The 72,089-nt window shown below is 38.2% G+C and overlaps 1 pseudogene; it reads left to right on the top strand.

The window, feature by feature from the left end:
* Nucleotides 1-22,080: 22,080 nt before the first annotated feature.
* On the top strand, nt 22,081-66,534 carry LOC109453298 (transcription factor IIIA; annotated as a pseudogene).
* The last annotated feature ends 5,555 nt before the right edge of the window (nt 66,535-72,089 follow it).

The following is a 72,089-nucleotide window of genomic DNA, read 5'->3' as shown; positions in this document are numbered from 1 at the left end:
CTTAAAATATGTATAAGATATTTATGTATTAATGCCAGTAGGTTCTGATTGCCTTTATTTTGATGGTGAGTTATGAATCCTTTACATTTAAGGGGAAATGTGTTTTCAAGCCCCAAAGCTAGAAATCTTTTTAAAACATATTGAAAAGGAAGTCTTATTTCCCTGGTCTATTGCAGTATACAGAACTTTGTAAAATAAATACTCCAAAGCGGTTTGACTTCATAATTAGTAATTGCTTAAAAGCTGCCCCAAGGTGAGGTCTGCATTGCAGATTTTGTCTGGTGGCCAATTATGATGGTTCTGTTAATGCTCCAAAACACTGTCTATAATGAAAATGTCAACTTCTCTGTAGTCCCTATGAATGAAATATTGCAAATTAAACTATGCAGTTGATGTGCAACTTCTCCTATGAAATGCAATGATTGCTATTTGCCAATAAATTTTCAAAAGAATATATGAACAAGAATTAGTATGAGTGCTTAAGGACTGCAACTAAAAATATATTGTTGAATTCTTTATAATCCAATTTTCACTATATTGTACTTTGTGCCTAGTTCATTATGAGTTATACCAGAAAGTAAAACAGTCTTCCCTAAGTCAGTAACGTACCATACACTATTATTAGTTATTAGGGGCTTATATACATTTACTTACTCTGTGATTCTTTAGTAGACATTTTAAGCTATAAAGGAAGTAGAATTTAAAACAGAGATCATCCAATGAGAAAGAATGGGCATGCCAAGAGCACCATATTAGAAGCCAACTCACCTACTTCAAATTGGGAACAGTGATAAGAGCATGTTCTACCACCTGCCCCAGCAGTCCCTACTACACAGTCAAGAGAAAAAGAAAAAAAAAAAAGGAAGATTGCTGGGGAAACAACACCCTATGCAATTTAAGTTTGCCTCTTCTTCTGCTAGCTCTATTGTGTCTGTTCCAAGGGTGACAAGATCCAACCATATATGTGCATAGAAAGCATCCAAATAATACCAGTAAGTCAGGGAGCTCTTTCACTTATACTGGGTTGTAATCAAAGTGCATAAAGTCTTAAAATTCTGGGGAATAATTTATATAATACAGAAGTATATGTGTTACAAACTATCACATACATGAAGAAACAGCATTAGCCTGCTTCTTTCACCCTTGCCTGGAAACATTATTTCCATATAGCAGACGTGCTTGAAATCAGTCTATCATTTCTTCTTCTCCAAAAAGACGTCAGTCAAGAAAGGGTTAGACAGCACCAGATATATCCTAGTCACTGTGGAGGTTTAAAAAAAAAGAGTAATCTATGTGTTCTCCATCACTGAAAAATCCTATCTGGATGGTTAAAAAAAAAATTTAAAAATTACATATATATATATTTTTTTTAAATCATCCATATATATATATATATATGGTTGAGAGTGAGAGAGAGAGAGAGAGAGAGAGAGAGAGAGAAAGAGAGACACTAGAATGTTTTCACACTATACTTGCCATAAGAATTTAGGAAGCAATAAAAGAGTTTGGTCTCAAACTGTCATTGAAGGAAGTACAGGTATTGGATTGATTGGTGGAAAGACAAGAAGATATTCCATGTGGAAGGGTGAGCATTTGGAAAATGGTACAGAATGGGAATGAGCATGTAGGGGACAGAGGTTAACCAATACGATCGAAGTGGAGCTTCAGCAATTAGATGTTTAAGATAGTGTGCACTTAATGATGGGTGCTAAATGTCACATGAGAATATATAGGGACAAACAAACCACCAGAAGTATTGACGTAGGACTATAACAAGCTTCAGGCTTTGTCTTAGAAGATTAATCGGGAAGCAGGGGTAAAGTAGGGTACTATAAAATTAGTGATTGCACTGGGCACTTTAAATGTGTGAAATACATGGGGCAAGAGGCAGGCTCTAGAGTGAGTGTGATTAAATTGGACACTCAGCAACTCCACTTACTAGCTATGTGATCGAGGACAAATTTTTGAAATCTCTGTGCCGTAGTTTCCTTATCTAAAATTTGACATAATAAAATACCTGGCTCATTGGGTTATTATGAAAATTAAATGGATTAATACAAGTTAAAAGCTTGGAGTAGAGCTGGCACATCATAAGCACTCAATAAAATATCACTATTATTATATTATTATTTACATGTACATGTTGCATAATCACACACATTTTTTACATTAATTCTCCCATACTGTAAAAAATATTATCTTGAGAACAGAGGATTATTAACTTAAAAACTATATCCATAGCAGTTTTCAAGTTGCTAGTCATAAAATAGGCATGCAATAAGTATTTCCTGTAGAAAAAAAATCAATATAGAAAGGAAGAGTTGGGCTAATGTTGGGTATTGATTATTAACCTACTGGGATAAAAATTCATGAGGGAAACAAGATTTCATCAAATCTACTTTACCCCCCTCAGAACTCAGTAAAACACAGTTAGCCAACACCAACAACATGTTCCAAGGGAATGCATGAAAAATTCCTGAAATTATGCACAAGAGCAAACTGATTGCTTAATCATGTTAGATCCTCCCCAAACAGACATAAAATCACACAGGAAATTTAAGAGGAATCAGAAACACTGCAGAGATGAACTGGAAAGGGGGCTCTTCAAAGAAAATGGCCTTGAGTCTTCTAAAACAAATATAAAAGCAGAGACCCAGAGATTTGTATGTGAGGAGATGAAAAATGGGGACAGTTCCTTAGAGAAGAGAGGTTTCATACCTTCTCTTCCAGGTGAGTGTGTGTGTGTGTGTGTGTGTGTGTGTATAACCTATGTATTTGGGAGCAAATGTGAGCACACAGCACATAGCTCTGGATGCATCTAGGTTAACAAGCTGTCAGTGAGCCTTACAAATTTGGGGAGCAGACATCTTGGATCAAATAACAAGAACATAAGAATGAGGAGGACTGGTGGAGATGAGATGAAGCCTGCCCCTGAAATACTCCTTACGCTTATGATCTTACTGTTCAAACCTTCAGTTGCTGGAACAAGGTGAAAGCTATTCAAAATAGAAGGACCTTAGCAGCATGGGTGAGATAGCAGGTCAGCCTGATATGCCACAGCTTAAATTTAGTAGATATTATTTTCTTTTGATTCAACTTCTTAGTATAAGTTGGGCTCATAGTTCTTGCAAGATGTGGTGCATGGAAACAAAAGAATGGCAAATGAGTCAGTATAATAGAACTTTGCAATATATCACAAACTAAAAGCAATTCCTAACTATTTTTAACATAGTGACAGTTTGATAAGCCCTGAGATTACCTATGCATACATAGTGACAAATATCTAACAAAACTATGTTGGAAAGGTGTGTCTGAGTTAGCAATCTAATCATTCTATAGATGCTACAAATTATGACTTCACAGGAATAGAGGAAAGAGAGGCTCTAGTGGTGGGCTGGTTGAGAAGGGAGAAGTTAAACATATAATTATTTAAATACTCCAATGTCATTTTCTCAATGAGGCTTTCCCAAGATTAGTGGACACTTGGTCTTGTCCAAAACGTCCACAGCAAAGGTCCTTGAAATTTGGTCCTATCAAAAACATCCATACTTGGGAAACATCTTTGGGTCTAAATAGCCCATAATATTTACTTACACATTGGGTTTATAGTATTAATACATAAAAATGTTATCATGTTTCATTGGCCCAATAACTGTGGACAGGATCAAATATCAAGGGGCTTTTGGCATGGACTCAATGTCTCCATGGACATTTTGGACAGGATCAAATATCCTGCAAGGCTCTTCCAAATACTCCTATGAGAAATAGGTGTGCAAAACTCACTCTATCATAGAACTATATGAGCTTATAATGATTTTTTACTTGTTTATTTTCTTTTTCACCCATTAGAGTATAGGGTTCACAAGACAGAGGACAGCAACTGTATTGAGAGGCAATACAACATAATGATTAACAACACAGATTTGAGTGCTGAACAGTAGAATTATAGCCTTGGGCATACTGCATAACCTTTCTATGTCTTAGTTTCCTCACCTATAAAATAGAGTTAACAATAGGACAAATGCATTTTAAAACACATAATAACAAGAATATATGTGGTAGGTATGAACCTATAAATATTAGCCTATAAATATTAGCTTTTGTTATTAATGTTTAGCATACTCTTCAATGCCTAGAACAGCAAATGAATGGATAGTCAAATACACATATACATATAAACACTCTGTACATCCCACTTTCTACTGAAATGTGGGATATTCACCATCGGGTGTTCCTTTTAAATAATTAAAAGTGTTCAAATTAGCTGTGTATCAGACAATGGTTTGGTGGTTGCCAGAGGGTAAGGGGGGTGGGAGGTGAGAGATGAGGGTAAGGGGGATCAAATATATGGTGATGGAAGGAGAACTGACTCTGGGTGGTGAACACACAATGTGATGTATAGATGATGTAATACAGAATTGTACACCTGAAATCTATGTAACTTTACTAACAATTGTCACCCCAATAAATTTAATAAAATAAAATTTAAAAAAAATTAGACCAGAATTAAGCAAAATAGAGAACAAAAAGATGACAGAAAACAATTAATGCAACAAAGAGCTGGTCCTGTGAAAAGATTAATAAAATTGACAAAACCCTGGCTGGACTCGCTTCCTTCTTTTTAAGGAAAAAAGAGAAAAGACTCAAACAAAATCAGAAATGAAAGAGGAGAGGCTACAAAAAACATGACAAAAATACAAAGGACTATACAAGAATACTATGAAAGGCTATATGCCATCAAATTCTATAACCTAGAAGAAATGGACAACTTCTTAGAAATATATAACCTTCCTAGACTGAATCATGAAGAACTGGAAAATCTAAACAGACCAAACAGTAAGGAAATTGAAAGTCATGAAAAATCTCCCAAAATGTAAAAGTCCAGGACCACATGGCTTCACTAGTGAATGCTACCAAACATTCCAAGAGAATTTAATACCTATCCTTCTCAAACTCCCAACATTTGAAGAACAGGCAATACTTTCTAACTCATTTTATGAAGCCAACAATATCCTAATATCAAACAAAACCTAGCAAGGACAACACAAAAGAAGAAAATTACAGACCAATATCTCTGATGAATACAGATGCAAAAATTCTAAACAAAATGCTATCAAATCGAACACAATACATTAAAAAGATGGTCAAGTGGGGCTCATCCCAGGGGCACAAGGATGGTTCAAAATATGCAAATCAATGGATATGATACACCACATTACAACAAACAAAGTATAAAAATCAGATGATCATATCAATAGATGCAGAAAAAGCATCCGTCAAGATACAACATCCATTTATGATTAAAACACTTGATAAAATAGGTATAGAAGGAAAGTACCTCAAAATAATAAAGGCCACAAATGACAAACCCTCAGCTAATATCATACTCAATGGTGAAAACTGAAAGCTTTTCCTTTAAGATCAGAAACAAGACAAGGATGCCCCCTCTCACCACTGTTATTCAACATAGTACTGGAAGTCCTAGCAAAAGCATCAGGCAAGAGAAAGAAATAAAATGCCTCCAAATTGAGAATGAAGTAAAATTTCATTTTTTTGCAGATGACATGATTCTTTATACAGAAAACCCTAAATATTCCACCAAAATACTATTAGGAACAATAAACAATTAAAGTTACAGAATACAAAATCAATGTACAAAAATCCACTGCATTCCTAGATATTAACAATGAAATATCAGAAAAACAAATGCAAAAAAAATTCCATTTGCAATTGCAATAAGAAGAATAAAACACGTAGGAAAAAACTTAACAAAGGATGTGAAGGACCTATACACTGAAAACTACAAGACATGGTTGAACAAAATTGAAGAAGACACAAAGAAATGGAAAGATATTCCATGTTCAAAAACTGGAATAATCAATATAGTTAAAATGGCCATATTACCTAAAGTAATATACAGATTTAATGAAATCCCAATGGCATCAAAATCCCAATGGCATTTTTCAAAGAAATAAAAGAAAAACATCATCAAATTTGTATGGAACCACAAAAAACCTTGAATAGCCAAAGCTATCCTGAGAAACAAGAACAAAACCATTATACACAGTAGCCAAGATGTGGAAACAACCTAAGTATCCTTCGCTAGGTGATTGGATAAAGAAAATATGGTATATAAACAATGGAATACTACTCAGCCATAAGAAAAGATGAAATACTTCCATTTGCAACAACATGAATGAATCTTGAGAATATATGCTAAGCAAAATAAGTCAAGAGGAAAAGGACAAGAACCACATGATTTCACTCAAATGTGAAATATAAAACAGAAAGCAACAAATGAACAAAACAAACTCATAAACACAGACAATGAAAGGGTGGTTACCAGAGGGAAGGGAATGGGGGAGGATGACGAGGGTGAAGGGGGCCAAATTTATGGTCAGGGAGGGAGACTAAACTGGACGATGAGCACACAATGCAATATACAGATGATGTATTATAGAAATGTACACTTGAAACTTACATAATGTTATTAACCAACATCACCCAAATAAACTTAATAAATGAAAAAAAAATATTAGCTGTGTATGTCAAAAATATACACATGCATGTAACATGAAGTGCTGCCATGATGCCCAGCACTGCATTTGGCACCGCGGGAGTGCTTGCTTCAGCCAAATCCAATGCTTCCAAACCAGTGGTCCTCAGAGTTACTGTGAAGTATCTCCAAGTCCATAGTACACCAAGTATAGTTGATTGAATCAATCTGTCTTGGATTTCTTTGACTAATTTTTCAAATATATGTAACTGTAACTAATAAAGCACAAATGCATTTAAAATTACCACTGAATTCAATGGAATTATTATTGTTTTGTAATTCATTGTTTGTCCTTCACTATTTTGCAGTTCCTTCATTGCTTTGGAGTTCATCAGCAACTGATTCAAAAAATACAGCTAGAATCTTTTGGGATTTTGAAAATGTTGACATTTAAAAGGGAATCTTATACTTGGAAAGATTGAAAATTACAGGTCTACGTTATGCTGAGTCACTACAACGTCATCTTGACCTCCCCGAGCTCTCAGGCAAACAGCAAGGGGCACATAAGTCAAGGATATACTCATATATATACAAAAACTAGAACTGTTCCTGCTAAGCTTTCTCTTCTAAAGAGCTCTGGGCATCATTGCCTGAGTTCGTCTACACTTGTGAATTCTATTTCAGCAAAATGGTCAGATCTTTGGTCAGAAATAGCTTAAACCATGTGGACAAAGTCTGCATTCATTTTTAATATAGATAATTTGAGATGGAGAGAAGGTAGTTGGCCACAAAACTCAGTTTTAAAATTTCAGTGGTGCCTTTCTAAATATTTACTTTTGTTAAGAGGCTCTTCAAGTAGGTGATAAAATATTAGCAACTTTACCCACTAATCACCCACCATCACTTCAGCTATATTCCAACATCTGCGCAACAAATATAGATGCCTGTATGCTATACTCAGATTCTGGAGGTGAAATGGTGAACATGGGAGACATAATAAAGCCATTGTGGAACTCCTGTATCAAGAGGAAGGTTCTGATGTCCTACTATATTCCAGTTTTCTGGAAATTCCTAAATAAAGACTACTACTATCAGGAAGATGAAAGCTCTGTGTTATTTTTATTTACTTATTTATTTATTGTCTATGAGTAAAATAATAAGATAAAGCAGCAGCCCTTCAGTTATCTACACCATCGTCAGTAGTGGAGATACACAGTATATAGGCAGAACCAATGCTGCGGGTTCATGAAATCCTATTTAATTTTTTTCCCTTCTTAAAATACAAGAACACCACATTTCCAAATTGCCCTTGCTATTAGGTCAGGCCTATATTAGTTTGTCAAGCGGGGATGTGAATGGAATTGGTAAGTGTAACTTCCAGTCAGAATATCAAGAGTGAGTATATGTCCTCCACCCACTCTTATCTCCTGACACCACTTAAGACCTGCTGCTAAATTCACGTGAATAAGAAATAAAACATTTCCATATTAAGCCATGGTTATTTCATGTCCTAATTTGTTACACAGTATATCCTCACTTAACGTAACTAATACATAGTGTGTTTTAAACAAGTTTCTTTTCCAAATGAAGACTAGTCATTAAACAAAAGTGCATTGGCTTTGAAGTTTGACAGACCTGTTTTTAAATGCCAAGTTCATTTCTTATGATTGAGATCTTTGGAAGTTAAATGACTTCTGAGTCTTAGTGTTTTCTTTATAAAATGTATAGAATATCACATGCTATTCAGCACATTATTTTTAAAGATAGGCAAACTGAGGTACAGAAAAGTAAATAGCATTGCCTGACATGCTCTTTCTTCCATCATACTATTTGCTGCTGAATTAGATAAAACATAAAAGGTGTTAAGAAATTTAATAAATTACTGTGCTTTATGCCAGATACCATAGCATCAAAATGTGGAATGGAAAGAGTTATTCATCTGTAAGATTTATATTAAAACAGCTCCTTTGTCTTGCCCAACCATAGTGAAATCAGAAGCACAGATGTTTCCAGCAGTGCAAAGGATGGAGACAAAAAAGCAGTGTTCTTTCCTCCATGTTAAGGCCACTGGTTCATGTATAAACTGACTATCGTACGATGGCTTCATTAGTGAATACTTAAGTAAGTAAATCTATCCATGTAATGTAGCACAGAAGTCAAAAGCCTCAATGCTCACCAATGTAGACTCAGGTCTGAATTTCAGTTTAACCACCTCCCAATTCTAGGATCCTCGGCAATTTACCACTTGGTAGCTGTAGGACCCTAACTTTCAGTTTTCTCCTCTGTGGAATCAGGGTACGGATATTTACTAAATAGACTTTTTTCTGTATATTAAAAGAGTTGTTTGTAAAATCATTTAGCATAGCATCTGACAAACTAGTAAGTACCCACTAATGGTAATTATAATGATAAACAGAAAATCCATTCCTGGAATAGATAGCAATGGCGGCAGCGGGGCGCACTTTTTGAGTTCTCCGTCGGATCTTATCAGAAACGGGAAGCTTATAACCCATCAAAGGACTCTCTGCTCATCACGCAGAACAGCGAAGAGACTCGCGCAGGGATTTCTTGCAGGTGGGGAAAAATTGGGCGAGCAGGGGAAGAAGGAAGGGAGCGGAGCGGAGACACGCCGCACCTGCGGCGGCGGTGGGGACGCGGGTTGGGATCGCGGTCCACACCTGTGGCGGTAGAAATTCGGCCCCCACCCTCGGGTTGTGGAAATCTGCTCCGCACCTGTGCCTGTGAAATTCCAGCCCACACCCACGGCTACAGATACGCAGGATATCCCAGGACGGAGGAGAGCCCGGAAGCCACGAGGTGGGCGTTTTGCCCTGCGTCCCACAGCGGACCTCTCCGCTGCAGGCGCAGCATATCCAGCATTAACTTCAGCTAATAACCTCAGTTGGTCCTTGGGGGACAAGGAACACAGACTCCGTGCCTGGGCACCTTCCCCGCTCTTCTGACCCTGCCCCGCCTTTCTAGAGACTTGATCTAGCCCCTGCACTAAGGAGCAGCGGCAGATTACAGAGGCGCCTTGGAGCCCGGCTCCGGGAAGACAGGCGGGCCCAGGGAGGAGGCTAGGAGCTGGGAATCTTCCGCCCCCAGCCACCACCTTTTCTGGCCTGCGGGAAGAGTGTTAAGACAGCGGGGCTGGGAAAGAGAAGACCCCTCCTTCCATCCCCAGCCCCCACCCTTTCTAGCCAGCCTAGAGCGGGGTAAACACATCCCCAGCTGCAGAGACGCAGGGGTTCCCAGGACAAAAGAGAGAACACAAAAGCCAAGTGCCGGACTCTACTTTGCGTCCCAGAGCAGACCTCTCCCTCCCTCCGCAGAGGGAGGATATCTAGCATTTGAGACTATTAAACTCCATACCTGGGCCCCTCCCCCCGCTCTTCCAATCCTACTCCCACCCTTCCAGAGACTTAAACTGGCTCCTGATCTGAAGAGCAGTGTCAGATTACAGAGGAGCCTTGGGGTTTGGGCTAAGGGAAGACTGGCCGCTGGCTTTGGTCCAGGGAAGAGGCTGAGAAGAGTGTGGTTTGCCCTGGACTAGGAGACAGAAGACTCATCCACCCCCAGATACCACCGTTTCTGGCCTGTGGGTGGGGTGTGACACAGCTGGGCTGGGAAAGAGAAGACCCCTCTTTCCATCCCCAGCCCCCACCCTTTCTGGCCTGCCTAGGGCGTGGCAATTACATCAGCGGAGGCACTCCCAGGGATCAGCAGTAAGTGGTATATACAGCACTCAGCTTTCAGCAGCTGAGGAATTCCCTGCCGGCCACACACACACACAGGGAAGAGGTGCCCTAAGACTCAGGAGAGCTGGACACAGGGCTGGTGGTGCTATTCTCGGTGTGCATATGTGCCGGCAAGGGCAGAAACTGCACTGACTTTGTAAAACCTACTGTCCAGACCCCTCAGCCCCACGCATCTAAAGCTGCAGCCTCAGAGTCACTCTGGGCATCAGGTGACCGGCTCTACCTGCACAATACGCAGGGGATTACTTGGTGGGCTTAAGCCACAACTGGCGCTGTCTTTTTTTTTTTTTTTTTTTTTCTTTCTTTTCTTTCTGTTTTGATTTGTCTTTATATTTTGACATCTTTGCCTGTGTAGTGGGGATTCTGTGCTACAGCAGAGAACAACTTGGAGATTACTTGGTGGGCTTAAGCCACAACTGGCGCTGTGTTTTTGTTTGTTTGTTTGTTTGTTTGTTTTTGTTTGTTTGTTTGTTTTTGTTCTGTGTTGATTTGTCTTTATATTTTTGACATCTTTGCCTGTGTCGAGTGGGGATTCTGTGCTACAGCAGAGAACAACTGTTTGTTTGTTTTGTTGATTTGTCTTTATATTTTGACATCTTTGCCTATGTCGAGTGGGGGTTGTCGATTGTTTTTTTACATGTGAATGTATTTGACTTTTTCCTTGTTGTTATTGTTGTGCTTGGTGATTTGCTTTGTTCTGTAATTGCCCTACCAGTGCCCAGCTTAAGAGGCACAAGATTCAACATACCCAGAGACCAAGCCAGAGTACTACCGGGTTTGACCTACAAGTGACACACTCAGAGGGGATTCTTTACAGGCACATAGAGGCCAAAGGGCAAACCACATCTAAGCGGTCAATCCTCACGCAGCAGAATACCCTGCGTGGGCAAAGCCAAGTCTTACAACTAGTCAGCCTAGGAGTTAACTCCACCTACTCACAAGCGAAAAGCAATTAAGGATCTTCTTTAACAGGACAATATACACAACACAAGAGTCACTTTTAGAGCACACGCAGGGGAGAAGAACGAAGTAGTGCAAGTCAAATATAAAGGACATTTATTATATACTAATCCAGCAAGAACTAAGAACTCCAGGGCACCTATCTAATACATCGAAGCAAACACAGAGAGTCAGCCAGAATGAGGAAACAAAGAAACATATCCCAAATAAAAGAACAGAAGAAACCTTCAGAAATGGAACTAAATGAAGCAGAGGTAACCAAACTGTCAGAGACAGAGTTCAGAATACTGATGATAAGAATGTTTAAGGAACTTAGAGAGGACATCAAGAAGGATGTAGAAATCATAACGAACAACCAGTTAGAACTAAAGAACACAGTTAAAATAAAGAACTCACTTGAAGGAATTAACAGCAGGTTAGATGAAGCAGAGGATCGAATCAGCGACTTAGAAGACAAGTTAGCAGAGATCACCCAAACAGAACAACAGAAAGAAAAAGAATAAAAAACAATGAAGATGGTTTAAGAGACCTATGGATCATAGGAATACCAGAAGGTGAAGAGAAGAAACAAGGGATTGAGAACATATTTGAAGTAATAATGTCTGAAAATTTCCCTAACCTGATGAAGGAAACCAACATACAAGTCCAGGAAGTGCAGAGAGTTCCAACCAGGATAAACCCAAACAGGTCCACTCCAAGACACATTATAGCTAAAATGGCAAAGATTAAAGACAAAGAGAGAATCCTAAAAGCAGCAAGAGAAAGACAGAGGGTTACATACAAGGAACTCCCATAAGACTATCAAATGACTTTTCTGCAGAAACATTGAAGGCCAGGAGGGAGTGGCAGGAGATACTCAAAGTGATGGAAAACAAAGGCCTACAACCTAGGTTGCTTTATCCAGCAAGGCTATCATTTAAAATTGATGGGGAGATAAAGAGCTTCCCAGAAAAGAATAAGGTAAAGGAATTCATTACCACCAAGCCAGCATTGCAAGAAATACTAAAAGGACTTCTGTAAATAGAAGAAAGATGAAAACAATTTATCCACAAATTTAAAATGGCAATAACTATGTACTTATCAATAATCACTTTAAATGTAAATGGTTTAAATGCTCCAATCAAGAGACATAGGGTGGCTGAATGGATAAGAAAGCAAGACCCTTGTATATGCTGTATACAAGAGACTCACCTCAGATCAAAAGACACACACAGGCTAAAAGTGAAGGGTTGGAGTAAGATATTCCATGCAAATGGAAATGAGAAAAAGCTGGAGTTGCAATACTTATCTCTGACAAAATAGACTTTAAAATGAAGAAAATATTAAAAGACAAAGATGGACACTATATAATAATAAAGGGATCAATTCGACAAGAGGATATAACCCTAGTAAACATCTATGCACCCAACATAGGAGCACCTAAATATATAAAACAGATATTGACTGACATAAAGATGGAGATCAACAGTAACACTATCATAGTAGGGGACTTCAACACACCTCTGACAACAAGGGACAGGTCTTCCAGACAGAAAATCAATACGGAAACAACAGCCTTAAATGACACATTGGACCACTTGGATTTAACCGATATTTTCAGAGCATTCCACCCCAATGCTGCAGAATACACGTTCTTCTCAAGCGCACATGGAACATTCTCCAAGATAGACCATATGTTAGGCCACAAAGCAAGTCTGGATAAATTTAAGAAAATTGAAATCATACCAATTGTCTTCTCTGACCACAGTGCTATGAAATTAGAAATGAACTACAGGAAAAAGACTGGAAGACACACAAATTCATGGAGGCTGAATAATATGTTACTAAACAATGAATGGGTCAAACAGGAGATCAAGGAAGAAATCAAAAGATATCTCGAGACAAACGAAAATGAAAATACAACGACCCAAAATCTATGGGATGCAGCGAAAGCAGTCCTAAGAGGGAAGTTCATAGCACTGCAGGCCTACCTAAAGAAACAAGAAACATCACTAATCAACAGTTTATCTTCACACTTAAGGGATCTGGAAAAAGAACAACAAAATAAGCCCAAAGGGAGTACAAGGAAGGAGATAATAAAGATCAGAGCGGAAATAAATGAAATAGAAACCAGAAAAACAATACAAAAGATCAATGAATCCAAGAGTTGGTTCTTAGAGAAGATAAACAAAATTGACAAACCTTTAGCCAGACTCATTAAAAAAGAGAGAGGACCCAAATTAATAAAATCAGTAATGAAAGAGGAGAAGTGACAACAGACACAGAGATACAAAAATCCTAAGAAATTTCTATGAGCAACTGTATGCCAACAAATTTGACAACCTGGAAGAAATGGACAATTTCCTAGATGCATACAACCTCCCAAGGCTAACTCAAGAGGAGACAGAAAACCTGAATAGACTGATTACCACCAAGGAAATTGAATCAGTAATCAACAATCTCCCAACAAACAAAAGCCCTGGACCAGATGGCTTTACAGGTGAATTTTACAAAAAAGAATTGTCACCTATTCTCCTCAAACTCTTCCAAAAATCCAGAAAGACTCCCAAACACTTTTGAAGCCACTATCACCCTGATCCCAAAATCAGACAAAGACACCACAAAAAAGAAAACTACAGGCCGATATCGCTAATGAACATAGATGCAAAAATCCTCAACAAAATACTAGCAAACAGAATTCAGCAATATATTAAAAAGATTATACACCATGATCAAGTGGGATTCATCCCTGGTATGCAAGGGTGGTTCAACATCATCAATTAATGTGATACACCACATTAACAAAATGAAAAATAAAAATCATATGATCATATCAATTGGCATTTGATAAAATTCAGCAGCCATTCATGATAAAAACCCTTAAGAAAGTGGGAATAGAGGGATCATATCTCAACATAATAAAGGCCATATATGATAGACCCACAGCTAACATCATACTCAATGGGGAAAAACTAAAACCATTCCCTTAAAATCAGGAACAAGGCAAGGCTGCCCACTTTCTCCACTTCTATTCAACATAGTGCTGGAAGTTCTAGCCACAGCAATCAGACAAGAAAAAGAAATAAAAGGCATCCAAATCGGTAAGGAGGAAGTAAAACTGTCATTATATGCAGATGATATGATACTATATTTAGAGAACCCTAAAGACTCCACCAAGAAACTATTAGAGCTGATAGATGAATTTAGTAAAGTAGCAGGATACAAAATTAATATTCAGAAATCAGTTGCATTTGTATATACCAATAATAAAACATCAGAAGGAGAAATTAAATAAGCAATTCCATTTACAATTGCTCCAAAGACTATAAAATACCTGGGAATAAATTTAACCAAAGAAGTAAAAGATCTGTACTCAGAAAATTATAAGACACTGAAGAAAGAAATGAAAGAAGATACAAATAGATGGAAACACATACCATGTTCATGGATAGGAAGAATTAATATAGTTAAAATGTCCATACTGCCTAAGGCAATATATATATTCAACGCAATTCCTATCAAACTACCAACGACATTTTTCACAGAAATAGAACATATAATCCTAAAATTTATATGGGATAACAAAAGACCCCGGATATCTTCAACAATCTTGAGAAATAAGAACAAAGTGGGAGGTATAACAATACCTGACTTCAAATTATACTACAAGGCTACAGTAATCAAAACAGCATGGTACTGGCATAAAAACAGACCCATAGATCAATGGAACAGAATAGAGAGTCCAGAAATAAATCCATGCCTATATGGCCATTTAATCTATGACAATGGAAGCAAGAATGTACGGTGGGGTAAAGACAGTCTATTCAATAAATGGTGCTGGGAAACTTGGACAGACACATGCAAAAAGATGAAGCTGGATCACCTCCTTACACCACATACAAAAATAAATTCAAAATGGCTTAAAGATTTAAATGTAAGATCTGAAACCATAAAATTCCTAGAAGAAAATATAGGAAGAAACTTCACAGACATTACCCGGAGTAAGATTTTTACTGATATATCTCTTTACGAGTGTGAAGTAAGAGGAAAAATAAACATGTGGGATTACATCAAACTAAAAAGCTTTTTCACAGCAAAGGAAACCATCAATAAAACAAAAAATCCTACTGATTGGGAAAAGATATTTGCCAATGATATATCTGATAAGGGGTTAATATCACAAATTTATAAAAACTCACTCAACTCAACTCCAAAAACAAACAACCCAATTAAAAAATGGGCAGAGGACATGAAGAGACATTTTTCTAAAAAGGACACACAGATGGCAAACAGACATATGAAGAAATGTTCAACCTCACTAACCATTAGAGAAATGCAAATAAAACCACAATGAGATACCACCTCACCCCAGTCAGGATGGCTATCATCAATAAATCAACAAACAACAAGTGCTGGCGTGGATGCGGAGAAAAGGGAACGCTGGTGCACTGTTGGTGGAATGCAGATTGGTGCAGCCACTATGGAAAACAGTTTGGAGATATCTCAAAAATCTGAAAATGGAACTACCTTATGATCCAGCAATCCCACTCCTAGGTATCTATCCGGAGAAATCCAAAACTCCAATTCAAAAATCTTTATGCACTCCTATGTTTATTGCAGCACTATATACAATAGCCAAGACCTGAAACAACCGAAATGCCCATCAGTAGATGACTGGATTAAGAAACTGTGGTACATTTATACAATGGAGTATTACGCAGCCATAAAGAAGAAAGAAATCTTACCATTTGCAACAACATGGATGGACCTAGAGAACATTATGTTAAGTGAAATAAGTCAGAAAGAGAAAGACAAATACCATATGATCTCACTTATATGCGGAATCTAAAGAAAAGAATAAGTGAATGAACTAATCAGAAACAGTTTTGGAAACATGGAGGAAAAACAGAGGGTTGCTAGAGGGGCAGGGGGGTGGGGATAAGGGGAAGGTGAGAGGTTTTGGGAACGTACAGAGGAATAGTGGATGGGGGGAGGGGGGTTCACACAGTGTGAGGGATATAAATGATAAATGTCTAAGTTTTGCTTTGTCTTGTGCACCTGAAACTAATTAAAAAAAAAAAAAAAAAAAAGAAATAAAAAAAAAAAAAAAAAAAAAAGAAAATCCATTCCTCTGGATATATTTGAGTATAAATATTCATACCCACATATATATATTGTGAATTAAAGTATGTTATATTTGCTAAAGAATTTATTTTGGTACCTCTATGGAAATGCTCTTGTAATTGAGTTAACACATAGAATTTCACAGATGTAAAACATGAATGAGATATTATATAATGTAGACTTGAAGATTAAAATTTGTGTGAACTAAATTTTCAAAAATATTTACAATGTTAATGTAGCCTCTTAAAGCAACACATTAAATAGCATTTTTTCCTTTGACTTAAATACAGTGTAACCAAATTTCACATTTTATCAATTACTTACAATTATCATTATAACATCAATTATACATGCCATAGCTTCTCCTGATGTGAAACATAGGGAGTAAGGAATATGAATTCAAAGACATACTCAGACATTTGCTTTCTATATAAAGTCGCTGATTAGCTTGCTTTTTGCTCATTTGCATATTTCTTGTGAAACTGAAATGAGTAATGTTGAGCTGTCTATCCTTCAGGGAAATAGAACACTACTAACTTTTTGAAGAATAAATTAATAAATTAAAGACTGAAGTAATCAGCCCTGAACGGTTTCACTTGCCCTCCAGAAAATTATCTTCTTTGCTTGTGCTTCCAGGATCTTTTGAATTGTCAGTACCATTCAAAACATTTCTTATGATTTCACCACGGATGTCATTTCTTATCGTTTCTATTGCTTCTCACACTGCCCTCTCCTTGCCTGAACCAAATGATAAACTTGACTGTGTAATTTTGAATTAGGATGTGGAATAACTCTCAGTTCTGTAACAGGTGTGAGCTCCAAAATGCTTTGGTGCCTACTGAGCTATTGCTTTCTCAACCCCAACCTCCTGAGTTCCTTCCATGGCAATGGGAAAATGAGCCAAGTCCTGATTTACACCCCAGTTTTCTGACTAGGATTGGATCTGGGTCCTCAGCGTCAACAATCACAACAGGGGTATAACAATCCCAACACCCCTAGGAATTGGACCCTCTGTCCCTCTACCAACAACTGGCTAGAATCCTGCTTCTATTCTGATGGACGCCCACACTCCTGAAACCACACAATTCCCATCCACCGGTCTCAGAATAGCACCATTCTGAGGTAGGGAAACTCAGACTGCTGGGCCCCAATCATCTGATCTGAATCTCAGGATGTCAGCTGAGCCAAGACGGAGAACAATTTGCTACATCAACTTGGATCCTGAACCAATTCCTGCCACATCCTTACAGGCAACCCCTCCAGCTGAGTAGGATTCCCTAGTCCTGGCATTGCCTGTTCCTAACTTACTTCTATCTTCCTGCAGGCTGAATAAGTGAGGACTCATCATGTCAAATGACCTGCCTGATTAAGTTTATTATAATAAATACCTTTGACAATCTACCGCTCGCTTCTTTCTCTCTAGCATCTTTCATTAATACAACGTCAATGAAAAGTACCCTCAGATATACCTAGTATTATTCTAGGATATTTTGGGCTCATTTTTAATGACTCAGCAAGAAAATAATATGGCATACTCTACAGTTAGGATACTGAGTTAAAACAATAACATTCACATAGTTTATGCTAAAGTCTGTTTGGTACAGATTATATTAGTTTGCTCAGGCCACCATAAGAAAATACAACAGATTGGGTGGCTTTATCAACAGAAATGTACAGTTGAGCCTTGCACAACATAGGAGTTAGGGGGTGCCAACCCCCTGTACAGTCAAAAATCTGTATATAACTTTTGGCTCCCCCAAAACTTAAGTTGTTCCTCGGTGTCCCCAGGGGATTGGTTCCAGGACACCCCCCCCACACACACACACACACAGATACCAAAACCCGAGGATGCTCCAGTCCCCTATCTAAAACAACATACGTCAATGCATACAATCGGCCCTCCGTATCCCTCGACTCGTCCCATGGATTGAAAACAGTACAGGTATTAAAAAGAAAAATCCACATATAAGTGGACCCTCACAGTGCTAACCCATGTTGTTCAAGGGCCCACTGTACTGCCTCACAGTTCTGTAGGCTAGGAGTCCAAGATCAAGGTGCTGGCAGGTTGGCTTCTCCGGAGGCCTCTCTCCTTGACCTGCAGATGACCTGCTTTGACCTGATTGTAGTATCCTCACATGGTCTGTTCTCTGTCCACATACATCCCCAATATCTCTCTGTGTGTCCAAATTTCCTCTCATTAGGATAACAGTCAGACTGGATTAGAGTCCACCATAATGGTCTCATTTTCAATTAATTGCCTCATTGAAGGCCCTATCTCCAAATACAGTCACTTTCTGAGGTGTTATGGTTAGGAATTCATATGAAGGAGGGGGCAATTCAGCCCATAACCCATGTGAAATAATACCTTCTTCACAAGGTCTCCTCGGTATACTGCCTAGAAGAATAAACTCTCTGTTAGAGTTTATTAAGGGGTTGAATAACTATTTCATACCTTCAATCTTGATGTCCCTGAGAATATGTAAGATAATACTGACAAGGCAAAATAAATAACATTTTACATCACATTAAATCTGATTTCCTGAAATGGGCTGGACAATAGTGAAAATAGCTAGTGTACCTTGATAAACCTACAGTTTCTAAATTATCTTTAACTGATGCTTCAGAAAGGAATATCCTGATCTATCTACACTCAGGCATGTTCTCTTCATACTGCAATCAATTACATTCCCTTCATTTCTTTAATGAACAGTTCCAATTGCCAGATGTTTTATGTTATGTTAGTCTAGACTATGGACAACCAGATGACTCCTGGAAGTATTGTGTTCACTAACACCTACTACTGGTATAACATTTGACAAAATCTGAGAAAACATGATTCACTTTTTACTGTAAAATGAGCAGAAAATGGTTAGTATCCAAAAATGAATTCTATGAAGAGACCCATATTTATTCTATGGTTTTTAAGGACTGATTTTTCTCCCCACTGGCCATGCCATTTTGAAATGCCAAAGGGTCTCATCCCTGGATTCAATTATTTCAATTAGGTAGCCTAATCTTGGATGTGATCAAATTTCAGAGTCCACATAGTGGGGAGGCTCCCATGAGGCAACCAGCACTGTTCAGCTGCATGTCACCACTGCTGGACAGGCTGCTGGGGTGCCTGCCTGGCACATAACCCTCTGGGACCAAGAAGGAGGAGGTTCCCTCACGGCTGGGTCTTCCTCAGACCATGTTCCTGAAGCTCATTCTCTTAGCACAGCTCTTCATCTCTCCCACCCTCATCAATCCTATTGTTTCAGCTTTCTGCTGGCCTCAGCTTCTCCTTTTCTCTCCATCCTCATGCTGCAATGAATGTTTTCATAATAGAACTTTGCACCCTCATGGGAATATAACTGTAGAAGAAATTCCTTGAACTGGACTTTTGAGGACTGTTCAATACTTTTTGAATCAGTAAAGAAGGAAAGGTGACTCAATAAGAAAACCCTTTGTTTTCCCTTCACTGTTGAAAGAACACAGGTTTCCATACTATTCCAAGTTATTTTAAGAGCATTTGTGGCCATAGAAAAGGTGAGTAAAGATCATTTGGGGCTGTGGATGGAAACAGAAGCAGAGGGGAATCCAGAGAGGAAGAAAAGAAGAAAAATAGAGAAAAGAGGGAGAGAAAGAATTGGAAGTTTTTCAGGCAAATGAGAGGAACAGTTGGCAGGGAGGACAAGATTTAAACCCAATCACAATGACATTCACCTCCAAATTAAAATTGCCTTCTGATTGTAGCTGAAAATCCACAATGCTTTTCTTTTCTTATTTTTATATCATAGTCGTCTCAGGTTGACATAATTGCCTTTTGGGGTTTCATCAGCATTCAGCAAAATTAGAGTTTCTCCATTTCAAAATGTTCTATTTCCAGAAGGGAATCTATCTAAAGCCTCTTTTTTTTTTTTTTTAAACACATAACAGGTGGTTAGCTGTTAATAACTTTTTATCTAAAAGTGACGTAATTATCCCATGTGTTGCATTCCTATTGCTAGCTGTCCTATTACTGACTTTTTAAAATCAGACTTCATTTAATAATAAACTAGCATTTGAAATCATTATTTATTCATAATTCTAGTCTGCTGCCAACTCCACCCTAGGTTCTTTCACAGAATAGTCGTCTGTTCTCACTAGATTTTGCCCTGCTGCCGGGGACAGTCCACGTGAGGGTAGACACTGGAGAAAAGAAAAAGTATCAAAGCAGATATGCTGTGTCTTTTTTGAAAGTAGTTTATCTTTTCATTCCATATTCACATGAAGAATTCAAGATTTGTAAGTGACCATCTTGTGGGAAGAAGGGTCCAGCTGAGTAAAGTAGCAGGCAGGCTCCTTGGTCTCAACAATAAGGTGGGGGGCGCTATGGCTTCAGAGGAACAGGTGGTCCTTACATCGGAGACCCCTAAATTTAATTGTATCAACTCATTGAGGGAGATCAGGCCTTGGCAAAGGGAGGAAACGTAACCAAATCTGAATAGGCTGCTTTTTCAAATTGATGCCAATTGGTTGAATGGCGATGAGAAACATACTTTTGAATTAAAAAATTGTTTTCTCCAAAATGAAAGTTGTTTTTTTTGTTGTTTTTTTTTTTAAATAACTATTTATCAAAATGCAACTGTGAGCATGGACTCAGAGCAAATGAGGTTAACATGATAAAAAGAAGAGCACCTGCTCACAGAGCGTAGTCTGTCAGTCAGCTGTTCACTCTGCCTTGCACTGTGAAGTAGCCATGAAATGGGCTTCCTGAAGCAAACAGATGGGCAAGGCCATTTCCCAATGAAACTTTGTATACAAAACAGGCAGCACGCAGTATTTGGCTCAGGTCTACCCTACAAGTCACGGGCACAATCATATACTCGTATGAGAGTCATCACAACTCCCTGAGGTTAGTGGGTGAAGAAACTGTGGCTCAGATAAATTAATTGACTTACTGAGAATGACACAGGAAAATAGTGCTAATGAATTCTTCCAACCAGGACTTCCTCTTTTAAGTCGGATACTACCACATCAAAGCTGTGTAGTCCAGAGGTAATTTCACTGAGGCAACAGCACAGTCTTATTAACTTTTCTTAATTCAGAATAATCCAATTTCCAGGCAATTTGTGTCAGTTGAGATTATTATTTTCTCCTAAGAGAGAAACACCAATATTTTAATTCTCAAACTCTATTATTTTTCCAAACGCTATGAGTTCACACTGAGAGCAGGGTTTGAACATTTACTCACAGTATGACTTAGCTGCACAAAGAAAATAGCTTTTTAATTCTTTAAAACTGCATTTATCTTTTTCACAACCTCCAACCATACTGGGGAGGAAGATTTTTTTCAACTGGCCAGTTTAAATAGTTCTGCCTCTTCTGGTTTCAACAACCCTTATTCAGTCTTTTCAAAAAGTTGAATTCCCTGTTAGGGCTTTTTAAAATGTGTCTCACATAATTTAGACTTTTAGGCAAGTACTCAGTCTTTCAGATCTTATGCCTTACTCCTCTCAAGTTCATGGGTGTGGAGGGGGCTTGACCCTGTCCTCATAGAGGTGGGTGAGGGACACGTGAAAGATGGTGGGAAGATTCGCATCTCAGATCCAGAGATATCGCCTGGATCTCCATGGTCTCTTGCAGAATATATGAAGTGGTCTGCTCCCCAGATTGGTCACTGCTGATGGACAACTGCCTGCAACAGGTTTTGAGGGTTACATGCTAATATCACAGTCAGAATCTATAGTATCACCATCTTTACCCAGTCATAAAATCCTTATCTATGGTGGCCACTTTGCCATGACCCCAGGCCTCTGCAACCCACCAGCAATTTCAACATCTCTTCATCACTTTTGGAGTATGAAGGAAATTCTGGGATCGCAGAATGCCCTGCAGACCATCTACCTCTGGCCTTACAGCAAGGACGTGCATAACCACCATGTGGTATGTTGGAAGTACCTGAAGGTTTGAAGACTTCCATTCAGTCTTCCCAGGGAAGCATGATCAGCCTGGATGGACTCAGGCCACTCATATCCATGTGAATATATCCAAAGTCAACTCCTTGTTTTTAAATTTAGGCAGATAATAAGGGCCCTTATTCCTGGTCCACTCACCCTCCTCTCTGTCCTTACCCACCAATTACCAGGACTACAAACAGCAGTTTCTTTCATTCTCTCTCTCTCTCTCTCTCTCTCTCTCTCTCTCTCTCTCTCTCTCTCTCTCCTTCCCTCCCTCCCTCCCTCCCTCCCTGAAAATGCAAATGAAACTCTGCAATCAAGTTGTATAGGCCTCACTCATGTTATGTTTCATAAGGAAATAAAAGAATCTAGAAAACCCTGTTTTAACAAAGCCAGGCTTTCAAGACTGTTGTCTTATGTAAACTTCTATTTGTAGTATCAGAAGCTGAATATTAATTTCCTTTTCTCTGTGATTTCCCCTTTTAGTATTCTTATTCCCTCCCTGAGGTAGATATATTCCCAAAACTGGATAGGAAATTAAGTGTGAATACATCACACACACACATTTAAAAAACATAAATTCTGTTACATGCTCACCATTACATCTCTCTCACTATACTGACAGATTTTTGTAATACTAAATTCCTACATTACTAAAACATTTTTCATTATTTATACTTTGAGTTGTGTGCTTCTTGATGACACAAGGAAATAAATCTGTAAGACATGTTCAAATGGAAAGTTGTACTGCAGCGAGAGAAACCCTTTCACAATTCATGAATTTTTTTTAAGAGCAATAATGGAGAACTGCGTATTTTCACTTCTTATATAGATTGTATTTGGTCCCTAGTCCTCACTCCATAAACTTTTGAAAATAGATAAGGGGGGAGGGCGTTCTAGAAACTATGATGTAAGCTAGCCAAGGTAGCATAATAAATGCATTTGAAATCTTTACATTCTCACATCCTAGATTAGAATTCAAGCCACTGAATGAGCACATGGCACTTTTCTATAACCTAAAAAGTCAAAATTTCAGGTCTCTGAGTGATAAGAGGTCATCTTATTTCAACTTTCTAGAGTCAAGATTGAAATAATTTCCTCCTACTCAGGACATCATAACTATCTTCTCTTTGACTATTTTATATTCAGAAAGTTTATTTTGCAATTTTAATTTTTCAAAGTTCCTTTTCTGACAGCATGTTAATTTATCCTAATACTTTATTAAATGAGTAAATAAAGTATAATGCCATGTATGGATGAAGAATCACACTCACATTTTATGATATATCCAGTGTGCTACAAAGAACTGAAATTAGGATTCCGTTTTCTAAGTTTTAGACCAGCTAACTGCCATTATCTCAAAATCACTATCTTCTTACATTTCTTCTGTAATATTTTGGTTCGCCACATAAAGATTTATTATAAGGAGTTATTTAGTCTACTCTCATCTTTCTCTATCCGAGTAGAATTTCAAATGCTATGTAGGAAACAGAACTGCTACTACCTTATGTGTTAATCATTTTATAATTTTACTCTGAAGCTTTGGGGAGTCGTGACTGTGTCATATTCAAATCTGTGTTATGAGTCATGTGGTAATAAGGGGTTTGCCCTAGTTACATTTCTAATTAAAGTTTTCTTGATAGCTTCTTTTTTGTGACTATTTGATCATTTTTGAAATATTTGAGCCTTTCCAATGTTCTTATTCATTAGATGAACTCAACAGTCTCATAATGTTTTAAATATTACTTCATATTTTGGCCAAACATCATAAGCCCTGATTTCCTTTATTACTCTTTTCCTGCTTGCTTTTGATATGTTTTTGTTAGACTATCCATTAATTTCTATACTAAGCTTTATTATGAACTCTCATCTCATATCAGGTTTACTCCTGAGTTTACATCTTGTACTGTACCTTGAAAATATAACCACCTATTTGTAAATTCTGGCAAAAAAAGGATAAGACATCAGCATTACATTTAAGCTATCAACAATAAAATTGTTTCTGACTTAATGCAAATTATGGTATGTGACAAATTCATGTTGCAACACACAATTGTTGAATCTTTGTATGTAGAGTCTCATATCTAATATACTGTTTTAAGACAATTAAGTGTCCCCTGATTATGAGATAAGTAGAAATACATTGTCAGCAAGAGCTACTTCCTGGTAGCTAGACTGCCTTATTAAGAATCCAAGAAGAACAGTAATTTCCTGGGAGCAAATAGAGTTACATAGAAAGAAATGCCACTTTTGGGGAATCCTAAACACTTTTACATTCTCTCTCTCTCTCTCTCTCTCTCTCTCTCTCTCTCTCTGTCTCTCTCTCTGTCTCTCTCTCTCTCTCTCTCTCTCTCTCTCTCTCTCTCACACACACACACACACACACACACACACACACACACAGACCCACCCTTTCTTAATGAGATACTGAAAACATGTGACCCATCCTTCATTCCATTCTGTATTCCTTTCCAGGAACTAGGACTTGTTAGGTAAGGTAGCACCTGCTTTTTCCCCCCTTTCTCCTTAGAGTACTTTTGCATTTCCCATAGTAGTGCATTCTTTCTACCTTGTTAATCACCTCAAACTAGTCAAGCAGAAAAGCTCTCATTTTCTTAGTCACCAACAGGTAGGTAAGAATTAACTGAAGTTACATGAATATCTGTTCATTTTTCTACGAAAGCAGAGACAGAGCCTGTCTCTTCCACCACCAAATCATGAATGACCAGCACAGGGTCTGGCTGTGTGATACCATGCATGTCCATTACATGCTTCACATAATGGTGTTATTCACATGCAAAAGAGGCTCCTGAAATTTTTAAAAGATTAACTCTTTTGATTCATATATACGTATATGTGTGCCACATTTCTCTTAATAAAACAAGATGTTTTTACTCACAACATTCTCAACATTCTCATTTGTGAAATCTCTCCTACCTTTCCCTTGGCGATACGATTTTATGAGCAGTAAGGAGAGTCCTTCTGCTTTTTCGCATCTGCTCGCTGATTCAAACTCCCTCCAGTTTCAATTTTCTCATCAACAAAATGGTGAGCATGTAAGAAGCAACCCCTTCCTCAGAGCATGGTTACGAGGATTAAATGCAGCAACATACAAAGTGCTGCCCCAGAGCAGATTTATTCAAAACTGCCTACCAGGCATTCCCGATGTTCAACAAACATTAGGCACCTCCTTTCTTCTTCTCTTTTTATTCCAGCTACAAAAGGGAGTTCCATCAATTCTACAGCCATCTCATCAAGATAAGATGGGATTCTCTGTTTAAACAAAGCCTTTCTGTGCCCTAAAAACTAACCGAAGTTACAGCGTTGGGCTAAACACCAACAACAGTTGTATAGGTGATGGAGAGGTTATTTCAATAAACCACGAAATAATACAAAGTTTAACAAAGAAGAGTTTAATTGGAACATGTAGTACCTCCATCTGCTCCAACATCTTTTATTGAGTCCTAATTATTATTGCCGGAGGCAGATAAGCTTGGGACGAACATGAATGAAGTGAGGTGTGACATTAATTGTTACATTTGAACTCTTACTAGATTAGAATTTGTGAAGCTACACACATGCCATATAATAGCTTTCAGGTCCTTTTTTCTCCTTTTTTCAAAAGATTATTCTATTTTAGGTGTATTGATATGCTATTAAAAAATAAATTTTGCTCAGGAAAGATGTGCCCTGCGACTTTGTTTCATGTGAGAGCAAGGGATACAGCCCTACCAGGCTAGTAGCCAGATGCAATTCATATTTACTTTCCCAAGTGCAGGTCCAAGCCCATCTGCAGATAAATATATCATTACAGCCCCGAAAATACTGTCCTTGTCATGAATAAAAACAAAAAACTGTCTTTGGAAGAACTGATCTCAAGGAACGAAAGTAAATTCAGAGGACGAAGAAAATGAACCAACATTTCAAAAGTAATAGGCTAGGCACAAAACTCTCCCAGTAGGAACTATTGTTCATATTTCACAGATAAATAGGCTCATGGAGGTTATGTGGAAGTCATGCAGCTAGCAAGTGGAGGAGCAGAGATTCAAACTCAGCCAGGTTGGTTTCTTTCCTCTCCAACATGGTTCATTGTACTGCTCCTCCCTGTTTTATGAGCAACAGACTCAGAGGACAGTTGCTAGGATCAAATTAATAATGTAGATGAAACGTGCTTTGAACGCTGAAGGACGGAGGCTTCTGGTAGGCATATGGACACACTCTGTCCCAGTTTCTCAGTCAGTAAAATGCAATGGTATGAAAAATATAATTAGATGAAGTTCTAAGCACACATTAGAAAGTTAAAATACTGTAATATATTGTAATTCTGTTTATGCTTATTTATAATAAAGAAGCAGTGAGCCACATGCCTGGAGACCCTCTTTCCTTACCTCTTACTTTTCCTCGTCACTGTCCTTCTCCCTCTTCTTCTATCACACATACTTGAAGAGAGAGCAGTCCTCAGATTGAATTTCCAAGCAAATAAAAAGAAAAGATGAAGAGGAGAGTGTTTAAAGTCTTCAGGGAGGAACAAACTTGTCATTCAGAGTTTAGGGCACTGCTCTGAGAATTCTTTCAGAATTACAATATAATTACTTATTTAATTTATAAGCTCCTTAAGGGCAGAGGTGGTATCTTAAGGTTCTTTGTATTCCCAGCATCTAGCACAGTAAATAAAACTTAATAAATGTTTACTCTTGATGGGGAATACATGCGCGCGCGCGCGCGCGCGCGCACACACACACACACACACACACACACACACAACTGATAGCAAATTCCTTCCATTCAAGAACTTTTTAGTACCCATCTTGAGATAACTGAGGCAACTATGGTGAGTTTCAAAAAGCAGATTAGGAGTTCCAGGCTTTGAAAGAGAAAACCAAAAGGATTATAAATTTTAATTAAGAGGCCAATAGGCAAGGGAAATTTTTTCTTTCAGGAAGAGAATAGACAGTATCAAATTCTACAGTGAGGTCAAATAAGATATATAAGGAAAAGAGTCCAATGTATTAAGCAACAAGAAGGACACTGTTAACTCAAAAACAGTAAATTAATTCAGTCTTCTAGTATGGCTGTAGTTACATTTACTGCAATAATGTCTACAATGTCTAAATCACTGCAGATCTTATTTACATGGAAAACCAAGTCATCATAATGAATGCATTCATCCATTCAACAAACTGAGCACTCACCATCTCTGCGCTGGGCACTGGGGATAAAAAGTAGATAAATATCTGAGTTTTCAGAACACCAGTCATCTAATGTACCGTTTTTCTCCAACTTTGATGTGCATCACAATCATCTTGAGTAGCCTTCCGGAAACATATATTTCTTTGGGTTATCCCAAGACTGAATGAATTTGAATCATCTATTAAGGTGATGCAAAAGCAATTGTGGTTTAAAAGGTTAAAAATAATTGCAAAAACTGCAATTACTTCTGCATCAACCTAATACTATAACACCAAGTTATCTATATTTTTATAGTTTTTATGTATGCTAATAAATTTAAAGTAAGTCTCTTGTAGATAGAATATAGTTCAATCTTATTTTCTCATTGTTGTTGTTTGTTTTGTTTTACCAATTCAGCCACTCTGTCTTTTGATTGAGGAGTTTAATCCATTTATGCTCAAAGTAATTGTTAGTAGGAGAGGACTTATTGCCACTTTGTCAGTTGTTTTCTATCTGTATTGCAGCATTTCTGGTCCCACTTCACTTATCTGGCTGCCTTCCTTTATGTCATTAATTCTTTTTTTTTTTTTTTTTTTTTTTTTTGTGGCATGCTTTTTCTTTCTTCCTCATTTTCTTTTGTGTATCTTCTGTAGGTATTTTCTTTGTGGTTGTGATAGGCCTTATGTAAAGCATCATATTTTGAGCTAATAATAACTTAACTTCAATTGCATACAAAAACTCGACACGTTTACTTCTCTCTCCCACACTTTATGTTATTCATCATAAATTAACGTCTTTTTTACTGTGTATCCATAACATATTTCATAGCTAGTTATTTTTTTATATTTGTCTTCTAACTTCCATACCAGAATTAAAAGTGATTTAAACACCATCATTACAGTATTGCAGTATTCTGTGTTTGTCTACATATTGACCTCTACCAACAACCTGTATATCTTCATATGCTTTGGGGTTGCTGTTTAGTGTTCTTCATTTCAACTTAGAGGACTTCCTTTAGCATTTTTGTAAGTCAGGTCTTGTGCTGATGAAGTTTCAGCTTCTGTTTATCTAGTAAAGTCTTTATCTCTCCTTCATTTTTTGAAAGATATTTTTGCTGGATATAGTATTCTTGTTTGGTAGTTTTTGTTTTTTCTTTCATCACTTTGAATATGTTATCCCACTGCCTTCTGGCATACAAGGTTTTTGCTGAGAAATCTGCTAACAGTCATGTAGGAGTTCCCTTGTATGTGACATGTAGCTTTTCTCTTGCTGCTTTCAAAATTCTTTGTCTTTGACTTTTGACACTGATTATAAGGTGTCTCATTATGGATTTCTTTGAGTTCATCCTAATTGGGTTCTGTTAGGCTTATTGAATCTATATATCCATTTTCTTCCCCAAACTTGAGAAATCCATTACTTCTTTAACCCTTTCACTATGTTAGTCGATTTCAAGTGTTGTTGTTTTTTTCACAATGTGTCAAAAATCCACAAAAAATAAAAAGTTGATATTTTGACTATTTTATGCTATATATTCAAACTCCACAGTACAAGGAAAACATTGTTTTTTGAACTCATGAGGTAAACTCGAACAACACAGTCAGTAGATAGAAATATTCATTTGGATATATCTGAACGTCACAGCAAAGAAGTTAAATAAGCTTTCTGCTCCCTTTCTCTCCCTCTTTCTAGGTCTTCCCTAATGCATGTATCGGTCCATTTGTTGGTGTCCTATATGTCCCTTCAGCTTTCATCACTCATTTTTACTTTTTTTCTTTTACTTCCTCTGACTGAACAATTTCAAGTGACCTATCTTTTAATTTGCTCCTTTCTTCTGCTTGATAAGTCTGCTGTTGAATCCCTCTAGTGATTTTTTTAGCTCAGTTATTGTACTCTTCAGCTCCAAATTTTGTGTTTCATTCTTTTTATAATTTCTATCTCTTTGTTGATATTCTCATTTTGTTCATGTATTGTTTTCTTGACCTTGCAGAATAGCTTTATGAAGATTATTTTGAACCCATTGTAATTAATTTACTTCTATTTCATTAGAATTGGTTTCTGGAGATATTTTTTTGTCCATTGATTGGGCCATTTTTTTCTTTTTCTTTATGTGTCTCAGAGCTTAGTGTTAATATCCACACATTTGAAAAATAACCTTCTCCCTGTCTCTATACATTGGCTTTGTGTAAGGAAAGACCCTCAACAATATGTCCAGTTAGGATTCTGGGGCCCTCTACAACCATTTTGGGAAGTAATTTTTCAGAGCCTGTGCATGAAATTTCTCAATTAGAGAGACTTGCTGATTTCTTCAGAAGTTCATAATCTCTTGCCCCTACTGATATCTGTCTGTGGCATTGCTTGTTATCTGGTTCTTCAGCAGCAAGCTGAAGTCACCAGGCATGAAAGTGTACCAGCTCCCTATCAGCACCCTGTAAAGCCAGAATGACAGAAACACACTGCACTCCTCTTCTTCCTCCCTGATAGAGAAGCCTCAAGTTGTGTGCTTTCTCCCAGTTACACCAAGCCATCAGTGAACCCCAGGCATTCAAACTATGCTGGTTCGCTAAGCTCCCAGAGTGAGGTAAGAAAGATACCAGTTCTCTGAGCTGCCCTCTGAAAAGCTGGAACTTTGGTACATATGCTCCACTCTTCTGTTTCTCCTGCAAAGTAGAAGTGGTGAGCCAGAGCAATCTCTCCTGGCACTGAGCTGTGCTGGGGTGGGGGAGGGATTGACATGGTAAAGGAAAATGGTTCTTAACCATTTCAAAGCAGCTGCTCTCAGCTTTATGTTCATTGGAGCACTGCAAATTCTTAATTGGATTTGGAAATTTCATAAAGGTATTTTGCCTTATATATCATTGTTAAATCAGTATTTCTATGGGGGGATGAGAACGTGGACCTCCTGTTCTGCCATCTTGTTAATGTCTGCTCATATTTTATTTTGTACACTAAAAAATGAGGGCAGGGGTGGCTGGATAGCTCAATTGGTTAGAGTGCGAGCTCTCAACAACAAGGTGGGTTGCGGCCCCTGCAATTAAACATTGAAATCAGCAACTGGACTTGGAGCTGAGCTGCACCCTCCACAACTAGATCGAAGGACAATGACTTAGAGCTGATAGGCCCTGGAGAAACACACTGTTCTCCAATATTCCCCAATAAAATTTATTTTTAAAAAAATAATGGCAAATTTCAGACATTTTAAAATATTTTATTCAAAATAAATAATTTGAATAAAAAAGGAAAGAATGTTTTGAAAGAAACCATTGTGAACAAATAAACTGACAAATTTTAGGGTCAATTTGAATACAGATTGACTCTAAAAAACAACAAAAAAAATCATGTGATATAAAAACTAGATAAAAATAAAATAGTGTAAATAGTACTATGTAAAATGGGAGAGAGTAATAGGAATTAAAGCTTCCTGAGCCATGTGAATTATACTAGTAAAAGATAGGAATTGATTAAATTAACTGTCAATTAGGTGTGCACATTCTTATAATGATTTGGATATGTTTCTCAGGTCATAATCCCAAGAAAAAAACATACCTGTTCATTCCTCTTCTGCCATTTAGTTCAGCAGCTTAAGAAAGTAATAAATCATCAACTACTATTCTCTACTATCTATTGTAACAGGCAGATATACTATCAATAAAGATGTTTCAATGATTATCTTCCCTCTTCAGAGAACCCTGAGCACCTGACTTATCCTTTCCACCAGAAGTTAAATGTTTCCTACTCATCCATCCTCACCTCTTCTTTTTAAGCTTGATTCAGGATTCAGTTTCTTTATTTCTATCCAAAGTAGCAGAGTATAATCAGTGGTACATATCATAATTACCCAGAGAATGCTTTGCAAAACATGTGTTCTGGATTCTACATTGACATTCCCAGATGTACTTATACAATAGAACTGAGAGGAGTCCCAGCCAGTAATGTTCTTTAAAAGTTTCTCTTCACCCAAGTTACCCTGATGCATAGTCCATGAGCATCAAATGAGATCCATTTGCATTTTCCAGGACACCATGCAGCAAGATATCATTCATAGTAATGCTCTATCATATACGGAATCTACCCTTAAAAGTAGCTTCCTACAGTAAAATCTCAAGAGATCATTCTTCATCTATAAGGTGTACCTTCCAAAATTCCTTTTTTAAAAATTTTTGCAACAATATACTCTCATTACAAGACATTGAAAAAAAGAAAAAATACAGTTCTTGTTAATTCTTTATCTTTCACTTTTTATTCTAATATTTATGTATGTGCATGGATATGTATACTATTGCTAAAAATTTAAATCATGCTTTATATACCAGTTTGTTCTTGTCTTTCTTCATGTAATATTATAGTGTGATTATTTTTCAATGTCTTTACAAAAATCTTCCAACACTTGAATTTTTGTTTCATATTGCATTATATAAACATACTATGATTTATCTACCTAGTCTACACTGTTGAACATTTAATAGTTTTCCATTTTTTACTAAGATAAATAATGATGTAGAGTTCTTTAGGATAAATCTTTGCACTCTTCATAAAAGAGATTCTCAGGAATAGAATTAATGGGGGTGAACATCTTTAAAACTCTGCATTCCATATAGTTGTATTATGGTTCTATTATTTATATAGATCTTTATTTCTTTATAGAGGATTATACTACCTTAGAAACGCTACACTGTTTTATAGATCATTATGAAATATGTGTTCTGAGGATAGAACACTTTAATCTTCATAGAGTAGAATGAGGTCCCAGGAAAATAAGAGACACGAACTCTTTTCCCTTCATTACAACTTACTTGCTCTGTGGCCTATAGCAATTGAATGAACTATTTTGTTGAAAAACTGGCTCAAGTTTCTACAGAGTAAGAAAAAAAAGAGAAATTTACACTCTCATTCTCTTGAAGTTTGGACTGTGTGTTGCAAAATTCAAGCAGACAAAATGAAATTTAAAAAGAATTGAATTTAACACACAAGAACAATCAAGTAACTATATTGCTTTAGGGGTAAAATTACAAAGAATTATATTTAACATATCTGTAGATGTTTCCAGAAACTGAACCATCTTGCCTTTCATAAGCAGGAATTTTCCTTTCTGCTTAAATACCTATAGTTTTTCACTTACCAAAGCAAATTCACTTTAGAAAGTTACCATTGTTCCATAATTATTACTTAACTAATTTTTATTTAAGATTATAGCTTACATACATTTTCTTGTTCCTTTCTCAAATGCTCATTTAAAAGCAATAAAGGAAATGGACTAATTGTTTTTAAAGTACTAACAATAGAAAGTCTCCTAAGGTGATGCTGATTTGGTGGAAGCAGACAGGAAGCAGAACCTATGTGAAATGAAATATTTGTTGCAGTTTTTCTTTTAATAATTGTTTTATTTTTCAATTACAGTTGACATACAATATTATATTACTTTCAGGGGTACAATATAGTGATTAGACATTTATACAACTTACAAAGTGATCACCCCGATAAATTGAGTACCCACCTAACACCATACATAGTTACTACAATATTATTGACTATATCCCTTATGCTATAATTTACATCCCCATGACTATTTTGTAACTACCAATTTGTAATTAATCCCTTCACCTACCCCTCAACACCCTCCCAACTGGCACTGTAACTATAAGTCTGTTTCTGTTTTGTTTGTTTATTTTGTTCTTTAGATTAGACATGTAAGTGAAATCATATGACATTTGTCTTTCTCCGAGTGACTTATCCACTCAGCACAATACCCTCCAGGCCAATCGATGTTGTTGCAGATGGCAAGATTTCATTCCTTCATATGGCTGAGTAATATTCCATTGTATATATGTACCACCTCACCTTTATTCATTCACCATTGATGGAAACCCAGGTTGCTTCCACATCTTGACTATTGCAAATAATGCTGCAAGGAACACATGGATGCACATGTCCCTTCGAAATAATGTTTTGGATTTCTTCAGCTAAATACCTAAAAGTGGTATTACCAGGTCTTTCTTTGTCTCTTTTTATAGCCTTTGTTTTAAAGTCTATTTTGTCTGGTATAAGTATTACTACCCCAGCTTTTTCTTTTCTTTTTTTTCATTTACATTTTCATGAAACATCTTTTTCCATACCTTTACTTTCAGTCTGTGTTTGTCTTTCCATATGAAGCAATTGTCTTGTAGGCAGCATATGTAAAGGTCTTGTTTTCTTATCCATTCAGCCACCCTATATCTTTTGACTGGAGCATTTAATCCACTTACATTGAAAGTAATTGTTGACAGAAAGGTAGTTATTGTCATTTTATTATTCACATTTTTCAATTTTTTGTCTTAAAGATTCCTTGTAATACTGGTTTGATGGTGATGAAGTCCTTCTGCTTTTTCTTGTCTGGGAAGCTCTTTATCTGTCTTAGTTCTAGATGATAGCTTTGCTGGGTGAGTAAGCTTGGATGTAGATCCTTGCTTTTCATCACTTTGAATATTCTGTGCCAATCCCTTCTGACCTGCAAAGTTTCTGTCGAGAAATCAGCTGACAGTCTTATAGGAGCTCCCCTGTAGGTAACAAATGGCCTTTCTCTTGCTGCTCATAAGATTCTTTGTCTTTAAACATTGGCATTTTATTTATTTATTTTTTTTTTAATTAAAGTTTATTGGGGTGACAATTGTTAGTAAAGTTACATACATAGGTTTCAGGTGTACAATTCTGTAATACATCATCTATATATCACATTATGCTCACCCTTTTGGCTAAGACCAAGTGTAGAAACTGGAGTAAATAATGATAAATTTAGCCTACAGTGAGGTACGGTGAGAAAAGCTTTTCAGAGAAAGTGATTTTTGAACAGACAAAAAAGGAATGAGCCTTTATAGCACTGAAAAGAAGAAACACATTGAAGCCATCGAGGATAGCATGTTGCATTAAAAAAAATAATAATAACAGAATTATACAATATGACTATACTATAAATAATCAGAAAAGTCTCACATTAGGTAAGAATTCTCTATTAATAAGGGTTCTCTCACTGTTTACCATCAGATATTGCTTCTCTGTCTATTGTAACCCTAAGAGGTCACTAGAAATTGTTTTATTTAGTGCTTTTGTGCAGATATTTTGCACAACTCTCTCCAAACTAAAACTAATTTTTAAATGAAATTGTAACAAAAAAATGAAAAACAAAAAAATCAATGATGGTACTAGATCCAGATGGGCCATGAACCTTCAGGATTTGAGATGCATGCCACAAGCGATAAGTAACTGAGCAGAACTTCAAGAAATTGATGACACATAAGAGACAGTTAGCCCATAGCTCAGACTTCCTGCACGGTGCAACATTTCCAGCAGAGCTGAATGCAGTACAGAAGAGAAACTGGAATCCTTCCAAAGTCTCACTTTCTGATCAGGACTTTGATCTCTTTGGAGGGAGGTCTGATGCAAATACAAAGTATTTATTACTAACTTTTCACAGAAAAGTTATGTCAGAAAAAATTTAAGAGCTGAAGAGTAAAATTTCAACCTAAGGAAACAACATTATTTTATGACTAACAGCCTTTTAAATTAAAAAAAAAGAAAAAAAAACTAAATGCTATAAGCAATTAACACCTTTCATACTAATGGGGTGTTTCTGTACAAGTGCCTCTGAAACATTAAGGTGGAGGATGGCTGGCAGACTCCAGGGCGCTGCCAGCCACAGGGCGCTGCCAGCCACAGAGCACCTCTGCAGCCACCGTTCATCTGCATCAGCAGAGGCTGCAATTCAAAGATATTCAAGTTCTCCTCCCCCTCTTGATGTGCACCTGTTCATTTCCTTTTTCTTTTTATCCCCCTCCCCCATGAAAATCAAATTTTATCATTTAATATTTACAATTTAAAAAACTACATAGAAAAAGACAACTTAAGCTGCATTGGGAGAGAGAATGGTGGAATCGCACCCTGTTTCCCTAATATTTTCTAGAATGAAGCATGAGTCAAGAAAAGGAAAACAAGGAGAATTTGATGGTCTATTTAGTGGGAGCTAGAAAAACGTGCATTTCAGATATGGAACTATAGAATACATGGTGGAAAGTTAGGCGGGAGCACCTCCTAGGACCAAGTTATTGGGAATTCTCAGATTGAGGAAAAGACCTGATACTAATCAGGAATTAATCATATTGCACATTGCATACTTTGGTACATTTATTCTTCATAACAAGCCTAGGTGTAGGAAATACTGCACCCATTTTATGGATAAGGAAGCTGAATATCAGAGAAATTAAGTAAAATATGTTGCTAGTAACTGATAGATTCAATCTCTATAGAATAGTAAAACATATAACACTTTCCTTGTATGGGGGCCACCTCACATGAGTCTCCCTTAGCACCCTTATTTTTTTCTCACAGACATATCCAGATGAAACTCACTACATATAAATTACTGGCATCTGTTCGATAACGACATACAAATCCAGTTCATATTCTGTTACTCCCTTCTCTTTAACTTGGTCATAACAAGTCCATCCCATGTAAGTTGGATTTTTGATTAATGTTTTAATCAAATTCCCCAAAAGACAGAAGGGTCTGGTCATTCCAATCCAGAGGACCATCAGAAAGATTTCCAGTGACTTGTGTATTTAAGTTTAGCTCTTGCTTGCTACATCTGGAATTTTCATCCAATGGTTTAGCATCATGAAAATGTTTAGTAATAATACAACCCAATCCTTTCCACATAGGAGACATTTCAATGAACCCCACTCCTGAAGGTGACCCAACTCCACTCTGAGCAGACCTTCACAATTGGTCTAGAAGGTAAAGACACATAAGCAGGTTATATACATAGCATTTAGTTGTCTTGTTTGTTTTTTAACATAAAATATCCATGAAGAATGTTGGGTCAAAATCTTAATACTTGTCTTGGTAACAATAATAATAATCACTTATTGAGCCCTTATTTGTCAGAAACTGTTTTATTTTATAAGAATAAACTCATTAATTTTTTTTTATCACAACCACATAAAGGTAGGAGTTATTTTCATCCACATTTGTTCAAATGAAGAAAAGGAAGCAAGAACGTATTGAATAATTTGCTTCAGAGCAAAAAATCTGTAAGAATCAGAGTTGAAACTTGATCCCAGGGAGTCTGGCTACATATGCCAAGCCTTTACCCTACACCCTGCCACCTGCACTAAGTGAACTCCACTAGAGGAATCAAAGAATGCATTTCGGGCTTTTCCAAACTCAATCTCACTCTTCAAAAGTCTCTTTCTAAGTACCTTTAGAGGATGGCATTAGATCTTCCTTACGCAGGCACTAGAATCATTTGATTGCAAATATTTAAAAATATAGTAGTAGCTTCAAAGTATATAAGATAATCACCCCGAGAGAAAATACAGTATGAGGTCTGACAATTAAGTTTGCAAACTTGTTACAACGATGTTGCTAACCTTTTTTGATATCAGAGGGATTATTCATTATGAACTTGTACCAACTGGACAAACAGTTAACCAGGTTTACTATTTGAAAGTGCTGAAAAGGCTGCATGAAAAAGTTAGACAACCTGAACTTTTCACCAGCAATTGATGGCTCTTGCATCAAGACAATGCACCAGCTCACATGGCACCTTCTGTGAGGGAGTTCTTAGCCAGTAACTTGTAAACAAATAACTGTATTGGAGCACCCTCCCTTCTCATCTGATCTGGCCCCCCAATGACTTATTTCTTTACCCAAAGATAAAGGAAATATTGAAAGAGAGACATTTTGATGACATTCAGGACGTCAAGGGTAGTACGGCGACAGCTCTGAGGGCCATTCCAGAAAAAAAGTTCCAAAATTGCTTTGAAGGGTGGACTAGGAACTGGTGTCAGTGCATAGCTTCCCAAAGGGAGTACTTCAAAGGTGACCATAGTGATATTCAGCAATGAGGTATGTAGTACTTTTTCTAGGATGAGTTTGTGAACTTAATTGTCTGACCTCATATATCCAACTTAGCAAATGTTTCTACACAGTGCTATATATAGTCCATGCTCTGTGGTCCAAGAAATATTTGCTCTTCAGAATCTTTATGCTCCCACAGCACCTTGCACTCAGGTCTACTATTATGCTACTCACACTGTCTTAGATTTATTGATTTATTCCCTTGCCTTCCTTGCCATATTGACAGAGGACAGAACTTGAGATTTACTTGTTTTTCTATCTCCATACACTAATACACTAATCTGGCAATATCAGGTACTCCCAAATTATTGGTTGAGTGAACAAACAATGTCATCATTCTCCAAGAGTTTACATTATAGTATTAAACATAATAATAGGCATTCTATTTCAAAATTAAGTACTATTAACATGTAATTTAACACAGTGATGTCTCAAGGGTTATAACTAAAAGATTTCTGAAACCTTGCTGAGATTTCCATTCTTTGATGGAAAAAAACAATTCATATTCCAGATTTTCAATTCAAATGGTTTTATTGTGACATTTTGAAAAAGAAGGGCAAAGTATTTCTATTGGTAGTTTGATTCCTATGAATTTGGAAAATATGTGGGTATTTTTTGAGCCTGCAAAACACGTATTTTTAAAATTAAGACTTAAATTACTAATGTTTCTTTGAATTTACAAAATATATTTTTATAGCCAATACACATTAGATTATAAGTAAGCTAGTATATTTTTCTAATTATATCTTAAAAATATTTTCTTAAAAATTAGGTCAATTTTCAGTGATATCTTTCGGGAAAAATATCCTACTGCTGGATTCAGGCAATGAGTGCTGTAATCAGAATCAACGCTGCATTCTGGCCAGACTTTCCTATGATTTCATAACAACTCTTCACACATCCCAGAAATCAAGATTAAATCAGGAAGAACTGACACACATGCTTACAACTACCATATGCCAGGAACTAGCAGTGTTGTTTAAATGGATACTTTATACAGAACTGCCTCTTGCTTCTGATTTCTGTCATCCAATGTAGAATTTGATTACACACAATACTCAGTGTCTCAAAGCTATCTTTTGACATTTTAGCTCCGAAGTAGCTTTGCAGGTAGATGGGTGATTTTTTTTTTCCTGAACTCCTAAAAGAAGTTGTAGTTTTAAGGTAATACTAAAACAATTCAAGAAGCAGTGGAAACAATTTTTTAAATAATGGAGATTCATCAGACAGGGAGCTTCCAATCTTGCTTGGCCTGTTGGTACCTAGCTGTGTGGCCTTTGGCTAATCTCTTACCTCTCTATGCTCACTTCCCCATAAAGAAGGTTCTAGGATTCACTCATTCATTCCAGGTATTTATTGTGCAAGACACTATGCTAAACTGCATAGCAAATGCAAGTAGCCTTCAGGTGGCTAACTAATAGAAATAACCGGTTCTTTCAGGAATTTAATTAGAAGTTATTAAATTGAGACAGATATTACTTCCAGAGACTCAGAATTCCTACATCTTGTCCTGTCAATCATTCTTTTGTAAGCTTTTCCCAAGAGAATTACACATACAAAGAAGAACCAAAATATAGTTCTATTGATAAATCAGTAATGATAATAACAGCTGAAATTTTTAATCACCTACTATGTGTCAGGGCTCATTCTAAGCATTACATGCGTTAACCAATTTGATCCTCAAAGCAAACCTATAAGAAAGTTTCCATTATTACCTCCAATTTTTCATAAGGGAAAACTGAGTCCGACAGAGTCCAAACAAAACTGAGTTAAACAGTAATAAGTGGTAAACTTCAGGATTTGAATCCAGGCCCTGTGTTCTTAACATTCCCTCCATTGCCTCCTTTAACATGATAAGGGCCCAATAATTCAATCCAGAATTTCATTGTGAGAGCTGAACTATAGCAAATATCTTAGCCCCTGATGTCTACCCTATGAAACTAAACCTTGTGTTTCGGTAGGGGATACCCCTTTGGAACTGGCCCTACTACCCCCAGGTGAATACCACTGTCTTCAGTGCTGCCTCAGGTCACAGGATGGGTTTGTCATGCCTGTTAAGACCAATGACAGCAGCAATGTCCCGCGCCCTCATTTCCCCTGGGAAGGGACTCTCAGGCTGTCAAAACAACAACCTCCCTCTGTTCTGCCATTAGCCTGCATGATACATTGCCTAGAAAGGTGTCCCATAGACTCTTTTATCTTTGCTTAGAAAATATTCCCTTTTCTTCCAAATTAGGTCCAGAAAGGCCAAAACTATGCCTGTATTTTGTGTGCATTTGTGAGTTTGTGTTCTCTGTGAAAAGTCATACACGTATGAGAAAAAAATAAACTTCTCTGAATACCCCTCCAACAACTGGACTGTTGTTAATTGAACTAATCCACATGGGGCTTGGAAAAGTGGAATCAAAAGAGTCATCTGGGTTCACAGTATGGGCCCAGGCTCAACTACCCTCTCCCCCATATTCACAAAGGTGGTGACAATGAAAGAAAATGAAAGAGGAAAAATAGCAAGAACTGACCTGAAGCCAACATTCTGCCCCACTAGATAGAAGAGAATAGAACAAAACTACCTGAATTTTGACACATTGATCTATCCATTTGTAAAAATATGACTTACTGAATAGTCTTCTGTCATTGGGGTAGATATACGAGGAGATAAGCAGAAATGGAAGATTCCTGTTACAGGCAGAGTAGATGTGTTGCTATCCCCACATATATAGAGAAAGTACTCTTTCTTTTTCAAACAGATTTCCTTTCTATATTTTCTCTTGTATTAATAGTATAAGATATCCCAGAATCCATATAACAACATTGTAGAAAATATCTCCAAATACATTAGTTCCAGATGTACATGCCTTGTTACATAAGTAAGCACACACCCTAGCCATAATTCCTGAGTGTGGTCTGATATTAATTCTTACATGCCATGTATTTAAATCAAGAGAGATTTATGAGAACCTGTTTCAATTCAAACACTTGTCTCATTAATATATTCAAGACAACCAATGACAATGAATAAAATGGATACATCTGAATATGTTTTGCCCCTTATTTGAGGATGTTCTTTCAGAATTTCACTGTGGATTTGGAGTCTGACTGACAATCCACTGTCACTGATCTGTGCCTTTGCATATGCAACCATCTTTGCTTCCATCCCCTGTCCTTTCATATGCCTGATACACTCTCACTTAGACCTAACGTCCCACATCTCCTGGGAAGCCTTCCTTAGCGGTCCCAACTCATACAATCCATTCTCAGTGCTGTTCCGTATTTCTTACATACTACTCTATCAGAACATATCGCATAACATGCTAACTATTCATGTGCTTGTCTTCCCCTGAGTTTTTCAAAGCCAGGAAATGCTATTCAACTTTACACCACAAGGGCCTCAAGTGCCTTGTTAAATTAAATTGAATAGAAGGTACTATTACATATTTCATAATAGGTGGTGTTGACCAAGGCTAGATTCATATGAAGCTCGTCCATATTTGCAAAAATGTGACTCACATTCACTTTTATTTAAAATAAGTTATTCATACTTCCAAAAATGTTATAAGGAAATAAGATTTAAGAATTTTGAAAATGGAACCATTTATTTTATTGTACGATGATTAGTTTAGTCATCCTAGCAGTATAGCTGGAATTAGGAACCTCAAACTAGCTTAATAAATATAGCTGGTTTCAGTGAAGAATTAAAGAATAAAATCGTACTGTGTTATCAAGGTGCAATAATACATTGCACTTAAATAGCACAGCAGAAGTAAAAGGTTAATTGGAATTTAAACCAAACCCTATTTAAGTAGACTAAACAAGTTTTTAATCAAAAAATAGAATTCAGCATTAAACTCTGTAATAAATAAGTATTACCATCTGAGATGCTGGCTTATACAAATATGATAAATCAGGTTAACTTCATTAGAATACAAACAATTTTGCAATATGTAGGGACAAAGATAGCTAAGGCATAGAAAAAATCTGGTAAGGCACAGTTTACAACATAATTCAGAATATCCCGCCACAAAGTAAAAGCCTAAGTCAGATGTAATTTCTCCAGAGGGATTAATTAATAACACAATGTTAGCCCAATCCAGTTCAAGAATGTGAACATCCCAGGAAGTCACCTCAGATTTTAAAACTTGGTTAAAACTGAGTTCAAGCACAACTCCCTGATACAATCAAATGGCCATTGAATGACAATAAATATAGATCTTTTTAAGGTTTAACTTTTAAATATGAGATTTTATTTGAAAATTTATATTCAATTACTTATTTTGTTACTGCATTAACATGAAAGTTAGTGCATAATAATGTCAATAATTTATTCTGAAGTCAGTAAAAAGAATTGCAGGCTGTCAACAGGTTTAAGAGCTTATGCTAGTCATACCGACAGAAGCAAATCACAGCCTTCTTCAATGAACACTTACAGAATGTCCAAAATTGTCATGCAAGGAAATTCTGTTTTCTCTGAACTTACAGTTTATCCCAGAAAACTCTGGTGTTCATATCCCTGGGATAACAAAAAGCTACAAGTCTTCAACACTGCTTTCTCATCCCCAAGGCATGTGACACAGTTGATGTCTCCATCTTAGAAAAGCTTGAGGAAGGAATGAGGGGATCTTAATGTCCATCTTAAGCAGAGAGAAATGAAAAGTTAACTACTTTTTTCTCTCTCAGAAAAGATCAGCCTCCCAATTAGGTACTTGGCAGGCACTGTATTTCCCACAAATATGAATTTCTCGATATTCTTTTAGTCCATCTAAAAAGCTAAAACTCCTCACCAAGTTGCAAATCATTAGCATTAAGTGACATTTATGAAGTCCTAGATTTGCATAACTGTGCATTGGAAATTGATAATAAAACTGTCTAAAGACAGTTCTCTCCAGAATTATATTCATATAATAATTGTTTTAATCATAGAAAGAGTCATAGAAAGATAACTGCAATTATCTGAACAGTTGCTGCAATCAGCTGCAAGAGCAATAGCCAAGAATACACACAGTGTGACGACACCCAGAATTCAGTACCAGTACTTTCATGCAAAACCGTGACAAGACGCTGCCCGTAGTCCATCTGCTTGTGATAACAAAAGGAGACTGAATTGGAGAACCTCGGAACATGTTAGAAGCTGGGTTTTGATACCTTCAAGCCTACTCTGTATACGCTGCAGCCTTCTACTCTTTGCTCTGGCTTCAACATAATACTTATGACGCTTCCTACTGATGATTTATACTGCAAGTCATGGTGACCATTGAATTATCAATACATATTGTATCATTTGAGGCTATCACATTAGCAATTCCCACAAAATGGCTGCTGATTCCAGAATTCTTCCTTAGGAGGCTAAAAATGCACACACAACATAGGAAATGTCCCTTCTCCCTGTAGTGTAAACAGAAAGGCTAGTTCCCAGATGTCCTGTTAAGGAACTTAATGTCATAAAGTGTAAGAGCTCCAATCAATATCTTTGACAAGTCAGAAGAGCAGCTCAATAGCATTCCCACCCAGCATGGTCAGTTCCATGATGTCAACAGTGAAATTGATGGAGGCAGAGTTCATAGGCCAATGTGCTCAGCAGATGACAGACTTGCCATGTAAAGTGACTGGAGAGTGACATTTTCCACAGCTGCTTAGAGTCAGTAAATATAGGAGTGTGAACACATAGAAGAGAGATTCCTCACATACTATTATAGCTTATTAATTCTTGGAAGATACTTTGACTTCCCATTTCTGTCTCCACCGAAGATCTTCTAAACTGAGCAATATTATCATTCCTTGACTATGGTCTTCACTTGCACACCAAATAATCTTAGGTAGATTTGAGCCCTCCTAAATGAAGGTGATTTAAATTGCTGCTAAATATACTATGGTAGAAAGGAATGAGCACCTATCTAAATATGCCTCTAATTGTTTTACTTTTGCCACAGGGAGATCCTGTGGAAACTTCATAGAAATGAAAAGTTTTCCTGGAGAAAAGCAAATATCTACCTAACAATACCACACTTAAATTACTCAAATAATCCTTTTTTGCCTAACTGAGGATTGATAGATTTGAATTGTTATCCTCACAGTAAACATGTTTCTTTGATTGTCTTCTTAAAAGTCTTATTAACATTTTATTGTAACACAGGCTGAACCTTATTTCTATAAATATTTCATAACGGAAACTATGGCTCATGAAATTTCTTTTTTCTACTTTACAACAATTGGTAAATTGAGTTCAAGATCTTCAATTATTAAGCAATCATTCTGCTGCTGTACTTCAGGTAGGCAATAGCAGAATAAGGTGGAAAGGGCATTAGGAAGCATGGATAGCAAACAGATCTACTTCTGGAAGTGTTTGAATCATTATTAACCTCCCGACTCAACATTAAAACAAAAGACGTCTGAAGTATAATGGTACAAATGAATTTCAAAAACATGTTGGCCATCCAATAACCAGAACAGAATAAGTAATCTAGTTTAATTCAAAATTCAAACCAAAAGCATTTGAAGAGTCCCTATGAGCAAGACAATCTGGGGGACACAATGGAGGCTGTGTGCCTTAATGAACTAGCACTAGTAACTAGAATACCAGGTGCCAAGTGATTTAATTGAAGTGAAAAGGAAGCCTCAAAAAAAAGAAAGATCCTATTTTTTAGAACAAGAAAAATGTCGTGAAGGATTTGACATTAGGAATAAATTTGGCACAAAGGGTTTTTTGAGAAATCTGTTTGCCTGGTCATTTATTTCTCAAAATGCATCTGAAGAGAAGGTAATGAATACAACAAATTAAATTTCTTATAGTCCATATAATCTTTGGGGCAAAGAGTGGGCAGGACCATTCAGTTCTTATACCTGATCTTCGTCTTCCTATATCTCCTAATATTACCTACTGCATAGTTGGGTTTTCATTTGAAATCTAGCTTAACATAGTTGAGTGGCTAAATATGTTTTGATATACCCATACTATAGAATATTAAACAGTAGTTTTAAAAAAAGATAGATTTTCATGTAGTTAGATAAATAAATTTCCAGAATATATGTTGAATGGAAACGCCAGTTGTAGAATGTTGCATATAACAGATGTTATAAATGCCAGAAACACTAAGGTGGAGTCATTATGATTTATGTAACTCTATTTTTTTAATTTCTAAGATAATACTCAACTGACTTGAGCTTCCAGGCAATAACTTTGAAAACTTGGTTATAGATCAACCCAAGGGAGACATATTTTAAGTTTTCAAGATAGGATTCATCCCCAGGAATGGTTAACCCTGAAAGAGTCAACAACGTGCGTAGGGTGACGAGGACTTCAGGACAGGGGTGTTACTCACTGCTCTGTCTGAGTACAGTATCCAGTCATGGCCTGGAAGGCAGAGTGGTCCAGCTCCATATGGAACATCCAGCTCAGCTCCTGCTAAGCACTCTACAGGCCACTGGCAGTGCTCACTGAGCAAATCTGAGAGATCCTCAATTTTCTGTCTTCAATCCTTCTCCATCTCCTTCTCACGACTCGCAAGGACACTGCCTATCATGTGTCCAAAGTAGGTTTTATTAAACAAAATCAAAAGTTACTGATATCAAGCAGCAGGGAAGGAGAATGAATAAAAATGTGCTGATAGACCAGCAATTATCAAATATATTCTACACCTGTGATTTTTCTCCACTCAGAAAGAGGACCAGGTTTGGAAAAGTCCAAGAACAATAACCCTATCTTGGAGCGTCAAGATTTTCACACATACATATTTAAACAAATTAAAAGTTCTGAGAAATCATGCAACAGAATCTGTTGAACACTGTTTAATTTCTCTCTAAGCTCCACCCCCTCTGCCTCTGACATATCCCAAAGCACGTAAGCCTTCATGTATCAAAAACTGAACTATGGGTTACAGCCCCAAATCTGATGTTCCTTGAATGACTCCTAAAATATGCAAGTTATTCATCTAGTGGTGCAAGTCAGAAAGCTTTATCCCACTCTCTCTCATCTTATATACCAGGGTACCAAAAAACTGTATACAAGTAGACACTTTGGTCAGTGTTCCTCAAGCTGTAGTTCGCTGTAATCAGAAGTGTCTGGACACTGATGGTAACCACTTTGAGCACCTCTTGTAATTGCAGAAGTCAAACGTGACTTGTATTCATCTTCTGTTATTGGTATATATTAAGTACTACAATTTTAATAGTATTTTCCTTTCTTAAAATGTGTATACATTTTTTGGCACCCTCGGTATACAGTCTAACATCAAATCCTGTTAATTCTACATACAAAAAGCCTCTCGCTTCTGTACATTTTTCTCAATTTCTGCCATTCCCATTATAGTACATACTATATTATCTTTTAGCTGAACTAGTGCTCTGATACTCCTATCTATATTCCCATATCCATTCTTGCCACCTGTATTAATCTGTTTAGGCTGCTGTAACAAAATCCCACACACTGGGTGGCATAAACAACAGAAATTTATTTTCTCATGGTCTGGAGGCTAAATTACATATATGATTAAAGGGCCAGCAAATTTGATTTCTGGTGAGACCTCTCTTCCTAGCTTGCAAATGGCTACCTTCTCACTGTTCTCATGTGGCCTCTTCTCTGTGCATGGCTGAGAGAAAGAGAGAACTCTGCTATCTACTCCTCTCCTTATTAAGACTACAGTCCTATCAGAGTAGGGCCCCACCCTTATGACCCCACAACATTTATTACCTCCTTATAGCCCCTATCTCCACATACAGTCTTAATAGGGTAAGAGCTTCAACATATAAAATTGGGGGGCATCAAAATTTATTCCATACCACCCCCTTCTACTCTATTCTCCACAATGTGTTACTTAATAAATGAAACGCTGATCATGCCTCTCTCTCTCTCTCTCAAAAATGTTCTTTAAAAAAAAATCACTGATGTTTTACTAATTCCGGCCTCTACTTACCTCACCAGCCTCCCTGTGTGTTCTTCTGCTGCAAGGACCTTCTTTGTCATATTTCTGTTTATTTCCTTTTGTACGTGCTGCTCCATTCCTGTATCTCTGACTTCCCTCTTCTCCTGAGAACCCTTCACAAGTCCCCAAATACTCGTAAAACAGTATACCATAACATCCTACACTTTTTATTCACTACAATTATCTTAGTTAGATATTATATATTTGTGTGATTAGTTGCTTAATGTCTTCATCCATTTGAGCTGCTATAACAAAAAAGACTGGGTGGCTTATAAACAACCAAAATTTATTTCTCACAATTCTGGAGGCTGGAAGTCCAAGATCAAGGCACCAGTATGGTTGGGTGAGGACCTTCTTCCCTGTTCATAGCCACACCTTCCTGCTGTGTCCTCAGAAGGTGGAAGGGGCTAGGGACCTCCATGGGGTGTCCTGTATAAGAACACTAACCCCATTCATAAGGGTCCAGCCCTCATGATCTAATCACCTCCTAATGGCCCCACCTTCTAATACTATCACATTGGGCATTAGGATTGCAACATGTGAATTTGGGGGAAGACACACACATTCAGACCATAGCAATTAATGTCTATTTTCCTTACTAGACCATAAGCAACATGAGGCAGCGATCATGTCCATTTTGCCCATCATTATATCTATAGCATGTTATATTGGGTCCACCATACAGTAGATAATGAATGAATGAATGAATGAATGAATGAATGAATGAATGAATTCTTATAATTTATTTTTTAAAAGACTGCAAAGCCTACTCATAAATACTTTATTTAACTAGTGCTATGCAATACTAGTACTATCCAGAAAACATGCCAATAGGCTAAACTTCCCAGAATAAAGATCTATTTTGGCAAATATATCAATAGGAAATTTTTCTAAAATCTAGAACCCACTAGGTCACATAACTGTGGATATGGACAAACAGAAGGTACAATTCTAATTAAGAGAGTTTTAGACGGATTACTGAAAAACTTCAAGTGGATTCTGAAAGGACCTCTTTCTTTCTCTTGCATTAACTGGTGACTCTGTGGGCAGAATTGAAGCCCTGTTTCTCAAGTACAGGTACCCATATGTGTGTGGTTTAAATTATGATATGTTTACTTGGCTCTAACAATAAATTATTCTATCATCTGATTGCTGCGAGTGTATACGTATATGGTTATGTTGAATTAAGGTGCATGTGCCTTGCTCCACATATAGAAAATTCCTTTCATTACACTTAGGGGAATTTAACAAACAAATGATTTTTTTGGAAAGGATGATTTGTACATCAAATAGTGGGTTTTACAAGCTAAGCTTAAAGGTCCTGCCAAACCTAAGCTATTATGATTCTACTTTTTCATGCTTAAGAATTATTACCTAACAAAAATGGGTGATATCTTGAGATCCTAGAGAAATATCATCAAGGATGCCCTGGACAACAAAGTTACTGGACGATCCATTCATGTAAATGCCAAGAGAACAAAGGTGCTGTCGTTCATAGTGGTAAATTGAACTGCCTGATATCTAATTCCAGAATACTAACGCAAATTCTATTTTAAAAAATTATCTAAGGATTAATTTAAAAGCTAGCAGAGAAAAATTAAGTTAATGTAATCTAAAAGTTAATGTAAAACTATGAGTCATTCATACCAACTTGTGGTATATTACTGTCCCTATTGAATCAGGTGGAGGGGGGGTCTGGAACTTAAGATCATAAAACCTCATTAATTTGTTTTTCCAAACTCAGGATAATTTGTATTCAGTTGATTATAACGTTTGCTTTTATATAATCCATCATAAAAGGGTTTGCTAAGCAAATGAATATTATATACAAGATTATAGAGATGTTTATCCTTCTCAACTCAAACTGTTCAAGTACTTAAAGTCATTTGCATATAAGCAATTAATATGCTCAATACAAGAGGTGCTTATGTATTCATTAGAGTAATTCCTGTGGGACTCTACTTGGCAAAGCTTTGGGTGTGATTAAGCATAAATTATATGATATATAAATGGTTGAATACAAGTACCAAACATTTAGAAAAGTTCTGTTTGTTAGCCAGTTAATAGCAGAGTGTTTCATTTCATTATTTCTTTCTAACTCCCACATGTGTAGATGCATATTTACTAGTCGTATCAGATATAATATGTCCCATATATTATTTAAAAATCAAGTTGAGTGCTCTCCAAATATTCTTTGGTTCAGAACTTTTAGAAAGTCTTACTGGCCTTTCTCTACTTCTTTGAGCTGGTCTTTCAACGAGGGCAATTACCACGGGGGTGTGAGCCAGAGCAGGCAGGGCAGAAGCAGCCTGCAAGGAATGGAGTCTCACCCAGGCACCACCTGTTCAACCTACAAATCCGTGCAGCGAGATAATGAGTCTAATAGTCCCAGATGGGGCCTCCTTAGCAGTGGGAAGACCCTCAAAAAAAGAAGTCCATGGAAAGTGTCATGTCCTTTCTTCAAATCCCTGACTTAAAACAATGCTTAGTATAACTTAAACTTTAATGATAAATCCTCAGAGTAGTCTAATTATAGAAGAGAATAATAGGCATGAAAAGACAGGGCTAAGGCTGAAAACAAAATCAGAGCCAATCTAGAAAGAAAAGCAGAAATTGGGCCTAAACCAAACAAACACACGCTCAAGCAGCTATTGAGCTTTTTAGTTCCTGCAAAGATGTACATTTTGACAAATTATGTGAGATATCAACTCCAAAAAGTCTGCCACTGTCTCATATTTAGTTGTTCAAAACCATTTATTCTCCTTTTGGGCATTAACTCAGAGTGAAATTTCTGGAAAAACAACAAAATAAAACAACACTTGTGTGTTTACCACTCTCCTTCCCTTCTTCCCTTCCTTCCTTCCTACTTTCCTTCCTCCCTCCCTCCATCTTGACATTCTCCCTCAAAGATATAGGAGTATTATGCCCCGCTGAAATGGAAATTGTGCTGAGGTCTGTAACATGTATAATGATGAATCAAAGCCCCACAAAGATGGGTTTTTATATCAGAAAACTGAATAGACTCAATGAAAATTGTGTGTCATAAAGAGAATTTGTGGAAATGACTTGCAAGTTATAAAATGCAAGTATTATTCTCATCCAGGGGGCAATCAATAAATGCCTGCTAATAAAGAATTCCTAAGTGTTCACTAACTTGTAATGTCTTTCCTGTCACTTATCTCTGACAGATGCCATCGGGCATTTGTCTAAAATCTAATTTAATAAAGTCAGTGCTCATCAAGAAATCAATTAAAATGAAAGCTGCCTGCAGGCCGACTTCTTCCCTAGGTGATGAGTACAGCATGTTCTCCTCAGACCAAGTGGATCTCTGTGTCGATTAAGCAATTCTCAGAAGTTGTGAGTAACTCAAGATTCCGCCTCTGCCTGCCACAGAACACTAATTCCTTCTCCCAAGGAGAGTCCTATACCGACTCTAATACATGCTGCCCATCACCTTTCCTTTGCCAAAATATATTGGGTTAGGAACGACAACACTGGCTTTTATTTTCTTTTTAACTATAGAATTATAATCAATGACCACATACAAATGACACCCAGGGGAAAGTGCAACACCTGTGTTCTTGGTAAGAATGTTTGCTGCTAATAAACAAACAAAGAAAGGGTCTTAAGCAAACACTAGTGTTTTGATGTGAGTGTCAATCATCACTGCTAGATTACAAGCCACTCAACTAATATTTGCATAACACCTGACATTTACAAAACACTTATATATAATTCTCATATTTGATATAAAAGCAAACCTATAAAGTTGTATTTTACTATGATTGCCCATTTATACACAAGGAAATAGAAACTGAAATAGGATATACCATATGACTTTCTCAAGTTCATGGAACCAAGCAGAGGCAAAGCTGGGCTCAAACTCAGTCCTACTGAATCCTGGTACTCTGCTTTCTCCGTCCATCTAAGCTGACTTTTCACAACAATTCCATAGGACTTTAGAAACTATAAACTAATTTCAGGCCACGTCCAAGTTCAGTAGTCTGCAGAATGGAAACTTTAGGGCTCCCAAAATTCTAGATTGAGAATTTTGTAGGTCCACTTCGCATGAGAACCACAGTAGTAAAGCCTTCTTTTTGGGTTCAATTCCTCTGCATGAAAATCTAAGAATACCAATTTTATTTAGAACTCATAACACTTATGACCTCTGTTTTCTTTAAAAAGTGTTCTGCTTCTCAAGTCCTGGTTCAAGTACTGAACTTGTAGCAATGCAGAACCTCAGACCCCATCCCAGTCACATTAAATTAGAATCTGCAATTTCACAAGGTCCCCAGATGATCCATAAGCACATTACAGTTTAGCGCTGGCCTAAATCTCACAGGAATTTATATTCTGGTGAACTCGGGGTCCTGCCCCCATCAGAAATTTAGGACTGTGGACCAAATATCTCCTGAATCTAGAATACCTCTGGATTCACTTTCTCATTTTACAGTACTCACATGTCAGCATGTTTCCCTCTCAAAGGCATGAGCACAGCAGCATGGTCAGCGAGAGCAAATAAAAGCAGAGCGGAAGCTAGGCGACTCGAAATTTTCTGCAAGACAATATAAAGGAGAGAGCATTAGAAAACTGGCAGAGTGTTTTAATACATTAGCAGTCTTTGTTCAGAAACAATGGCTTATTAATTAATCCCCTCATTACCAAAGAAGAAGAACTACATGTTGGTCTCAGTCCTTTACAGTCCTGAAGATTAGTGTGAGCTACTCTGTAAGCATCAACAAAATATATGTATAACTCATCTGGACGCTCCGATATATGCTAAAAACTCTGATCCTGGAACTTACTTTAAATCTAATTATGATCTACATTTTAGATGATGCATATTATTCTGAAATGTTCATTTGCCTACAGAAAACAAATAAATTAGCAGCCCACATCCAGTTTCAAAGGTTTCTATCAATAATATGTAACTAGAAGCTGACAGTCATTTTGGAGATTTGTTCTCAGAATCACAGAATCATGGAGCTGGCAGTGAAGTGGACATCGCAGGTTGCAATGAAGTCATGAATAACCAGGTAGCATCAAGTCCAGATGCAGCATGCCTTTGGGTATTAAAAAATCTGGTATCAACATTCAGTTGAATGCTAAGCAACTGCAAGGTCCAAAAGGAAGGGTGTTGCAGTTAACGTCCCATGGCTGTGACAACTAGACCCCTATTGATGCCCCACCCGGCATCTTAACCCACTTCCTTAGCAACCACTGAAATCCATTCTAACCATAAAGGTTCATCATGTAAACAACGTGGTCCAAATCAAACAAAATTTTCTTAAATTGTAAAATAAAAGGCCTTTTCAAGAAAAAGCAGATACGAATGGGAAAAAAAGTCCTAAGGAGAAGCCCTGATTGATAACAGGCAATTAATAAACATTTGTTTAAAGATTTTGAATGAAGGAATCAATGAATCAATGGAGGCAGTGATCGCTGCTACTCCCATCCCACTTTTCTATCTACAGTCCTCTTTGCTGCTCAAATTTTGAGGGTATTTTTGCTTTGCTGTGGTTCCCTTTCACATCAGTGATGAGATTCACCAAAGTCAATAACATGGAAAAATTGTTATCTTCCAAGTATTCACGCTGGAATGGGTAACATATACAAAATGTATGATTTTTCTTTAATTGCAGCCACTTTTAGTGCACTGAAGTGGAATCTGTAATGCAGAAAATTCAGAAGTAAATTTATAATTGTCACAAAACATCCTACAGTGCAGCAAGGCATGCTGCCTAAAAGAAAGAAGCAAAGCTTTATAATTGAAGGAAGGATTGCGAGCTAGAACACATAAATGGATCCTCGTGCTGTTGGGAGAGGAATGTTGATGGAACTATGTAGTCTTTTGGGGCCACATCAACACACAATTATCCAGGTCACTAGCCATATCTATGTAGAAAACATGAGATCCATATCTATGTATATATATATATACATTTCTCAACACTGTAAATCTTTCAAGAGCCATCACAAAAGTTATGATTGGAAAACTGTTAATATCAAGAATCATTTACTGAGAACCTGTTAAGTGTAAGGCACTCAGGAATATTAGTGGTAGAAGTAAGAAATCCACATTAGCTATAAAAGCAACCATATTTATGAGTATTTCTTTATGTTCCATTTAAATCACTTTTGAAATTACATTTGTTGAGGAAATTATCTCCTCACTACCACTTATGCATTTTTACATGAATCCAACTGTATCAGTCACAGGATATTTCTTATTAAATAAAGAATAATTAGCTCCTTTTCTAAAATGAATGCAATAATTCAAAAGAATAGTAGCCATCATCTCTTAGGGTGGGGGCGGAATGAATTAGCAAAAGTAAAGTCTCTCAGTAAAAATTTTCAACATATTATATTAAGAATGCAGTGACCTTTGGTAAGAAGTTAGAGTTGAAACAGGAGGTGAAGTTGACCTGAATTTACCAAAAAGAAGAAATCAGAGCACTGGGTGTTTCCATATTCCAAAGCAGAAAAGTTATGAAGGCAATAAATTATGATAAAATGTGCAGCTCTGGTGGAAGCACATAAAAGCATAAAGAATCACCAAATTAGAGCAAGTTTATGATTCATCCAGGAGAGTATTAGTCTCTAGAAGTGGAAGCTTGTAAACGCATACCGTGGAGCTGAAAAAGAAAGTAAAGGTCTGTCCCTAAGGTTGTGCACTGTAAATTTATCTCAAGTAGGAGAAATGGTCTTATGATAAAGCTACTTCCCAGTGCTGGGCCTTGGGTCACAACAAACATTTTTATTAAAAAACAACAACAACAACAAAAAACCACTGTTCATAAATCTGTTAGTAAACCCAAGGTACAGAAAATACACAAACTAGTAACCATAATATTTTGTTGTAAATGTCATGTTATAGGTGTATTGTAAGGGCACGGAAAAAGAGAGAATGAGAGACGAGGGGAAAGGAAAGGCAGAAAGGAGTGGAGAGGAGGAAGAACTCTTCCTGAGTTCTCCAATGTTCGCTGAATTCTAAATTAAATTCAAACTAAGTTTCCAAAATAAATTTCAGCCAAAAAGATTATTAACATAAATGAAATAGTTTCTATTATACAGTCAGCCCATGATTTTTCTAAGTTTGATTCCACAGCTAAGAAGTGTGACCACAGAGGACATAAACTTGAAATGAAAATAATGCATTTATTAGATGGATAAATGTGGAGCACGTTACAGCAAAAGACGACATTGCTGAAAGGAGTAACTTTGAAGTGATAAGGAAAAAGGAACAGTGGAGGAGAAGAAAAGAATTAAAAGAAATGGAGCAGGAAGAACATCACTTCGTGTAAATTAAAATTAAATGTAAAAGGATGGCAGGAGCTCTGATCTTGTCAGGCGGAGGTATTTAGGTGGCAGCCAGTAATATGAGAATTAGAAGCAATTTGCAAACCACAGGTCTGCAAGCATGCACATTTCTCCTCTCTCATGATTGTTAATTGAGTTTTTTTTCTCATGGAAAAAATACAAATTCTGAAATATTGGTTTCATGAATCCCTGCCAAAATCTGGAGCAGTTTGGTCCCAGCCAATGACAGACAGCCCCTGGCAAACTGCAGGCAAAATGAGGCAGGCGCTGCACTGTCTTTGATGGCGCCTTCCTGGAGTCTGTCTTTCAGACAGAATGCTGACTGCCCCGTTTTACAGGCTGTGTCTCTGAGTTAGCTACTGTTCCCTGGCCTCTCCCTGCCCAGGCTACAGCCGCTGGCTCTGTACTCGCCATGCTGCGGCCCTCTCACCTGTGGCTGCCAGGGATCCCATCCCTGCCCAGTCCCCTTCTCAGGGTCCACATCAACAATGGTCTGTATCTTTCTCTTCTCCTCTAATAACAGCTAACACATAGTGCTTGTTATGTGCCAGGCATGTATACATATATTAATCCATTTAAAATACTATGCTCTGAAAACCGCCCTATGAGGCTGATACTGCTATGACCCTCACTTAGCAGAAAAGCCTGAGCACAGAAGCAATAATGACTTGGCCAAGGTTTGCCACCCCAAATGTGCCTTTTGGGGTATCGACTTTACGCTGGTTATTGATAAACAAAAGACCCAGAAAGAACCTTTGACTCTGCTCCTTCCCACGTACAGGAATTGAGATGGAAAAGCCTGTTTCAGGAAGGAAACTTCGCACATACAAAGTAGCACACGTATGACAGGACAGGAAGAAATCTAGCAAATTGTTTCTGGATGGCCTTCGTTTCTGGATGCCCTCACGAGAATTTGTTGACCATATGTTCGCTCTTTCTCCTACCTGCAGATTGCCTACTTTCCCTCTGGAATCCCAGACTCCTGTTAACATTCTCCTTTGACCAGCATGGTGTATAAGCCTCAGCTGCCCAGTGTGTTCTGGGAAACGTTCTCACAGACCCCTGAAATAACATTCGTATGGTAAACTGTGGACATTTGCTTCTGTGGATCTGTCTCTCTTCATTTGATTATTAAACCAACTAGAAGAACTTAGAAGGTAGAAGCCTATTGATATTTATTTATCAATAAATAAAAGAGAGATAGCACTTTTTCTCAGGAGCTCACAGTTCAGTTGGAGTGATAGACGATGAACAGGTGACCTAGCATCTTATCACTACTGTGAAAGTGTTCTAAGGTGAAAAAACATGGTGTGGTTACAGAGGATAATAGAAATAATGGAAAAGAGGATCATATTTGGCCAAGACCTGAGGGATGAGAAGAGTCAGGCTACACAATGGGCAGCACAGGTGAGGAAGAGCATGAGCAAAGGCCCTGAGGCAGGAAAACAGCTCCCCAATTCTAGGAACATAAAGGAAGATTGTATGACGACACCAAAGATGATGAGGAGAGACATAGGATTCACTAAAAAAGGAGTAAATGAGATTGTGCAAAGCATTACAGGCGATGTAGGGAGTTTTCATTTTGTGCAACGTGCAAAGGAAAGACAAGGTTTTAAGCTGCAGGAGGACATGAGCATATTTATATATTTTTAAAACTTCTCTGCTTTGTGAAAAAGTGGATTGGAGGAACAAGAGTAAACGTGGAAAGACAAGAAGGCTGCTGTCATAGAACCATCTAGAAGTGGTGGTGGTTATAGGGTCACGCTGGAGATGATCAATGGTCACATTCAGGGTGTATTTTAGAAGCTGAGCTGACTGGTACTGGAGTAACTGCAGGGAATGAATGGAAGGCAGGACTTAAGGGTTAAACTCCCATGGTGGATGGAGTGCCATTCTCTAAAATGTGAAAGACTGGAAGAGAAAGAGTTGAAGTCATGAGTTCAGTTTTCAATGTGTTATAGACGTATACTTGGTGTTGAGTCTCCACTTTCATGTGTAATCAACATATGACTTGACTAGCCCCAGAGTGGGAGACAATAATAGAACCCTCAGAAATATTTGGAAATCTGGGAGAAAAGGAGACATATTCTCTTCCTAGCTGGAGGCTCTGAAGAGGGGATAAGTCCTAGAATTCCCAGCACTATGCAGGCATAGCTGCAACAGAACAAAGTTTGTTTCTATAGCAGAGAGCCTGAGACAGCCAAAGGAAAGTCAGCCAGCCAAGAACGAATGGCACAGGAGAGAAGCCCAACGTCCCTGGCCCCTAGAATAATACAGAACAGCTGGGGGGGGGGGGGGGGGGCTTGACATGTCTTATGTTTGTGACAAGGGACCCTTCTGCAACAGAAAGCTTTGCAGCCAGCCACCAGATGGTAACACTGACACCTCCAATCATCATTGGAGGGAACAACCGCAAAAGGCCAAAGGCCAGATCGGATGAGTGACATTGCAGTTTGTGGATCCTGTATGGGAGAAAGGACAGCCTGGACCAGATGCCTCTCTCTGGTGCCAGAATACTGATGCCACTCTGAGGAGAACAGTGTAGGAAAATTCTAATTAACTCAGTTTACATCCAAAATGATAAAGAAAGCATGAAGGTAACTGAGTTTATCTAGAAACTATTACAATGACATGGTTTGCCTTTATGCAGAATGTGGATTGATGAGTTTTGAAAAGCAGCTCTATTTCTTTAAACAACTAAGTAAACTTCCGTGGAAATTTGCAATGACAACAGTAAACAACTCATTGGCTTTTATCCCTCAGTTGTTTTCACAATTTCCTAGGAGGCTGCGGGAGGTGTTCAACATTGGCTCATGAATGACTCTATTTTGCTTTCGAGTTTATTCAAATACTACCCCTGGTTGCATTAATAGGGTTGGATCCTCTGTGATGGGATCTCAAGTAGGGCTGTTTGGACTTCGATATCCTACACTGATGTGAGTCCAATAACTTTTCACTTTGTACTTGTCAAGCCTCCTATCTGCTAAACACATCCACGTCCATCACAGGACTCAGACACGTGTCTAATAGGAGTTATGCTGAGAGACAAAGGTGAACAATAGATCATGTGCTCCTGCACTGAAACAATACGTCTTCATTACTAGATCAAACTCAAATATCCTTGAGAATAAATGTTCTCCCGAAGAAGACCCTGGGTCTCCCTGGAAAGAAACTTCTGGCAAGACCACCAATGTATCATTTATATTCATTTGTCTATACCTCACTTTGACACCAGCCAGGATCCAGCCTACACAAATGAGTGGCAGACATCTTAGAAGTGGTAGGCCAGGTAGGAAGCAGATCTGCACCTGGTTAGACCATTTGGAAAAGAATTTTGATGTAGCTGGGTTTTTATGGGGACTCTCACATCACAGTTTTTATTCAAGTCACTAAAGCCATTATGAAGATCACCTTTTCTCACATCACAGTTTTTATTCAAGTCACTAAAGCCATTATGAAGATCACCTTTTTGGGTAACGACATGGTTGTGTAACTTGGTCTATCTATTGACTCTTAAATAACCAGATGGGATCTATACTTATTTTTTCCTCTTCCTCCTCTGTCTTAATCTGATTATGCTGCTATAATAAACTACCATAGATGGCTTATAAAGAACAGAAATTTATTTCTCACAGTTCTAGAGACTGGACGTCCAAGATCTGGGTGCCAGTATGGTCGAGTTCTGGTGAGGATTTTTTCTGGCTTGCAGATAGCCAACTTCTCATCGTATTCTTACATGAGGAAATAGAGAAAGCAAGCTCTCTCATGACTTTTACAGGGGTACTAATCCCATTCATGAGGGCTCTATCCTCATGATCTTATCTAATCCTAATTACCTCCCAAAGGTCCTACCTCCTAATACAGTGGTACCTCAGTTTTCTTACATAATGTGTTCCAGAAGACCGTTGGAGTTCTGAAACATTCAAAAACAGCCGACATGTAGGCCTCAGGATCTTGCACTCAATGGAAGCTGCGTAACAGGTTCAATAAAGTGTGTTCGAAAACCGAAGCATTTACTTCTGGGTTTACAGCACTCATAAACCGAAATGTCCATCAACTTAGACGTTCGAAAACTGAGGTACTACTGTACCATCATTTGACAAGGCGATGGTGGAGTTCAACATATGAATTTGGGGGACACAATCATCCAGTTTGTAACATCCTCCTTTTTCTTTTTTTTCCTTTTCTTCTTTTTTCCTCTAACTCTTTACAGTAAAATTTAGGTGTAGCTTAAAAATTACTCCCTGATTCAATCATTCACTCCAAAAATATTTGTGAAGGACCTATCATGTGCCAAGCCCTGGTTCTAAATTGTCTGTGAAACATCAGAAAAGAAGACAAACATGGTCATTGAGCTGATATTCTAAAGGCTAGAGGGGAAACGGGTGGAGAGACATTGTGTGTGAAATAGACAACAAAAAATACATAATCATATGTGTATGCTATATGGTTAAAATAATACAGGCTTATCTACCAGAGGACAAATGAGGAAGTATCATTGTTCCTTCTGTAGTCTTAGTAGAATCTAACTTCAAAATTGGAGTTGTCATTATGCCCAAATTAGTCAATTATTTGTATCATTCCTCCCTTTGCAACCTTCAGTGGTTTGATCCATGTGAGATTACAACATCACTAACAGTTATTTATTTTTAACTCTATTTAAATTTGCTACTGCCATAAAGCACCTTAACGTGTGGCATATGGAACAGTACAGTGGGTTAGAGAGGGCACAAGCTTCAACGGCAGGAGGTGAGGGTTCCGATCCCTGATCATACTATGATAGCTGTGTGCCCTTGAGCAAGTTCCTTGGTCTTATGAAACCTCATCTTACCATCTGCAGTGTGAGAACAATAACATTTAACTCAAAGTTTTGTCATGCATATAAAAATAATAATAAAATTAAATAATATATCTTTACTTGATTAAGGAATCATTTAAGTGTAAATCTGGAATCCTTTTACAGTTTTCCCAAATAATACCTATCAAATGTCCCCTTTCAACCTCCATTCCACCTAAGTACAAGTTCCTTAAAGATCTCTCAGCCCTCATTTCTTTAGTTTTAGTTAAGATGATTTCATTTCTTACTCACATCTCTCCCTTTTCCACAAAAGCAGGGCACACTACTGGCTGGAACTTTCTGGGGGTGGGGAGGAAAGGGAGTGGGTTCCAGAGACAGTGCCCTACATCTAAACTTCGGAGGCAAGCAGACATCTCTTCACTTGAGTGATCACAATGCCTGGTTACAAACTACCATTCTCTTTCTTTTAGTCGTTGCTATTTTTCTGTTGGACATTGACTGCTTGTTAATTCTACCTTTGAACGAGATATCAAGTGGTGGCTCTTTGTAAGTCCTTAGGAGTGCACTTTGGGCCTCCCCACACCTGGTCCCTTGGCTGGGAGACCAAGCTAAAGCCAAATCTAATCCTTCCCACTTCAATACCAGCCACCCCTGGGCCCTCCTCACCCTAAAGGGTACTTGCAACACTGCCTAGGTTACAGTCACAATTAGCAGTGTTTTTCCAACACATAGGAAACTTACATATCCTTATTAAATGAAGGGAATAGGACTGAAACTCTGTCACTCCATTCAAAGCTCTGTGTCTGTCTCCTGCCTCGTTATCCAAGCCTAGAAAGGACTATCAGATAGTATGCTGGCTCTGTGGTTCAGCAGCTTTCAGGAAGGAGAAGGTCATCAGTTGTAGATCTCATAGAGTGGGAAAAACTCAGGCATTCACCCGCAACACACACCCAACATACCAACTTCAAAGCCTCTCGTGACATCCCATTAAGATTAATGCCAAAATCCTACCACAAGCATCTTCCAATCACTGCAAAATTGGACCCAGACAAGCACTACAGCTGCATCCCATGCCACCCCCATCCCATTGCTATCTGTTCCCCTGCCCCAACTATCTTCTTTAAGATCTTCAAACACTCCATGCTATTCTTCACCTCCATGCTACTCCTGCCTTCATGCTACTCCTGCCTCCATGCTACTCCTCCACTGCAGGCTACTCCTCAGCTCCGTGTAAAGACAGACAAAGAGCACTCATGACAGAGTTCTGAGGAACACCGATATTTTGTGGTGGGTTAAAAAAGGAGACGATGGCACAAGAAACAGAGGAGAAATACCCAGTGAGGTAAGAAGAAAACCAGAAAATGTGATACGGCAGAAGCCAAGGAAGGAGAATGTATTTCTAATAAAGTAAGTGGTCAACTGTATTAAATGAAGCCCAAGAACTGGGCTTTGACTTTGACCGGCTGGAGGAGGCTGGGGACCTTGAAATAAATGTTTTAGTAGAGTAGTGAGGACAGAAGCTAGATGAAAGTACCGTGGGTGGCTGGTTAGCTCAGTTGGTTAGAGAGCGATGCTCTAACACCAGGGTTGCCAGTTCGATTCCCACATGGGCCAGTGTGAGCTGTGCCCTCCACAACTAGGTTGAAACAACTACTTGATGTGCAGCTGATGGGTCCTGGAAAAACACACTTAAAATAAATAAAAGTCAAAACAAAATAAGAAAATAAAATAAAATTATAAAAAAAAAAAAAAAAAAAAAAAGAAAGTACCGTAAAGGTGAATTGGAGATGATCTTTAAGATAATTATACTTAACAGTAGGAAAAGTATTTATTAGCACTTAAATTATTTTAACTTAAAATGGACTTACTCTTTGCCAGGTACTCTGCTAAGCACTTTGCAAGCACATTCTCATTAAATCCTCACAGTAACACTGTTAGACAAGGGAATGAAATGTACTAACCAAATTGCCAAAGACACAGCTAGTAAACTGTGGTTGATGGAATGAATGATGGCCCCCAAAGATACCCAAGCTCTAATCCCTGGACCCTAAAATGTCACCTTACATGGCAAAAGGGACTTTGCAAATGTAAGAGTCTTGAGATGGGGATGTTAACCTGGGTTATCTGATGAGCCCTAAATGTGATCAGAACTGTCCCAAGAGAGAGGCAGAGTGAGATCTGACACAGAAGAGAGAAGACAATGTCACAACCTCAGCAGAGAGAAAGATTTGAAGATGCCACACGGCTGGCTTTGAAGAAGAGGCTCATGAGTCAAAGAATGCAAGGAATGCAGCTCCACAACCAGAAAAAGGCATGGAAACAGATTCGCCTAGGGCCTCTGGGAGCACAGCCCTCAAATGAAGAACTTTAATTTCCTCCCAGGAAACTGGTTGCAGACTTCTGACCTCCAGCACTGTAGGACAAGAAGGGCATGGTGTTGCAAGCTACCAAGTTTACAATTATTTGTTACAGAAGCCATAGGAAACTAGTACAGAAAGGGTCATGATTCTTTCTTTAATGCAATTTGACAATACATTGAAGTATCATGCATATGGAAAACAGACAGAAGGCAGGAGAGGAAAGCAAGGAAGAGAAGAGAAAACAGAAGTAACGGAAGTGGGGGGGGGGTGAAAGGAAGGGGAAAAGTAGGGAGAGAAGAGAGGACCCCAAATATTTTTAAAGTAACATCCAAACTGTCTATGGCAACTTCATCTCAGGGACTATTTTTCCAGCCTGAATCCAAGTTGGCACTTGGCCCAAGCTGAGAGTTAGCTCCAGGGAATAAAATTCCAGTGCAGAGTAATCTGTAAATCCTGTGGCATCACAGCTGAAAAGAAAACAGATTGGTACAGTCCTAGTTTGGAGGTCGATTGGCTTAGTAACTGTTAGAGACAGTCAACAGTTGAAGAAACAGTATTAAATCGTGAGAGATGAAGTTCAGAAAAAAACAACTTGATTCATTTTTGCGCCACCAACTCAAGTCTGGCCTTGATTTGCTTTCTAAAATATATTTTGTAAGGTTTGCTTATCTTTTCTTTATTTGAACATTATTATCTTGTTATTACTTATTACTGGCTGTCATTTGCTATAACAAAATTATGTTCAGACATCTTCACTTTACATACTGTGAAAATCTATTTTTAAAAAGCTATTTTATGCATGCATTATTATTTGGATATTCATGCTTAAATAATGCTCTGGTATATATTAATCAATGACCGCATCTTAAAAGATATACCTGTACCCAATATTTAATAAAAGAAGAGGAAGCTTAGCAAGAAAACAAATGATTTGTGCGTCTACCACCACGATTCAAACAACCTGAAATTCATGGCAACTTCTGGCTCTTGGGTTCAAGGGCATAGCTGAGTGAAGTCATGAAAGCTGAATCCTTAAATCTGACTCACTGTGCCCTCCTGGGATTCTTTTCCTAAGTGAGGTTAGTGTTATGTCACTTTTTCCTAAGGAAATTAAATAGTGCATTTGAAGTCTCTAAGATTTAGAAGAAATTAGGAGAGAAACATTCTTATATAGATTCTGAATACCAATAGTACAGTGATCTTCCTAATTTGCTAATAAGTAGTCCTCATAGAGCTGAAAAGTACAAGGGAGAATTAAGAATTAGTAAGGATAGAGGGGAAGGTGCATTGGTGGAAGAAAAGCTTTTGATTCTGTCTCTCACTTTTAAAAACAGAAAGGGAACTAGCAACCAAATAACACAATATACGGAGTATCTGGGGATAAAAAGGCCAGGTTAAGAGGTCTTTATATTTAAATCCGCACAGACAGCATTATCCTCTCCTTCTGAAGACTGTTTCCCCCTGCACACATGGAAAAGCAGCCGACTGCTCTCAGTTTCTGTCACAGGAAAGCACGAGTAACAGCAACACCTAGTGGCATACGGTGATAGAGAACAGGGAAAAGAAAGAAATGCTCAGAGAGAGCTAAGACAAAACCTTGGAAGGACGTTGCTACATTTCAAATGTCCTGATTTATGCGGCAACAAAATCGCATTGTAAAAGAATCAGGGAGTCCTGTCTCCCAGCCAATGATATTGTTCTAGGTCAACATTTGGGGTGTAGAAAAAGTGACTTAGTATTCACTGCTGGGGAATGGGAAAGCCTGTCGTCAAATCACACCACTTTGATCTTACAATTGGAAATGTGGCAATATTGTTAGGATTAAAAAAATGAAAAAGCATTATTAATATGTCTACAAGGGTGATGCTCCTCAGCTAGCAGAAAGGCAGATGAATAGCAACTTCTGAATGCCAACCTTCAGGTCTATCCAAAGATATTAAATTTCACTATTTGTTCTTTTATTATAGACTATTTTCTCCTGTCGACCAAAGAGGCCACATCAGGCCACTCTCTACCAGCTGAAACTCTGGCCTTTAGCCCTTTGTGTCAGACCTCCTAGCTACAGCATCCTTTCGTCTGGTTGCCAAGTCAACAATCTCTCTTGGCATCTGCCTTTTCCACCTCTTTCCTCCTCCCGCCACTCCATCAAGAAATTTAATTCCAAGTTGGCAGGCAGGAGGTCAGAAATCTTTGAAAGCTGCAACTTCTACTGCCCACACTCAGGTCTTGCCTCCGCACATACTGCCAAATACCGACTTCCTTTTCTCCCTCCTCCAGAACATTCCGTGTCTTTGTAATGACCAGGTCATCACCTGAATCTTGCCCTCACATCTGTTTCCTTCCCCTTCCTATGCAGCAGGGCTGTCTTTTATTAGTAACATCCTGCCACATCTGTCCCCGAGGCTCAGCACATCTTGTCATCTGTCCTGGGACCAGCAGCCTCTCCAGAGTTATCGACTCGGGGACGTGCCTCGTCAGAGGTGTCTGGGGGCCTAGAGTTGGCCCAGAGCATCTGGGGAAAGGACAGCTGACAAGTTCCTGAATCCCACACAATCATGTCTTTGAAAAGTGGGCCATATTCAAGCAAAAGACTGCAGGCTAGTGTGACAGAAAGACAAAGGACAAAGGACAAAGTCACACCCAACCCATAGGTGACAGTTTTATTTCTTCATATATTTTGAAATGACATATTCAGGGCTACTTTAGAACAGTCTTTTGGGAAAAACTTAAATATTTTGCTTGGGATTTGCCCACTATGAAAAAAATTTTGAAAAATGCGGGCTTGGCTACCGTTTTTTTGTTCGTTTTAAAAAGGGGACAATGTGAGTGTTTAATTTTGAAGCTACAAATGTACAGAAATTATATTCTTAAAAAAACACGATTTTCATCTCACTTGTTTCTAACCACGTATAACCACTGTGCTATCACTATCAATTTTTTACCAAAACAATGAAGTCAGAGCTCCCTAAATAAAGAGTAATAATATGGAAGCATTAGAAAAACTTAAAAAGAGATTAAAAGGCAATTAACTATGGTAAAAATATCCATTGAGCAGAAGCTTAAAAATTGACTCAAATACCTATGAAACTAGAAAGATATTTACTCATAGCAACACAGAAAATATGGATAAATCACTAACTAGTAAGAGTGTAGTTACCAAAAAGTCTTTGAAATGTGCTTTAGCTATTTAGAGCAACACTTCTGTGTTGCTCTGTTACACATGTAACATGTTGTTAAGACTCAACAAAATTATTTAAACTAGGTGTTATACGGAAATCATTTAGTTCCATCCCATTCTTTAATGATGAAACAGAAGTCCAAAGATTAAGTGTGTTTGTTTTTTTCCCAATAGCAAAGCAGGAAGCAGAACCTAACTTTGTGAGTCCCAATCCCGTGTTAGGTATACAAGTATATGTTATGTAGCATTTTTAAATAGTAAAAGGTTGTGATTGTATTAAATAGATGACGTTATGGACTGACTTGTGTCCCCCAAAATTCATATGTTGAAGCCCAAGTCCCAGCATAATGGTATTTGGAAGTGGAGACCTTGCAAGTAATTAGGTTTGGATGAGATGATGAAGGTGGGGCCCCATGATAGGACAAGAAGAGGAAGAGAGAGAGGCAAGCACTCTCTCTCTACCCACCACATGGGCCCAGTGAGAAGGCAGCCATAGGAATAATGCAAGCCAGGAAGAGGACCCTCACCAAGAATCAAATCTGCCAGCACCTTGATCTTGCTTCCCAGCTGCCAGAACTGTGAGAAAGGCCTATCGGTTAAACTGCTCAATCAGGTATTTTGCTATGGCAGTCCGAGCTAAGTCAGATGAGTTCTGCCTTACAAACTTTTCCATTTCTAAAATAAATATAGCCATAATCATGAAATACTGACTATATACCACTGAATCAACTAAATCATCTGATCTACCAAAATTAGGCATATGATTGGGAGAAAAAGAAAAATTAGCCTATTAAAAGCAAGTGCTTAAAAAGTGGAGATGGCATCAGACAACATTCTTTCCTGGAGGGTGTAAAAGGAAGAACAAAAGAACATAGAAACAGACTGAGATGAAGGACGGAGGTCTGGAAGGAGTGACAACGATTACAAGGTTCAGATTTCACATACTGAGAGTCCGGAGATTTTGCCTGGAACTTGCTTTGTCCTCACCACGTTTCATTTGTGTTGCTAAGAAGATATTCAGCTTGAGATGACAGGAAGCCAATATATTATTCAGGGACTGATGCGAAAAAGAAAGGTGTAGGGACGGAACAGGCTTCTGCAAACTAAAAGAATAGAAGATTTCTCTGTCTGTACAGAGTGAGTGCTGGAGTGATGCTGAGTGCTTGCCTACGGCTGTAGCTCTCAAAGACATCTTTTATTATTCAAAACAACCTCCTGACCCCAAAATAAAGAATTCATTGACACTGGTTGCAAAAGACACCACCAAAGTCGGGGCTGCCTGAGTTGAAATCCGGCATTCCCTGGTTATGTGATCCTAAACCCGGCACATAACAGCACTGAACCTCACTTTCAACCTTTAATCTGGAGATAATACAGGTCCACAGTCTCTTACATGATATCCTTAGAACTAGATTTCAGCATGTTTTTATGTTGTAATGCACTGCATGAACTGAATTTTATATCACACCCATAATGTCCAGGGCAGCACTTAGTAAGCAAACATACTGATAGTCCTTCAGAAAAAAACCTAACAATAATCCACTGAATAAGAAAAAAAAAAATTATTAAGAATCTGGGAGCCACAATCCCGCAATTGAGCTGAGTTACGGTAGGGTCCGTGGGGAGCTGTGGGTGCCTGGCTGGGCATGGGCCCCACACCGGTTCCCTGCACATGGCTGAGCACCCGCCCCCTGCATCCTGGAGCCGCTGGCCTCAGGTGCCCAGACGGTGTCATCTCTGACCACCGTGGAAGCATTTATCACAGCAGGTGAGAGCCCTGCTCTATCCCACCACTCCCACTCCCTCACCCCAGGCATCCTAGGAGGTCATCTGCTTCCCTAATTGCAGCTCCAATTACAAGGCCTGGAAGCCAGACGCTGGATCACCTGTGCAATGGGGGTTCGGAGAAACACTGTTTATTTGTCACTAGAAGCCTTTGTCAGGGACCACCGCCTGAGCTACCAGCCCTGATTCACACTGAAGAAAAGCCCTTTGTGCAGCAAGTGGCTGTGATAAAAAATTCAACACAAAATCCAACTTGAAGAAACATTTTGAACACAAACATAAAAAATCAGCTAAAACAGTGTGTATGCAGTTTTGAAGGTTGTAATTAGACTTGCTGAAAATCCAGCAGCGCCAGCATACCAACAAACCACTATTCAAGTGCATCCATGAAGTTGTGGAAAACACTCTGCCTCACCTGGCAGGCTGAAACAACATGGGAAGGTCCATGAGGGCTATGTATGTCCAAAAGGACGTTCCCTTGTAGCCAAAACATTGACGGAGCTTTGGGGCCATGTGAGAGACACCCATAAAGAGGAAATGATATGTGAAATACACCAGGAAAACAGTTAAACACAAAGCTTATCTGAAGCAACATATGAAAACTCGTGCCCCAGAAAGGGATGTGTGTAGAACCTACGAAACTGTGTTCAATCTCCAGAGCCATATTGTCTTTTCATGAGGAAAGCAGACCTTTTGTGTGTGAACATCCTGGCCGTGGCAAAACATCTGCAACGAAACAGTCTCACTAGGCATGCCGTTGTACGTGACCCTGAAAAGAAGAAAATGAAGCTCAAAAGTAAAACGATCTCGTGAAAAATAGAGTTTGGCCTCTTGTCTCAGTGGGTATAGCTCTCCTAAAAGGAAACGAACAAGACTTACCTTTACCTAAAACTGGAGAGTTCCTGAACTGTACTGAAACAAGGCGCTCTCGATGTTGCAATATTTACCCTCAGCTAAACATCAAGTTGCATATTGTTCTCTTTAAAGGACTACAGACCAGCCAGCTCAGTTATAGGCAGACCTCAGAGCTATTGCAGCTGGTTCCAAATCACTGCAGCAAAGTGAGTATTGCAATAAAGCAAGTCGTAATGGTTTTCTTGGTAGAGGGACTTGCCTTCAATTTGTAAAAAATACAACGTCTGTAAAGCACAATAAAATGAGGTATGTCTGTATTTTCTCTCAAAAAATATATTAGTACTTTTATGGAAGTCCAAGTCAGGTTTTGTCACCAAATTACAAAAAATAACCTGAAAGAACTTTCCTGTTTAGAGCTTTCTAATTTTGGAATTTTAGGTATAAGATGGATGGGTTACCCATCAATATAGTCATGCTAGAGTGATCACGAGGGATAAATGACATATGGAGGATAGAAACTCATATAAGTCTGTGTAGAATGGATTATAAATGAGAATCCCAGGGATTCTAAAGAATCCAAGTACAAGCAAGGAAAATCTTTACTGAGCACAAACTCCCTCCTCAGATAACCAACAACCCGTTGCCATGTGACCTGAGAGGCACGCTGTGACAGTGCAGAGATTCCCTGTTGCTTTCTTGTATTCAATATTCCTTCTTCAGATCAAGATCTCCAAGCCCTATGGGAGCCAGATTTTCTGGAGCTTGGGGAAAGGAGACGCACATCAGCAATGTTTTCTTTTTTTAATACTCCACCTACCTGCTTTTACCTCACTCCTCCTTCTGCAGCCCCCAATGAAAACAGCTCTGTACATTACTTTACAGCTTTTAGCATTTTGCCTGCACTGACTTCTTTAGTCATTACACCAGTCAGTGAGGGGCAAGTCTGAACCTACTGTTTGCAGTTAGTACCAGGATCTAGATTCCATATTTTCTGTATCCCCTCCAAGTGGATGACATCATCCAAAGAACTTCTCTGCTTCACACCAGATGCCAGGTCTAGGAAGATTTGTGTCTTCTTAGTTCAAAGCCTAGTTCAAAGCTTTAGTCCACCTTTCCAAGCAAGCCACTAGTTTCCTGTTTCTAATCTGAAGAACACTTTCAATCCTGCCCAGTGACTCATTCATAAACATCCCTCACACATCCTATTCCTATCCCCCTAGAGAGCCACCTTTCCCGAATTCTATTACTATGGGTTTTACAATAGAAAATTGCTTTAGCGTTTCAGCAGCAAAGACAGCCATTCAGCTACCACAGTGAGGAAAGATTTGTTCTCTCACGGTTCCTATGCAGCTTGACAGAAGTCATAGATACAGACAGGTATTAACTCTGTCGTGTATATACCCAAAATCACTGCATGGAGATGTAGCTTGATTTGAATCTAAATTCCAATTTTTAAAGCCCTAGCGACGCCTACTGAGACAAGGGTTTGGGAGAGGGAACAATTTCCATGGACAGTCAACCAACCATCCGTACAAATATCTTATGACTCAGATATTGTATTTCTTAAACATCTTCTTTAAAAGTCTATAATAAGTCAGGACAAGAGTAATCATTTCAAATATGCCAGTAACTAATAACAGGGCTGTTACAGCTGCTATCGCTTTTGTTAAAATTCAGAGCTCAATAATTGTGTGTATGTGCACATGTGTATGTGTGTTCCTGTGTATTTGCACATATGCACATAAACTTGATCCTAAAATGTACTTAAAAGCACTAAAATATCGTCTCTTCCTATGTTGTTAGAAGGAGTATTTTTCTAATGTAGCAGAGTTACCCAAGTATCTCCTATAAGAAGAATTAGTTTATTATTATTGTTCTTGTTGGCAATTTAACCATATGCTTATTATTTCATAGGTCATCATTCTGATCCGACACCAAACTGTCCCCGTGGTACATGCAGACTTTTTCTCTCCCATCATATAAAGTGGTTCTATATGGCTCTTGGGCCTCACACACCAGGTGGCGAACACTCAGAGAATTTAAGATGCTGTTACCATGGGGACAAGATGCTGGTCCTTCTCAATGCAATCAACACACTTCCTCTTTCAGGCAAAATTATTTCCACCGGAAAATAAATGAACTTAAAAACTGAAGCTTTTAGTTTTAAAAGAATAACTATTTCTCAAAGCCCTGTATTTAATTGTGACAGCAGAGATGGGCAAGCAAAGAAGATATATTTAGGAAGAACTGTTTTCAAAGACACCCTTCTGACATTCTGCACTGGCTAGGACCAGGTGAAGGAAAAAATTTCAAATATCTCAGGCTGCACTTCTCAAATGTTTGTCCTACAGGGTAGGTTGCTAAGTGACTATACATCATTTCTCTCCCTTTTTCTATATCTGTTTGCACTTGATTTTGCACCTCTTGCCATGAAGAGTTGGAATGCATTTCCTCACTCCTTGAATTTGCGCTAACGTGGTGCCTTCTCTGACCAACAGAATGAGGCAGAACTGAAAGCATACAAATTTGTTCAACACCTTGGGTTCGAGGGCCTGCCTTTCACTCTCCATTCTCCTTTTTAGGATCCTGCCCACTGTCCATGTGAACAAGCCTGGGCTGTGCTGCAGGAAGATGAGAGACACTTGTCTCAGTCATCTCTACTGTCACTCAGCCTGCAGCCAGCCAACCCTCAGAGGTGCTGCCTCGCTGACAGGCAGCTGACTGTAGACATGGGACTACGCCCAGTGAGACCAGAAAAACCACTGACCCACAGAATCATGAACTAAAGAACTTCAATGTCTTAAGCCACTACATTTTGGAGAGGTTTATGTAACAAAGGCAACTATAGACCATATCCGTTTTCGTTAGTTCTGTTAGTTTTAAAGGACGTATTTGTAAATATACAGTTCCATATCAAAGTATGCTTGGGGTGACCTGAACACCTACTGAAAACTCCAACCAGGTATGCACAAGCATAAACAGATTCACTGCCCTCCCCAAAGCAAATAATTTCCTTTCCCATATGAATTCCGATGATTTTTATGCCAGATTCTGTAGTGTTAGAAAGACAAAACTTAACCCAAATGAACAATCCACACCTCTTAATATTTATTGAATGAAATCACCCTTGCTCTCCCAAAATAAGTGTACTGCTATGAATTCTGTAGACAACAGTCACACACAAAATAAAAGAAAAAATTTCACTAGTTATCTTCACAGAAGCAGAGAACATCATCCTATTTCATTGATCAGTGGTGGGTGAAATTCCACACAGTAGAGAGCAAAGAGTTAATTTTAAGATAACTTGGATTTTAACACCTTTATGTCTAAAGCAGCTTTTCCAAGAAAAAAAAAAATTAATGTTATTCTCTAAAGCTTCTTTTCCCACCTATGTGTATGCCACCTTCCCCTTCTTTTGACGGGTCATAGGGGACCCTAAGAGGCATGTGTGGAGATGGTGACCTCACAAGCTGAAGGAACCAAGATCACCATGTCACTCTCCTGGGGGAAAGCTGCCCTGAGGCATCCAGTACCCATTTGAGGCTGTATAAGCAAGACACAAATCTCTGTTGTGTACATTAAGATTTCAGGTTTGTAACCCAGCACAGCAATGCCCGCTGTAATGAAGTATTAGGGTATACGAGTATGCTGACAGAAAGGGCGGAAGGGCACTGATGTAGGTGAGATGGGGGACAATTGCAGGAGCGTTTCCTTGAGGAGGTGATTCAGAGCACAAGTAAAGGAGTTGCCATGGTAGATATATGAATGATTTGCTCATTTTCACAGATAAGACATCAGAGGATGTGGGTACAGAAGCAGGGAAGTTGGCAGACTTGGTGAGGGAGTATTGGGGGGAGGAGGATACTTTCTGGTTGTTTCTATTTTGGCCCTGAAACACGAGGCAGATCATTGAGAATGTGGAAGGGAGTGGAAGTCTGAAGACCAGGAAGATGTTGTAAAACAGTCTTCTCAGAGAAGGGGAGAGAGAAATGTTAGGAGTGAGTTGCTCCCGTGTGTACTGAATGGATGTTTTTTTCCTTTGGCCATGCTCAGCTGCTTGGCCACAGGCTTTATCCAAGTAGAGTTGAATCTAATCAGGGTGGAAGTTTTGCCAGGCAGGCTGGTAACATGTAACATATAACAGATTTATGAGGGGCCAGAAAAAACAAAGGTGTGTACAAGGCATGATTATGGTCTTGGACCATGAAATCTGATCTGAATAAACATGGGAGAAAGCGAGAGTATTCGAGGGCTATACTGGTTGGCTTGGGCTGCCATAACAAAACACCACAGACTGGGTGACTAGAAGAACAGAAATTTACTTTCACACGATTCTGGAAACTGAAAATCCAAGATCAAGGTGCTGGCTGGGTTGGTTTCTTCTAAGGTCTCTCTCCTTGGTTTATACGTAACCGTCTTCTCCCTGTGTCTTAACTGGTCTTCACTCTATGAATGTCCGTATCCTAATTTCCTCTTCTTATAGGGACACCAGTCATATTAGAGTTGGTCCCATTCTAATGACCTCATTTTAATGAATGATCTCTGTAAAGACCCTCTCTCCAAATACAGTCACATCCTGAGTCACTGGGATTAGGACTTCAACATAAGAATTTGCGGGGGTTGGGCTACACAATTCAGCCTTTAACAAGGGGTTGAAATGGAAAAGTAGAAAATGATGGCCAGTAATTGAGATGCTACAAATTGAGGTTTTGGAGAAAGCCTTGAGTATAATCAAAAGAATAGATGTCAGAGGTGAGGAAAAGAGAAAACGTTTTGGGATAAAGAGGTCGAGAACAAAGTGCAGGATGAATTATCCTTGTGGATATGGAAGACACCAAGATTGATGAAAGAAGCCATAAAGGAGAAAAATACGACATTAAACCAAAGTAGAGAAAGTGCTCAAATGTTCCATTAATGGCGGCGGGGGCGGTGGGGTGGGGGGGGGAACAGGGAGGAAGTGACCAGAAGGATGTCAGATGGCTACAACAACAAAGGGTATCAGATGGTCCAGTCAGATGGTACGTGCTTTAAGGGAACTGAGGATACTGGTGGGGGAAAGTAAGGAAAACCATATTCTGAAAAAACGGTGAGCAAATGGTACAGTCTCTTGCTTACACATCTAGGAGTACATGGGGTATAGGAGAAAAAAGAATCACTATTTGAAGGCTGCAGGGGAAACAGTGCCTTTAGAAAAGTCAGACTTTTTTAGCATAAGACATTAAAGAAAAATTTAAGAGAAGAGTTTGAAGACAGGGTGTTTGTTAATGACAGGTTGAGACTGACTTTACTTGCGATCACCAATATAATTTCCCTCCCCTTTCAGCCATTTGAAAGACAGAACTTCTCAACTCCATTACATTTAGGCAAGAACATCTGAATATTCCTGGCAAAGACATGTGAGAAATGACACGTTACTTCTGGGCTGAGGCACTGGAAAGCCCACATACAATTCTCCCATTTCACTCCTACTCTATTGAGGCCACCAAGGAGGCTTCATTTCCAGATGTTTTTGACAGAATAGTGTAGAGCTTTTGTCAGCTTCTTTTCCAGGCGACTATGAAGAGCAGACTCCCTGTCCACCAAAGGTGA

This window comes from Rhinolophus sinicus, linkage group LG01, assembly GCF_036562045.2.
Source record: "Rhinolophus sinicus isolate RSC01 linkage group LG01, ASM3656204v1, whole genome shotgun sequence".
In the NCBI taxonomy this organism is placed as follows: domain Eukaryota; kingdom Metazoa; phylum Chordata; class Mammalia; order Chiroptera; family Rhinolophidae; genus Rhinolophus; species Rhinolophus sinicus.
Note: the sequence above shows the minus strand (reverse complement) of the source record. Positions and strands in the feature narration are given on the sequence as shown.